The sequence below is a fragment of the Lactuca virosa genome, chromosome 5, assembly GCF_052849685.1.
Source record: "Lactuca virosa cultivar CGN04683 chromosome 5, Lactuca_virosa_CGN04683_v6, whole genome shotgun sequence".
Lineage (NCBI taxonomy): Eukaryota > Viridiplantae > Streptophyta > Magnoliopsida > Asterales > Asteraceae > Lactuca > Lactuca virosa.
This window is the reverse complement of record NC_136430.1, coordinates 8,486,502-8,558,590: the sequence shown is the minus strand read 5'-3', so window position 1 is coordinate 8,558,590 and position 72,089 is coordinate 8,486,502. Positions and strand designations below refer to the sequence as shown.

The following is a 72,089-nucleotide window of genomic DNA, read 5'->3' as shown; positions in this document are numbered from 1 at the left end:
GCCCAAAAGCCCATCTGCTGAGTACGTGGGGAGTACTCAGCTCGCGCTTAGCTTCCTCCATCTAGGGCTAGTACGCGCAACGTACCAACTGGGTACGCCCAACGTACTCCCTATTTTGCCAACCTACTCCATTAAGCACTTAATCGGTTGAGACCTCAAGCCAAACTCTCAGATCTAATCCTAAAGGGGAACTTATCACGTAAAGTTGGCAACTTTACACTCATGCATGGCTTAATGAGACTCAAAAGCTCAAAAAGAGCTTAATAAAGGTGTTAATACCTACATGGACCAAAAACATCCATAAAGTTGACATTTTTATGAACATAGGGACTAAATGGAGCTAAGATCTAGCATCCATTGCTTCTGGAGTAGATCAAAAGCTCACCGTTAACTTAAAAAGTCTCAAAAGTGCACAAAATACACCATAAACTAGATCTAACATAAAAGACCATCAAGGTGAGAGATTTTTACCTCAAAAGGCTTGCAAATGAGTAGAAAATCTTGGATCTACAAGCTCAAGTTATCCCCTCAAGTGTTCCTTTTCTTCTTCTCCTTCACAAACCACCAATAAACACTCTTTAAAGCTCAAAACTCACGAAATGCTCTAGGGTTTCGATTTCACAGCAAACAAAGATGGAGACTGGTCAATAAAGGTCCAAGAAGGAGTTTAAGTCGTTTAAATAGGGCACAAACTTTAAAAATTAGGGTTTGTCCCAGCCTTGTGTACGCCATGTGTACTCCACGTACGTCTTGTATATGGGGGTGGGAACCTGTGATCAACTAATAGCTAGTAGGCTAAGCGTACTCATAGAGTACCTCCCGAGTACTAGCCAAGGGACCAAAATGAAAGGAATTTTCATTAAAGGGGTTAAAAGGAAACTTACCAAAAAAAGCTTGAGTGTTATAGTGAGTACGCCCTGTGTTCCACCACTCTACATCCATCGTACTGTGCGTTTGAAGAAAAAGATAATGGCTAAAACCTGTTATGCATAGCGTACCAGGAGGGTGCGCCCAATGTACGCCACTGCTGCCCAAACTCAACTTTAAGCTTCTTAATTGTAACGACGTGAAAATTTAAAACAATTTTTCATTTTTCAGATAACATAAAATATCATTTAATATTCTCAAATCTCATGTTCAACAAATGTTATCAAAATAAACATATCCCAAGATCACAAAATACAATCCTCTGTCAGTGTGTATGGATCATGCTGGTGCCTTCCCGCGATCGTTACTAGTACCTGAAACACATAACACTGTAAGCATAAATGCTTAGTGAGTTCCCCAAAATACCACATACAACACATAATAGCCACTCGAGGCTACAACTCTGTATGACCCTCCGGTCAATGTGTCTCAGTGGGACCCTCCAGTCCCATAACTCTGTGGACCCTCAGGTCCTAACTCTGTGGACCCTCTGGTCCTAACTCTGTGGACCTTCAGGTCCTAACTCAGTAAACTATGAATCATACATAGCACAAATCACATCATACAGATAGCATACAAGATCCTCTATCACATAACTCTAATTACCACTCTAGGTAAAGTATAGTGAGAAGACTCACCTCGGATAGCTCGGATAATCTCGCACACGAATATACTGATCTAGCCCCCGCCTAATCACATAAACAATATCCTCCAATAAATTAAGGCTCTCAAAGGCTAGATTAAATCCCCTTCTAAATTTCCACAGAAGGGTAAAAGACCATTTTACCCCTCCCTGGCCCAAAAGTCCAAATGTTGACCAAAACCCTAAAAGTCAACGAAAGTCAACGGTCAAACTTGACCAGACTCGCCGAGTGCACTCGTGTGACTCGGCGAGTTCGTGCGTGTCCTCTGACTCCTCGTATGCCTCACTCGACTCGTCGAGTGAACCTTCCACTCGACGGGTTACCACTGGAAACGAATCGCGGGGCAACCCGACTCGACTCGTCGAGTTCTCTTATGGACTCGGCGAGTTTCTTCCATGGTTATGCTCATTCGACCTTCTGAGGTCAGATCTGCTTCTCTAACTAATAGATCTAACCTTCTAGCACCCAAAAGTCACGTAAAGGTTCAAACTTTACGTTCATGCAACACACATATAGCCATAAATGGGGAAATAACCCTCAAAATGGTAACCTACTCTCAAAACTCTTATGAAACAACATAAAGCTGGAAGGTTGGGACTCTTTGGACCTCTTATGGTCCAGATCTAATATCTACACCACCTTGGGACATCACATGCTTCATAATCCAACCCAAAATGATGTAAAGAAACCCTAGATTCAAACAATATATCAAATACACGAAATGGGAAAGGATTTGTACCTCCAGAAGCGAATCTCGGGCTGAATAACACAGATCCAAGCTCCACAATCGATCTAGCTTGGACTTTCCCACTCCTTCTTGCAAGAACACACCAAAAAGATGATGAATTAGCCTTTCCCTTGCTCTCTAAGCTCTCTTCGCTCTCTAGGGTTTCTCAGGGGTGTAAGTGGCCGCAAATGAAGCCATAAGGACCTTTAAATAGGTCCCAAACCCGAGAAATTAGGGTTTTCCTCGTCAGCACCAAGTCGTCGAGTCAGATACCCGACTCGTCGAGTCCAATCGCTAAAACGCCTCAAAATCACGACCCTACTCGACGAGTTGAGGCACCAACTCGTCGAGTCCCTCCAATAACTCAAAAAATTAAATGATTAAATAATTAAAAAATAGCATACCCGAAATTCCGGATGTTACAATTCTCCCCCACTAGAATCAGACTTCGCCCTCGAAGTCTCATGCCGTAAACAACTCCGGATGCTGCTCCCGCATCTCCGACTCCGGCTCCCAAGTCAGCTCGGACCCTCTCCGATGTTGCCACTGGACCTGAACCAGGGGAACCTCCTTGTTCCTCAGAACCTTGATCTTCCAATCCACAATGGCGACTGGCCTCTCAACGTAATTCAGGTTCGCATCAACCTGAATATCCTCCAGCGGCACTACTGCCGTCCCATCGGCTATACACTTCCTTAAATGCGACACGTGGAAGGTATCATGTATCTGACTCAACTCTGCGGGTAGCTCTAAACGATACGCTACCCTGCCCACCCTCGCGGTCACCCTGAATGGACCAATGTACCGGGGCCCCAACTTGCCCCTCTTCCTTAATCGGATCACTCCCTTCCAAGGAGATACCTTCAGGAGTACGAAGTCCCCAACCTGAAACTCAAGCTCGGATTGCCGCCTATCCGCATAACTCTTCTGCCGACTCTGAGCTGTCAGCAATCTCTGTCTGACCTGCTGTATCTGCTCAGTCGTCTGAAGCACTATCTCAGTGCTACCCATCACTCGCTGCCCCACCTCTCCCCAGCAGATGGGAGTCCGACACCTCCTCCCATACAACAACTCGAAGGGAGGCATACCAGTACTCGAATGGTGGCTGTTGTTATAGGAAAACTCAGCCAATGGTAGGTACGTATCCCAACTTCCTCCGAAGTCCAACACACATGCTCGAAGCATGTCCTCGAGCGTCTGAATCGTCCGCTCACTCTGTCCATCCGTCTGTGGGTGGTATGCGGTACTGAAATGCAACCTCGTACCCAACTCCCCATGGAATTTCTTCCAGAATCTGGAAGTGAAACGTACATCTCGATCTAACACAATCGAAATCGGTACTCCATGCCGTGATACCACCTCCATCACATACAACTCTGCCAGCCTCTCAGCAGAAGAGCTCTCACTGATAGCAAGGAAGTGAGCGCTCTTCGTCAGCCGGTCGAAGATCACCCAAATTGCATCGACACCCCTAGCGGTCATTGGCAATTTGGTGATAAAGTCCATAGAAATCTGTTCCCAATTCCACTGGGGAACCTCAAGTGGCTGCAACTTGCCATGCGGACGCTGGTGCTCGGCCTTCACCCTGCGACAGGTCAAGCACCTCTCAACGAACCACGCAACATCCCTCTTCATACAGGGCCACCAATAGTCTCTCTCCAGGTCCAAATACATCTTAGTGGCTTTAGGATGGATCGAGAACCTCGACCTGTGCGCCTCCTCCATCAGAATGGTACGTGCCCCACTCGCAAACGGCACCCAAATTCGACCCTGAAAGGTAATAAGGCATCGGCTATCGGTAACGAACTCAGATACCTGCCCGATCACCCACTCTTTCTTGCGGTTCTCCGGCCTCACGGCCTCTGCCTGGGCCTCCCGAATGGTGTCCAACACCGGAGTCATCACAGTCAACCTCATACACACGTCTCGTATCGGGGCACTCTCCGCCCTGCGGCTCAGGGCGTCGGCTACAACGTTAGCCTTGCCCGGGTGGTACAGGATCTCACAATCATAATCCTTTACCACATCCAACCATCTCCTCTGGCGCATATTCAGGTTGGGCTGATCCATCAAATACTTCAAGCTCTTGTGATCCGTGTATAAGCTACACCGAACCCCATACAAATAGTGACGCCAGATTTTGAGGGGGAACATCATTGCACCCAATTCCAGATCGTGGGTGGGATACCTCGTCACATGAGGCTTCAGCTGCCTCGATGCGTACGCTATCACATGCCCTCTCTGCATAAGCACCGCACCCAATCCCGATATCGATGTGTCAAAATACACCACAAAATCCTCCATCCCCTCCGGAAGGGCTAACACTAGGGCTTCGCATAATCTCTGGAGAAGAGTCTCGAATGAGGCCTGCTGCTCTGGACCCCAACTTGTAACGCCCCATTTCTGGTATGTAATTTAAATAAAGTATTTTCATTTCTTAAGGGGTACTCGACGAGTCTGTAGCCCGACTCGTCGAGTAGAAACGGGATGATCACGCAAATGGAGTTGGCTACTCGACGAGTCCATATGCTGGGACTCGACGAGTCCGCCTGTCTGGATGAAGCCCTAATTTCAAGGGTTTGTACCCTATTTAAACGTCATTATAGCCTCCCACCCTAGCCTCCAGCACCTTTAGAGCATTTCCCCTGTAAACCCTAGCCCCCATTGTTGAGTTTGAGTGTGTTTGTGCTAGCTTGGAAGCTTTGGAAGAGAAGGAAGGAAAGAAGGTCCATAGAAGAGGAGGGAGATCCAGGAGTTAGCTTCCATCTGTTTCTCTTTCAGGTAATGAAGTTATGATCTTGTGTATACCTCCATTAAAACCTCTTTTATGCTTGTTATGTCTTCTTTGGAGCCTTTTATGATTCAAAACTTGAGATATGGACTCTCCTTTGGATGGAAACCTTAGATCTGGACGTTATTGAACCCCAGGAGCTCATTGTAGCCACCTTTATGCAATCTTGGCCTTGTTCCAAACCCTAAGTGCTTAGTATTTGTTGATTTTGGGTATTTTAGCTTCATACTCTTGTGCATGCACGTAAAGTTGGAAACTTTACGTGTAAAACCAGTCCTAGAAGCTCAGATCTATGATTTGGAAGCACTGAAATCGATTAGAATCGACTGTGTAGTAATAGCATGCGTAGGACTCGGCGAGTTGTTCTTCAACTCGGCGAGTTGTTCTTCAGACTCGACGAGTTGTTCATCCGACTCGGCGAGTCACAGACTGGACGTGTTCATATGTTGAAGGAGAACTCGATGAGTTGTTCATACAACTCGGCGAGTCGGATGAAGTTATACTTGATGTTAGCATCGAAGAAGAACTCGTCGAGTCTTTGCCAAACTCGACGAGTAGAAGTGGGAAGAGGACTAGACTGGATGATAGGGACTCGGCGAGTTGACGGCCCAACTCGGTGAGTTCGGTCAACTGAAATTTGACTTTGACCAGGGAGTTGAATTTGACCAGGGAGTTGACTTTGACCAGGGGTAAAATAGTCATTTTACCCTGAGGGCATTTATAAGTACCTGACCTAGTGTTTTTGGGATTTGTAGCCGGATAGTTCCGGAGCAGCAGTCAGCCAGTGTTAGAGTTAGCATCTCAGCAGCCATCGTTACGAGGTGAGTTTTCCTTCCAGTAGGAACGGGTCTACGGCCACAATGCTGGCTCGTCTAGTTAGCAGCAGTTCCGGACTTTGGTTCGATGCAGTAGCTCAGTGTGCTTGATGTCTTTGTGATTCAAACACGTCTTTGTGTTATGTGTTCTGGACTTCGGTCCGATGCAGTATGCAGAATATGTGTTTATGCTAGTTGATATGTTTTTGCTATGCTATGTTATGCTCAGTCAGTTTCCGGACTTCGGTCCGATGCAGGGGACAAGGTCCCAGTCAGTTCCGGATTTCGGTCCGATGCAGTTAGTTCCGGACTTCGGTCCGATGCAGGGGACAAGGTCCCAGTCAGTTCCGGACTTTGGTCCGATGCAGAGGGCAAGGCCCTGGTTAGTTCCGGACTTCGGTCCGATGCAGTTTTCGGACTTCGGTCCGATGCAGTGGGCAAGGCCCAATAGTTGTTTATGTGTTATTGTATGGTATGTGGTAGTTTGGGGGAGCTCACTAAGCTTCGTGCTTACAGTTTCAGTTTTGGTTCCAGGTACTTCCGCTAGCAAAGGGAAGAGCTCGGGATGATGGCATCGCACACACCACAGCTTCAGTTTATCCTGGGAGTTTGTTTCAGATTTTGTTATGATTGATATAGTCTTGTTTTGACACAGTTACTATGACATTTGAGTTACTCATTCCATGGTTTTTATTTTATATGATACTCGATGATTGATTTTTAGTAATATTAAAACAAAAAAAAAATTTGGGTCGTATTTTGGGTCGTTTCAAGTTGGTATCAGAGCCTTGGTTTGAGGGATTCAGGCACACTTGCGGGTGTGACTGGACTCAAACTAAGGAAATAGTAAAAAGATTTTCAAAAGGAAAAATGTTTTCGAAAGAATTTTTGAAAAAGAGACTTAAAAAGAAAAGAGTTTTTGAAAACGAGAAAAAGGGTGTGGTGCATGCGATCAGCCGAGCTCAAGTAAGTACTCCCAAATTACCCATACAAGTTTATGTTATGATTATCTGTTTCAGTTTCAGTAGAACAACATGCTAGAATAGGACTAAGGATCTAGGAGGATGCCTTATATGCCTGCTATATGTGTTTCAGCTTTATGAGAATTGCATGCTAGTATTGAGTAGACAACAGTAGGATGGCCTGTTTAGGTTATGCCTGATATTATGAGCTTAACATTGTATGCTAGTATAGTTTCTTGTTATGAGAATAGAATTGCTTGAGTAGTTTCCTGTGTCCGAATGCTGCTTTCTTTGTGCTTTGTGGGACTCCGAGTGGTGGGAGTTAGCCATTAGGTGAATACGTCACATCACATGTGATCAGGGTTGAATAATCTCAGAGTACTGGATTTGGACGTACTGCGCAGCTCTTGTTTGAGTCCAACCGTTGTAGGAATGAGTTTTTTACTCGAAGGATTATCTGAGCCTCGTCACATGTGATGGTATTCAGGTGATGACTAATTGACATTACAAGGAGGCCTTCAGCAGCTGAGGACTGGTTTTGGTTGAGTCAGAGATTTCCCTAGGGCAAGCCTAGGATGAGAGTAGCAGAGATCAGTAGCAGTAGTAGTGACTTGGTGGAGTCGAGGCAGTTCTTGAGGAAAGTACGGATAGATGTGGAAGGTAGTATGGGCCCGTACTACTGAAAGCATAGGATCCGTACTTGAATCAAGGAAGGCTGAAATGAGACCAGGAAACCCCTAGTAGTAGCGATCCCTCGAGATATATCAGTGTTTCTGAAGTTTATCATGATGTGTGTTCAGAATGGTGGTTTTACGCCCTAGGCCAGCAGTCGGCAGTTCAGGAGCCGGTGAGGGATCGCGATCAGGCTCGGGGGTCGAGCATCTAGATGAGCAGACCAGAGAGTTCCTTACCTCAGAGGTTACTCGTATCATACTTGAGCAGACTCCTGTGATCTTCGGTTCGATCAAGGAGGGTATTCTAGAGCTGATGGACGAGAGGCTGAGCACATTCTGTGCTGAGGTGGCGGCCATGATGGGGTCGCGCACACTCACCTTCAGGGAGTTCCAGGCTTGTGGAGCTCCAGACTATCATGGGGCGCGGGACCCCATAGCGAGTACCAGGTGGTTGGCAGATGTCGCCAACGCATTCCGCACCAGCAGATGTCCCGATGGGGACAAGGTCAGATTAGCATCCTGTCTTCTGAAGGACAGGGCACGAGATTGGTGGGAGGAGGTTGGGCATGTCATCGGGGATGACGCAACACTTGATGCTATGACTTGGGCTGATTTTACTACCAGGTTCAGAGCCGAGTTTGCACCGGTTATCGAGGTGCAGCAGTTAGCCAGGGAGTTTCAGGATCTCACCCAGACTACAGAGACAGTGGCGGAGATTACCGCCAAGTTTAGGGAGAGGGCCCTCCTCGTTCCTCAGTATGCAGCCGATGAGGAAATGAAGAAGCCCGTTATTATGAGATGTTGCGGAGTGATATCCGCCAGTTTATTGAGCCGGTCCAGCTGTAAAACGTTGGACGACATGATTGCTAGGGCTCGTGAGAGAGATTGATTTAGAGATGGAGAAGAAGAGGAAGCCAGAGACAGTATCTGGCACAGGGAGTTCGGGCAAAAAGCCCAAGGTATCAGATCACAGATCTAGAGGACAGCAGAGCCACAGTCGGTGTGGAAAGTGTGGGAGATTGCACGATGGGGCGTGCAAGGCAGGTAGTCCCGGTTGCTACAAGTGCGGCTGGACCGGGCATATGAGCAGAGATTGTACAACTACTCCCACCGTTACCGCAACATCTGATCTGATTTGCTTCCATTGCAATCAGAGGGGACATAAAAAGTCCTAGTGTCCAAGATTGACAGCAGCAGCAGGGAAGGTGGTAGCACCTGCCCCTGCAACATTGAGGATTACAGACGGCCGTCAGGGCCGAAGTGAGGCGCCAGTGGCGAAGAGTAGAGCTTTTCAGATGACAGCAGAGGAGGTGCGAGTGACTCCTGATGTGGTGACGGGGTCGTTCTTAGTGAACGGCATATCAGCTACAGTCTTATTTGATTCGGGGGCTACCCGATCGTTTGTTTCGCTTGCGCATAGCAAGAGGTTTAGCAGAGCTCCGAGGGAGCTGGATTGTCCACTTGAGGTTGAGATAGCTAATGACAGGACCGTCAGGGTCGCGAGAGTGTATAAGGGGTGTTCGCTTCAGTTATTCGATGAGCAGTTTTCGGTAGACCTGGTTCCTATTCCCCTGCAAGGGAATAAGGTTATAGTGGGTATGGATTGGCTGAGCCCCAATGGGGCGGTGATTGATTGTGAGCTACAGCTAGTGAGGGTCCGCACCCCCAGTGGTGGAGAGTTAGTGATTCAGGGCGAAAGGCCACATCGCGGACCGATTCTTTGCTCAGCAGCGATAACGAGGTGCTACTTTCAGCAGGGTTGCGCAGGGTTCGTCGCCTACGTTTTAGATGCCCGGGAGAAGGGCAAGGCGACAATAGACGATGTGCCGGTAGTGTGAGACTACCCGGACGTATTCCCGGAGGATTTGCCTGGGATACCTCCGGAGAGACAGGTTGAGTTCAGGATTGACCTGGTTCCTGGTGCGGCTCCGATAGCCAAGGCACCGTATCGGTTGGCTCCTCCAGAGATGCAGGAGTTGTCTACGTAGCTGCAGGAGCTGCTAGACAAGGGTTTTATCAGACCGAGTAGTTCACCATGGGGAGCCCCGATCCTGTTTGTGAAAAAGAAGTATGGGTCGCACCGTATGTGCATAGATTACCGGGAGTTGAACAAGGTAACAGTGAAGAACCGTTACCCACTCCCGAGGATAGATGACTTATTCGATCAGCTTCAGGGAGCATCTTGGTTTTCCAAGATTGATCTGCACTCCGGTTATCATCAGATGCGGGTCAGGGGTGACGATGTTCAGAAGACAGCTTTTAGGACCCGTTATGGTCATTATGAGTTTGTGGTGATGCCTTTTGGGCTCACCAACGCTCCAGCCGCGTTCATGGATCTCATGAACCGCGTATGCAGGCCGATGTTGGATCGGTCTGTGATAGTATTCATTGATGACATCTTGGTTTACTCCAAGACTCAGGAGCAGCACGAGGAGCACTTGAGAGAGGTGTTAGAGACGCTGAGGAGGGAGAGACTTTTTGCAAAGTTCTCCAAGTGCGAGTTCTGGTTGCGTGAGGTGCAGTTCCTTGGTCACCTCGTCAACCAGAAGGGTATTCTAGTGGATCTGACCAAGATCGAGGCCGTGATGCAGTGGGAGGTCTCGAGGTCTCCATCAGAGATTCGGAGCTTCCTAGGTTTGGCAGGGTACTACAGGAGATTCATCCAGGATTTCTCCAAGATAGCAGTTCCACTCACCCGACTGACTAGGAAGTCGGTGGTGTTTTGCTGGGGACCTGAGCAGCAGACAGCATTTGAGACCCTCAGACAGCGTTTGTGCGAGGCACCGATTCTTACCCTGCCTGAGGGAGTGGATGACTTCGTAGTCTACTGTGATGCTTCGATCACAGGGATGGGAGCAGTGTTGATGCAGCGAGGGCATGTGATAGCATATGCCTCTAGACAGTTGAAGCCTCACGAGGCTAACTACCCGACTCACGATTTAGAGCTGGGGGCAGTGGTGTTTGCCCTCAAGATCTGCAGACATTACCTATATGGGGTCTGTTGTACCATTTACACGGATCACAAGAGTCTGAGGTACCTCATGGACCAGTCGAATTTGAACATGAGGCAGCGTCGATGGTTAGATGTGGTAAAGGATTACGATTGTGAGATCCTTTATCATCCGGGCAAGGCCAACGTCGTGGCCGACGCCCTGAGCCGCAAGGCGATGGCGGTACCAATTAGAGATATATGTCTGAGGATGACGGTGATTACTCCATTGTTGGAGCAGATTAGAGAGGCACAGGTCGAGGGTCTGAAGGAGGAGAGGCAAAAGTGTGAGAGGATTTTGGGCCGAGTAGCTTCTTTCGACTATGACAGTCGAGGATTGTTGACCCTTCATGGGAGAGTTTGGGTGCCGTATTGGGCAGGAGTACGGCAGGTGTTGATGGATGAGGCCCACAAGTCCCGGTTCTCCATCCATCCAGGGGCGACGAAGATGTATAGAGATCTTCGACCCGATTATTGGTGGCCCTGCATGAAGCGGGACGTAGCCTGGTACGTAGAGAGGTGCCTGACCTGTAGGAAGGTCAAGGCGGAGCACCAGAGAACCCACGGCAAGATGCAGCCGTTAGACATTCCTGTGTGGAAATGGGAGGATATCACCATGGATTTCATCACTAAGCTTCCCAGGACCGCACGGGGAGTTGATTCGATTTGGGTCATAGTGGATCGGCTGACCAAGAGCGCACATTTCATACCGATCCAGGAGAGTATATCAGCTGAGAAGCTAGCCGATATTTATGTGCGCGAGGTAGTAGCACGGCATGGAGTGCCTGTATCAGTAGTATCAGATCGAGATGTCTAGTTCACTTCCAGGTTTTGGAAGCGGTTTCATGACGAGATGGGGACTCTTCTTCATTTTAGCACCGCTTTCCACCCTCAGACGGACGGGCAGAGCGAGAGGACGATTCAGACTCTCGAGGACATGCTTCGGGCATGTGTCCTAGACTTCGGTGGTAGTTGGGATACGTATCTTCCACTAGCGGAATTTTCGTATAACAACAGTTACCACGCTAGCATTGACCGCCCTCCTTTCGAGATGCTCTACGGAAGGAAGTGCAGGACCCCGATTTGTTGGGGCGAGGTCGGTCAGCGAGTCATCGGGAGCACCGAGGTGGTGCTCAAGACCACAGAGTTGATCCAGCAGGTTCGTAGCAGACTGCAAACTGCGCAGAGTAGGCAGAAGAGTTATGCCGACAGGAGGCGTTCAGACTTGGAGTTTCAGGTGGGCGATATGGTCCTCCTGAAGGTATCACCCTGGAAGGGTGTTATCAGGTTTCGGAAGAGGGGCAAGCTGGGCCCCAGGTTCATTGGTCCTTTTAGGGTTTTGGCCCGGGTGGGTCAGGTTGCTTATCGGTTGGATCTTCCGGCGGAGCTTAGCCAGATCCACAACACTTTCCATGTTTCTCAGTTGAGGAAGTGTTTGGTGGACGAGTCAGCAGTTGTACCCTTGGAGGATATTCAGGTTGATAGCAGCCTGAATTATATCGAGAGACCAGTGGCGATCTTAGATCGGAAGACGAAGACCTTGAGGAACAAGGTGGTTCAGTTAGTGAAGGTGCAGTGGCAGCACTGAAAGGGTTCAGAGTAGACGTGGGAGACCGAGGGGGATATGAGGGAGCATTATCCAGAGTTATTTTCATATTCATCAGCAGCAGACTTCGAGGACGAAGTCTAAGATAAGTGGGGGAGAGTTCTAACGCCCCATTTCTGGTATGTAATTTAAATAAAGTATTTTCATTTCTTAAGGGGTACTCGACGAGTCTGTAGCCCGACTCGTCGAGTAGAGACAGGATTATCACGCAAATAGAGTTGGCTGCTCGACGAGTCCATATGCTGGGACTCGGCGAGTCCGCCTGTCTGGATGAAGCCCTAATTGCAAGGGTTTGTACTCTATTTAAACGTCATTATAGCCTCCCACCCCAGCCTCCAGCACCTTTAGAGAATTTCCCCTGTAAACCCTAGCCCCCATTGTTGAGTTTGAGTGTGTTTGTGCTAGCTTGGAAGCTTTGGAAGAGAAGGAAGGAAAGAAGGTCCATAGAAGAGGAGGCAGATCCAAGAGTTAGCTTCCATTTGTTTCTCTTTCAGGTAATGAAGTTATGATCTTGTGTATTCCTCCATTAAAACCTCTTTTATGCTTGTTATGTCTTCTTTGGAGCCTTTTATGATTCAAAACTTGAGATATGGACTCTCCTTTGGATGGAAACCTTAGATCTGGACGTTATTGAACCCCAGGAGCTCATTGTAGCCATCTTTATGCAATCTTGGCCTTGTTCCAAACCCTAAGTGCTTAGTATTTGTTGATTTTGGGTATTTTAGCTTCATACTCTTGTGCATGCACGTAAAGTTGGAAACTTTACGTGTAAAACCAGTCCTAGAAGCTTAGATCTATGATTTGGAAGCACTGAAATCGATTAGAATCGACTGTGTAGTAATAGCATACGTAGGACTCGGCGAGTTGTTCTTCTACTCGGCGAGTTGCTCTTCAGACTCGACGAGTTGTTCATCCGACTCGGCGAGTCACAGACTGGACGTGTTCATATGTTGAAGGAGAACTCGACGAGTTGTTCATACAACTCGGCGAGTCGGATGAAGTTAGACTTGATGTTAGCATCGAAGAAGAACTCGTCGAGTCTTTGCCAAACTCGACGAGTAGAAGCGGGAAGAGGACTAGAACGGATGATAGGGACTCGGCGAGTTGACGGCCCAACTCGGCGAGTCCGGTCAACTGAAAGTTGACTTTGACCAGGGAGTTGACTTTGACCAGGGGTAAAATAGTCATTTTACCATGAGGGCATTTATAAGTACCTGACCTAGTGTTTTTGGGATTTGTAGCCGGACAGTTCCGGAGCAGCAGTCAGCCAGTGTTACAGTTAGCATCTCAGCAGCCAGCGTTACGAGGTGAGTTTTCCTTCCAGTAGGAACGGGTCTACGGCCACAATGTCGGCCCGTCTAGTTAGCAGCAGTTTCGGACTTTGGTCTGATGCAGTAGTTCAGTGTGCTTGATGTCTTTGTGATTCAAGCACGTCTTTGTGTTATGTGTTCCGGACTTCGATCTGATGCAGTATGCAGAATATGTGTTTATGCTAGTTGATATGTTTTTGCTATGCTATGTTATGCTCAGTCAGTTTCCGGACTTCGGTCCGATGCAGGGGACAAGGTCCCAGTCAGTTCCGGATTTCGGTCCGATGCAGTTAGTTCCGGACTTCGGTCCGATGCAGGGGACAAGGTCCCAGTCAGTTCCGGACTTCGGTCCGATGCAGTTTCCAGACTTCGGTCCGATGCAGAGGGCAAGGCCCTGGTTAGTTCTGGACTTCGGTCCGATGCAGTTTCCGGACTTCGGTCCGATGCAGTGGGCAAGGCCCAATAGTTGTTTATGTGTTATTTTATGGTATGTGGTAGTTTGGGGGAGCTCACTAAGCTTCGTGCTTACAGTTTCAGTTTTGGTTCCAGGTACTTCCGCTAGCAAAGGGAAGAGCTCGGTATGATGGCATCGCACACACCACAGCTTCAGTTTATCGTGGGAGTTTGTTTCGGATTTTGTTATGATTGATACAGTCTTGTTTTGACACAGTTACTATGACATTTGAGTTACTCATTCCATGGTTTTTATTTTATATGATACTCGATGATTGATTTTTAGTAATATTAAAACAATTTTTTTTTTGGGTCGTTTCACAACTGAAAGTCACGCCCTTCCGGGTAGGGATGGAAATTTCACCTGACCCGGTGGGGAACCCGGTTGACCCGCCCTAATCGGGGACGGATATTCCCCGCCAAAACGGGTACCGGGTACAGGGCTGGGGATCCCCATTCTGCTAAAACCGGGGATGGGGCCGGGGCCGGGTATAACAATCCCCAACCCGCCCCGCCCCCGCTTTAATGACTATATATATATATATATATATATATATATATATATATATATATATATATATATATATATATATATATATATATATATATATATATATATATATATATATATATATATATAATATTAGTATATCGATCATTTATTGAATTTGAATTAAGTCCACTAAAATGAATTGATCTATATTAGACTATCAGAGATAGAGTCCATATACCAAATTATGTTCCCAATTACAAGAGTTCATCAATCATCACTTTGTTTGTCGATCTATATACGAAATCGTCACTTTTTGTTTTGATGTTTGTTAAACTTTATGATCGATGTAAACAGAATCTAATTATGGCATAGGGTTTTGATCATTTATTAAACTTGGTTTTTTTTAAAGTTGAGTTTATTATGTTGATAGATTGGGGATGGGCCGGGGAAAAGCCCAAAATACAAAGGGGAGGGGATTTTATTCCCCGCATCATCGTGGATGGGGATGGGGATGGGGACGAGGTTAGACACTCGGGGATGGGGACAGGGATGGCCAACCCCGCCCCAAACCCGCCCCATTTCCATCCCTACTTCCGGGTCAACCTGGTGAGAGGAACAGCAATCTTGGAGAAATCCCTGATAAATCTCCGATAATAGCCGGCCAACCCCAGAAAACTCCTGATCTCGGTGGGGGATCTCGGCACCTCCCAACTCATCACCGTCGCAATCTTGGCCGGATCGACCAATATCCCATTCTGATTAACAAGATGCCCCAAGAACTGGACCTCTCGTAACCAGAAATCACACTTGGAGAATTTGGTGTAAAGCCTCTCCGATCTCAAAACTCCGAGAATCTCTCTCAAATGCTCCTCATGCTGCTCTCTGGATCTCGAGTACACCAATATATCGTCAATGAACACGATCACCGATTGATCCAACATCGGCCGGCACACCCGGTTCATGAGATCCATGAACGCTGCCGGTGCATTGGTGAGCCCAAAAGGCATCACCACGAACTCGTAATGCCCATAACGAGTCCTGAACGTCGTCTTCTGGATATCCTCATCGCGCACTCTCATCTGATGATATCCAGACCTCAAGTCATGAACGAGCCCTATAATACCTTCCACACCACATCAGTATTCACCCCAAGTCCTCCTCCTAGGATCCCAGAGTACTCTATATCTCGCTAAACACAGGTTACCCTCCAGTAGACCTATCATAAGCTCCTCACTGCTACCTACTCACTCTCAAAGTAACTCATAGTAGCAGTAATCTCCTAGGCTAAGGCATCACAAATCAGGCCACTCTAGTCCTAAATATGAATACCTAACCTACACCAGCATGCATAACACATCACATAATATCTCATAACACATAATGTAAGGGTATTTTGGGAAATCATCGTTCGGGCGCTGGCTGATCGTAAACACTGCTCCTTTCTGCTTTTCTCAAAATCTTTTACTCTTTTAGAAAAATTGTTTCTTTTATGAAAAAATTTCTCAAATCCTCAGTTTGAGTTCAGATACGCCCAAAGGTGCATCTGAATCCCTCAACCAAGGCTCTGATACCAACTTGTAACGACGTGAAAATTTAAAACAATTTTTCATTTTTCAAACATAACATATCTCATATAAATCATCTCAAACTCAAGTATATCAATGTTATCGCGGTAAAACATATCCTAGAATCTCAAATACAAAATCCTTTGTCAGTGTGTACAAATCATGCCGGCGCCTTCCCGCGACCCTCGCTAGTACCTGAAACACATATCACATAACACAGTAAGCATAAATGCTTAGTGAGTTCCCCAATATACCACATACAACACATAAGCCACTCGAGGCTATAACGCAGTAAGACCCTCCGGTCAATGTGTCTCAGCGGGACCCTCCGGTCCCGTAGCTCGTTGGACCCTCCGGTCCGGTCTAGCTCGTTGGACCTTCCGGTCCGGTCTAGCTCGTTGGACCCTCTGGTCCGGTCTAAATTGTTGGACCCTCCGGCCCGGTCTAATACCACATAGCATACATAAATCACAATGCACGTAATCTCAAGCAAGCACATAACACATAAGACCCTTCGGTCTGCACATAGATACCACTCTAGGTAATGTATAGTGAGAAGACTCACCTCGTAAGATGTCTAGAAAACTCTCGTGCTCGAATCCCCGATCTAGCCTCCGCCTAACAAAATGATAACATCTCTAATCAATACACTCCTTACATCCTCCTCTCTAAGAATGGGTAGAAGACTATTCTACCCTTCCCTGACCTCTCTTAAATCAGTTTGACCAACCCAAAGGTCAACTAAAGTCAACTCATTCAACGGTCCAACTTTGACCAGACTCGCCAAGTGTACTTGGGTGACTCGGCGAGTCCATACGTGTCCTCTGACTCCTCCTAAGGCCTCACTCGACTCGTCGAGTTAACCTCTCAACTCAACGGGTTGCCACTGGTCATGAATCGCGGGGCAACCCGATCCGACTCGTCGAGTCCTCTCATGGACTCGGCGAGTTTCCTCCATGGCATTACTCATTTGACCTTCTGAGGTCAAATCCGTTTCTCTAACTTATAGATTTGGCCTTCTAACACCCAAAAATCACGTAAAGGTCTGAACTTGGTGTTCATACATGGCGTATCTTGCATTATATACCATAGAAACCCCATTATTGCTTCCTAGCTTCAAACCCTAAGGTTTACTCTACTAAAGCTTCATACTTACGGGCTCTCTGGACCTAGAAGGGTCCAGATCTATAACACAAACTTGCAAGAGGGGTTTGAGGCATTCCAAACCCCAAAAATGAAGTGATTCAAGCCCTAATCCCAAAAATGGAATCCACACAATAGGGAAGAAAAGGGGTTCGATTTGGTACCTCAGAATGAAGCTCCTTGCTTGAATAACTTAGAACAACAACCTCCTCTGGTCCCTCTTGCTGGAACTCTTCTCCTCTCTTGCAAAATCACACCAAATAGCTCAAGATAGCTCTTTCTCTCACTCTACACACTCAAGCTCGCTAGGGTTCTCTCTTCTGGAAAGGTAGCCGCAATTGAAGGCCATAAGTGCCTTTAAATAGTGCTCGGGCCCGAAGATTTAGGGTTTCTGCCAACAGCGCGGACTCGTCGAGTCCATTCATTAATCTGAGTCATCAGTCGCGACCTTACTCGACGAGTTGAGGCATCAACTCGTCGAGCCACTCCTCATATCTCAAAAATAAATACTCAAATTGTCATACCTGGAAATCCGGATGTTACAATCTCCAAGCTCTATGAACTTCTCCTTCTTCCACAAAGCACCAAGAACACTCCAAAATCACTAAAAGGGCTCAAGAATCTCACAAATGGGGCTAGGGTTTCGAGGGATTTGTTTTAGAGGATGGAGGCTGAAGATAAGAAGGGCTTCCAAAAGGTTAAGGCCTTTAAATAGGGTCCAAGACCAAAAAAATAGGGTTTGACTCTGCCATGGGTACACCCAACATACTCTAGGTACGCCCAACATAATATGTAGGATCATCGCGACCAGTTAAGCCTTGTACGCCCAACGTATAGGCCACACTCGTTCCCATTCTAACTTCCAATAGCCATAACTTATTCGTTCCAACTCCATTTTTGGTGTTCATTTGTAACATCCCAAAATACGACCCAAAAATTTTTGTTTAATAATGATAAAACCATAACTTAGAATGATATAACTAAAAGAAAACCATACGTCAATATCTGAAAAATCATAATAAAGTGTCATGATAAAACTGTTTCAAAACTGTATCAAATCAAAACAGAGTATCTGATCCAACTCCCAGGACAAAAACTGAAGTTGTGGTGTGTGCGATGCCATCATCCCGAGCCCTTCCCTTTACTTGCGGAAGTACCTGAAACCAAAACTGAAACTGTAAGCACAAAGCTTAGTGAGCTCCCCCAAACTACCACATACCATACAACCATATAACAACTACTGGGCCTTGCCCACTGCATCGGACCGAAGTCCGGAAACTGCATCGGACCGAAGTCCGGAACTAACCTGGGCCTTGCCCTCTGCATCGGACCGAAGTTCGGAAACTGCATCGGACCGAAGTCCGGAACTAACTGCATCGGACCGAAGTCCGAAACTATCTGGGACCTTGTCCCCTGCATCGGTCCGAAGTCCGGAACTAACTGCATCGGACCGAAGTCCGGAACTATCTGGGACCTTGTCCCCTGCATCGGACCGAAGTCCGGAACTACTAAACATGGCATAGCATAAACATATCAACTAACATATCAACATATACTGCATATTGCATCGGGCCGTGGCCCGGAACACATAGCACACAAACCCTGTCTGAGCCACGAAGGCATCAAACATACTACTACTGCATCAGACCGAAGTCCGGAAACTACTAATAACTAAACGTGCCGGCATTATGGCCTTAGACCCGTTCCTATTGGACGGAAACTCACCTCGTAATCTGGCTGTTGAACAAACTGCTCGGGAAACTGTCTGCTGCTGCTCCGGTATCTCCCCGAATATAATTTCCCATAAATACACTCAATCAAAATACTGATTACTATACTGAGGGTAACATGAATATTTTACCCATGGTTAAAGTCAACATATAGTTGACCCGACTCGTCGAGTTGGGCCGCCAACTCGTCGAGTTCCTACTCTCATTTCTCATTCCTGCCCGCTACTACTCGTCGAGTTTGGCATAGACTCGACGAGTTCCTCTTCGATACTAACACTCAGTCAATCTGCATCTGACTCGCCGAGTTGTATGAACAACTCGTCGAGTTCTCCTTCATCACATGAACACTCTGGCTGTGACTCGCCGAGTTGTATGAACAACTCGCCGAGTCTGTTCTTGAGGTATGAAGATTGCCTTGGACTCGCCGAGTCAGGGCATTGACTCGCCGAGTCCCTCCATGAATGAGTTTGATCTCCAACTCACTGAGTCCACCTATAACTTAATGGTTCCACTCGGCATAACTCACGAAGGGGAAAACATCGGGGACTCGCGACTCGACTCGCCGAGTCCGAAGAACGACTCGCCGAGTCAGTTGCATGCAAATCTTATATAACTGATTCTGCTCAAAACCATTGCACACAACTTATAGATCTGGGTTCCTAAGGCTTGATTATCACGTAAAGTTTCCAACTTTACGTGTACATATGCATAAAAAGGAATTAAAAGGCTTAGCAAGGACTAAAAGAGTAGATCTAGGGCTTATACACGAATTAGGCTCATAAAGGTGGTAGATCTGAGCTTTTGAAGCTCAAACCTAGCTAGATCCAATGGCTATTCAACTCAATATGATCTCTCCACTATAATCAATCTAGGAAGTGGATAAAAATGGCCTAAATGGGATTTCTAATGGAAGATCAACATAGAAACAGAAGAGATTCGAATTATACCTCAATAAACTCTGGATTGGGCTCTAGATCCTTGCTCTTCTCCTTCCCCTTTAGTCATTCCTTCTTTCTTTCTCCAAACTTCAAAAGATACACAAGATATGCTCAAAATGCTCAAATAATGGCTAGGGTTTGCTAAATGACGTTCTAAGGGTGAAGGGGGCGAGTTTGGGGCTCATAAGAGGGTTTAAATAGGGTGCAAAACCCTTGAAATTAGGGTTTCTGCCAGACTGGCGGACTCGCCGAGTCCCGAATATAGACTCGTCGAGTCGCCTACTTACACGTGCTCGAAATCCCGTCTCTACTCGACGAGTCGGGCTACTGACTCGTCGAGTCCCTCTTGAAAACTCGAAAAAAATAAACATTTAAATAACATACCAGAATTGGGGCGTTACAACTCTCCCCCACTTGTCTCAGACTTCGTCCTCGAAGTCTGCTGCTGCTGCATCTGGAAACAACTATGGGTAGTGCTCCCTCATCTCCTCCTCTGCCTTCCACGTCCACTCAGACCCCTTCTGGTGCTGCCACTGTACCTTCACCAACTGAACCACCTTGTTCCTCAAGGTCTTCGTTTTCCGATCCAAGATCGCTATGGGTCTCTCAATATAATTCAGGCTGCTATCAACGTGAATGTCCTCCAAGGGTACAACTGCTGACTCGTCCACCAAACACTTCCGCAACTGAGAAACATGGAAAGTGTTGTGGATCTGGCTGAGCTCTGCCGGAAGATCCAACCGGTAAGCAACCCGACCCACCCGGGCCAACACCCTAAAAGGACCGATGAACCTGGGGCCCAACTTGCCCCTCTTCCGGAACCTGATGACACCCTTCCAGGGTGATACCTTCAGGAGGACCATGTCGCCCACCTGAAACTCCAAGTCTGAACGCCTCCTGTCGGCGTAACTCTTCTGCCGACTCTAAGCAGTCTGCAGTCTACTACGAACTTGCTGTATCAACTCTGTCATTTTGAGCACCACTTCGGTGCTCCCAATGACTCTTTGACCGACCTCGCCCCAACAAATCGGGGTCCTGCACTTCCTCCCATAGAGCATCTCGAAGGGAGGGCGGTCAATACTCGCATGGTAACTGTTGTTATACGAAAATTCTGCTAACGGAAGATACGTATCCCAACTACCACCGAAATCTAGGACACATGCCCGGAGCATGTCCTCGAGAGTCTGAATCGTCCTCTCGCTCTGCCCGTCCGTCTGAGGGTGGAAAGCGGTGCTGAAATGGAGACGAGTACCCCTCTCTTCATGAAACCGCTTCCAGAATCTGGAAGTAAAACTGACATCTCGGTCTGACACCACCGAAACAGGCACTCCATGCCGTGCCACTACCTCGCGCACATAGATATCGGCGAGCTTCTCAGCCGATATGCTCTCCAGGATCAGTATAAAATGAGCACTCTTCGTCAACCGATCCACTATAACCCAAATCGAATCCACTCCGTGTGCGGTCCTAGGAAGCTTAGTGATAAAATCCATAGTGATATCCTCCCATTTCCACACCGGAATGTCTAACGGCTGCATCTTGTCGTGAGGCCTCTGGTGCTCTGCCTTGACCTTCCTGCAGGTCAGGCATCTCTCTACATACCAGGCGACATCCCGCTTCATACAGGGCCACCAATAATTGGGTCGAAGATCTCTATACATCTTCGTTGCCCCCGGGTGGATGGAAAATCGATACTTATGGGCCTCGTCCATCAACACCTGCCGTACTCCGCCCCAGTACGGTACCCAAACTCTCCCATGAAGAGTCAACAATCCTCGACTATCATAGTCAAAGGAGGCTACTCGGCCCACGATCCTCTCACACTTCTGCCTTTCCTCCTTGAGGCCCTCTACCTGTGCCTCCCTGATCTGCTCCAATAATGGAGTAATCACTGTCATCCTCAGACATATATCCCTGATCGAGGCCGCTGCCGCCTTGCGGCTCAGGGCGTCGGCCACTACGTTAGCCTTTCCCGGGTGATAAAGGATCTCATAATCGTAATCCTTCACCACATCTAACCACCGTCGCTGCCTCATGTTAAGATTCGGCTGATCCATGAGGTATCTCAAGCTCTTGTGATCCGTGTAGATGGTACAATGGACCCCATAGAGATAATGTCTCCAAATCTTGAGGGCAAACACCACTGCCCCCAGCTCTAAATCATGCGTCAGATAGTTAGTCTCGTGAGGCTTCAACTGTCTAGAGGCGTACGCTATCACATGGCCTCGCTGCATCAACACTGCTCCCAATCCCGTGATCGAAGCATCACAGTAGACTACAAAATCCTCTACTCCCTCTGGCAGGGTAAGAATCGGTGCCTCGCACAATCTCTGCCTGAGGGTCTCAAATGCTGCCTGCTGTTCAGACCCCCAGCAAAACACCACCGACTTCTTAGTCAGTCAGGTGAGCGGTACAGCTATCTTGGAGAAATCCTGGATGAATCTCCTGTAGTACCCTGCCAATCCCAGGAAGCTCCGAATCTCAGATGGAGATCTCGGGACCTCCCACTGCATCACGGCCTCTATCTTGGCAGGATCTACCAGAATACCCTTCTGGTTGACGAGATGTCCAAGGAACTGCACCACGCGCAACCAGAACTCGCTCTTGGAGAACTTCGCGAAAAGTCTCTCCCTTCTCAATATCTCTAGCACCTCTCTCAGGTGCTCCTCGTGCTGCTCCTGAGTCTTGGAATACACCAAGATATCATCTATGAATACTATCACAGACCGATCCAGCATCGGCCTGCATACGTGGTTCATGAGGTCCATGAACGCGGCTGGAGCGTTGGTGAGCCCAAACGGCATCACCACAAACTCATAATGACCATAACGGGTCCTGAAAGCAGTCTTTTGCACGTCCTCATCTCTGACCTGCATCTGATGATACCCGGAGCGCAAATCAATCTTGGAGAACCAAGACGCTCCCTGAAGCTGATCAAACAAATCATCTATCCTCGGAAGTGGGTAACGGTTCTTCACCGTTACCTTATTCAACTCCCGGTAATCTATACACATACGGTGCGACCCATCCTTCTTCTTCACGAATAAAATCGGTGCTCCCCAAGGCGAACTGCTCGGCCTGATAAAACCCTTGTCTAGCAGCTCTTGCAGCTACGTAGACAACTCCTGCATCTCTGGGGGAGCCAACCGATATGGTGCCTTGGCTATCGGAGCCGCACCAGGAATCAGGTCAATCCTAAACTCGACCTGCCTCTCGGGAGGTATTCCAGGCAAATCCTCTGGAAATACATCCGGGTAGTCTTGCACTACCGGAACATCATCAACTGTCGTCTTACCCTTCTCCCGGGCATCCAAAACATAGGCTATATAACCGGTGCAACCCTGCTGGAAATAGCGCCTCGCTCTCGCTGCGAAACAAAGAACTGGTCCGCGCTGTGGCCTCTCGCCCTGAATCACTAACTCTCCCCCACTGGGAGTGCGAACCCTCACTAACTGCAGCTCACAATCTATCACCGTCCCATTGGGGCTCAGCCAATCCATGCCTACTATGACCTTATTCCCTTGTAGGGGAATAGGGACCAAGTCCACCGGAAACTGCTCATCGAATAACTGTAGAGAACATCCTATGTGTACTCTCGCAACCCTAACGGTCCTGTCAGCTGCTATCTCAACCTCAAGTGGACAATCTAGCTCCCCTGGAGCTCTGCTAAACCTCTTGCTAAGCGCAAGTGAGACGAATGATCGGGTAGCCCCCGAATCAAACAATATTGTGGCTGAAATGCCGTTCACTGAGAACGACCCTATACAAAACATATAACCATAAGAAACAATCAATAATAAATACAGAGATAAGGGAAAAATACATACCCATCACCACATCAGGAGTCGCTCGCGCCTCCTCTGTTGTCAGCTGAAAAGCCCTACTCTTCGCCACCGGCGTCTCAACTCGGCCCTGACGGCCATCTGTAATCCTCAAAGTAGCAGGGGCAGGTGCTGCCACCTTCCCTGCTGCAGCTAAACTCGGACACTGGGACATTTTATGTCCCCTCTGATTGCAATGGAAGCAAATCAGATCTGATGTCGCGGCGGCGGTAGTAGTAGTTGTATAATCTCTGCTCATGTGCCCAGTCCGACCGCACTTGTAGCAGCCGGAACTCCCTGCCTTGCACGCCCCGTCGTGCACTCTCCCACACTTGCCACACCGACCGTGGCTCTGCTAACTCCTGGATCTGTGATCTGAAACCTTGGGCTTTTTGCCCGAACTCCCTGTACCCGAAGCCGCCTCCGAATTCCTCTTCCTCTCCATCTCAAGATCAATCTCTCTCTCCCGAGCCCTAGCAATCATGTCCTCCAGCGTTTTACAGCTGGACCGGCTCACAAACTGGCGAATATCACTCTGCAACATCTCATGATAACGGACCTTCTTCATTTCCTCATCAGCGGCGTACTGAGGAACGAGAAGTGCCCTCTCCCTGAACTTGGTGGTAATCTCCGCCACTGACTCTGTAGTCTGGGTGAGGTCCTGAAACTCCCTGGCTAACTGTTGCACCTCAATAACCGGTGCGAACTCAGCTCTGAACCTGGCAGTAAAGTCAGCCCAGGTCATAGCATCCAAAGCTGCGTCATCCCCAATGGCATGTCCAACCTCCTCCTACCAATCTCGTGCCCTGTCCTTCAGAAGACAGGACGCTAATCTGACCTTGTCCCCCTCGGGACACCTGCTAGTGCGGAATGTGTTGGCCACATCTGCCAACCATCTGGTACTCGCTATGGGGTCCCGCTCCTCATGATAATCTGGAGCTCCACATGCCCGGAACTCCCTGAAAGTAAGCGTGCGCGACCCCATCATGGCCGCCACCTCAGCACGAAATGTGCCCAGCTTCTCCTCCATCAACTCTAGTATACCCTCCTTGATCGAACCAAAGATCACGGGAGTCTGCTCAAGAATGATACGGGTCACCTCTGAGGTGAAGAACTCTCTAGTCTGCTCATCCATATGCTCGGTCCCCGAGCCTGATCCTGATCCCTCGCTGGCTCCAGAACTGCCGACTGCTGGCCTAGGTCGCAAAACCACCATTCTGAAAACACATCATGACAAACGTCAGTACACTGAAATATCTCAAGGGATCGCTGCTACTACCAGCTTCCTGGTCTCATCTCAACCTTCCTTGATTCGAGTACGGATCCTCTGCTTTCAGTAGTACAGGCCCATACTACCTTCCACATCTATCCGTACTTTCCTCAAGAACTGCCTTGACTCCACCAAGTCACTCTACTGCTACTGACTTCTGCTACTCTCATCCTAGGCTTGCCCTAGGGAAATATCTGACTCCACCCAAACCAGTCCTCAGCTGCTGAAAGCCTCCTTGTAATGCCAATTAGACATTACCTGAATACCATCACATGTGACGAGGCTCAGATAATCCTTCGAGTAAAAGACTCGTTCCTACAACGGTTAGACTCAAACAAGAGCTGCGCAGTAGGGCCAAATCCAGCACTCTGAGATTATTCAATCCTGATCACATGTGATGTAACGTATTCACCTAATGGCTAACTCCCATCACTCGGAGTCCCACAAAGCACAAAGCAAGCAACATTCGGACACAGGAAACTACTCAATCAATTCTATCCTCATAACGAGAAACTGTACTAGCATACAATGCTAAGCTCATACTATCAGGCATAACCTAAACAGGCTATCCTACTGCTGTCTACTCAGTACTAGCATGCAATTTTCATAAAGCTGAAACACATATAGCAGGCACATAAGGCATCCTCCTAGATCCTTAGTCCTATTCTAGCATGCTGTTCTACTGAAACTGATACAGATAATCATAATATAAACTTGTATGGGTAATTTGGGAGTACTTACTTGAGCTCGGCTGATCGCATGCACCACACCTTTTTCTCTTTATCAAAACTCTTTTTCTTTCTAAGTTCTTTTTCAAAAATCCTTTTCGAAAATGTTTTTCTTTTGAAAATCTTTTACTGTTTCCTTAGTTTGAGTTCAGACACACCCGAAAGTGTATCTGAATCCCTCAAACCAAGGCTCTGATACCAACTTGTAACATCCCAAAATACGACCCAAAAATTTTTGTTTAATAATGATAAAACCATAACTTAGAATGATATAACTAAAAGAAAACCATACGTCAATATCTGAAAAATCATAATAAAGTGTCATGATAAAACTGTTTCAAAACTGTATCAAACTGTATCAAATCAAAACAGAGTATCTGATCCAACTCCCAGGACAAAAACTGAAGCTGTGGTGTGTGCGATGCCATCATCCCGAGCCCTTCCCTTTACTTGCGGAAGTACCGGAAACCAAAACTGAAACTGTAAGCACAAAGCTTAGTGAGCTCCCCCAAACTACCACATACCATACGACCATATAACAACTACTGGGCCTTGCCCACTGCATCGGACCGAAGTCCGGAAACTGCATCGGACCGAAGTCCGGAACTAACCTGGGGCTTGCCCTCTGCATCAGACCGAAGTCCGGAAACTGCATCGGACCGAAGTCCGGAACTAACTGCATCGGACCGAAGTACGGAACTATCTGGGACCTTGTCCCCTGCATCGGTCCGAAGTCCGGAACTAACTGCATCGGACCGAAGTCCGGAACTATTTGGGACCTTGTCCCCTGCATCGGACCGAAGTCCGGAACTACTAAACATGGCATAGCATAAACATATCAACTAACATATCAACATATACCGCATACTGCATCGGGCCGTGGCCCGGAACACATAGCACACAAACCCTGTCTGAGCCACGAAGGCATCAAACATACTACTATTGCATCAGACCGAAGTCCGGAAACTACTAATAACTAAACGGGCCGGCATTGTGGCCTTAGACCCGTTCCTATTGGACGGAAACTCACCTCGTAATCTGGTTGCTGAACAAACTGCTCGGGAAACTATCTGCTGCTGCTCCGGTATCTCCCCGGCTACAATTTCCCATAAATACACTCAATCAAAATACTGATTACTATACTGAGGGTAACATGAATATTTTACCCATGGTTAAAGTCAACATATAGTTGACCCGACTCGTCGAGTTGGGCCGCCAACTCGTCGAGTTCCTACTCTCATTTCTCATTCCTGCCCGCTACTACTCGTCGAGTTTGGCATAGACTCGACGAGTTCCTCTTCGATACTAACACTCAGTCAATCTGCATCTGACTCGCCGAGTTGTATGAACAACTCGTCGAGTTCTCCTTCATCACATGAACACTCTGGCTGTGACTCGCCGAGTTGTATGAACAACTCGCCGAGTCTGTTCTTGAGGTATGAAGATTGCCTTGGACTCGCCGAGTCAGGGCATTGACTCGCCGAGTCCCTCCATGAATGAGTTTGATCTCCGACTCACTGAGTCCACCTATAACTTAATGGTTCCACTCGGCATAACTCACGAAGGGGAAAACATCGGGGACTCGCGACTCGACTCGCCGAGTCCGAAGAACGACTCGCCGAGTCAGTTGCATGCAAATCTTATATAACTGATTCTGCTCAAAACCATTGCACACAACTTATAGATCTGGGTTCCTAAGGCTTGATTATCACGTAAAGTTTCCAACTTTACGTGTACATATGCATAAAAAGGAATTAAAAGGCTTAGCAAGGACTAAAAGAGTAGATCTAGGGCTTATACACGAATTAGGCTCATAAAGGTGGTAGATCTGAGCTTTTGAAGCTCAAACCTAGCTAGATCCAATGGCTATTCAACTCAATATGATCTCTCCACTATAATCAATCTAGGAAGTGGATAAAAATGGCCTAAATGGGATTTCTAATGGAAGATCAACATAGAAACAGAAGAGATTCGAATTATACCTCAATAAACTCTGGATTGGGCTCTAGATCCTTGCTCTTCTCCTTCCCCTTTAGTCATTCCTTCTTTCTTTCTCCAAACTTCAAAAGATACACAAGATATGCTCAAAATGCTCAAATAATGGCTAGGGTTTGCTAAATGACGTTCTAAGGGTGAAGGGGGCGAGTTTGGGGCTCATAAGAGGGTTTAAATAGGGTGCAAAACCCTTGAAATTAGGGTTTCTGCCAGACTGGCGGACTCGCCGAGTCCCGAATATAGACTCGTCGAGTCGCCTACTTACACGTGCTCGAAATCCCGTCTCTACTCTACGAGTCGGGCTACTGACTCGTCGAGTCCCTCTTGAAAACTCGAAAAAAATAAACATTTAAATAACATACCAGAATTGGGGCGTTACATCATTATATGTTTGAAAAGGTAATGAAAGCCCTACAATCCCACCTAATCTCCTTTGACTTTAAACATTCCGAACTAGAATCCTTAATTCAAGAAAAGGTCTGAAACATCACTTTTACCATTATACCCATTGGACTCGAAAGCACAAATCAAAAGCTTGGATCACACAACCTATATAATCCACACCCAATTGGGTCTAAAACCCAAGCCCTTTGAAGTCCACGACCCTAACTTGATCCATTTAATGCCTATAGTTCCTGAAACATGAAGCTTCTCGAAATCCAGTTAAACTGATTTCGAAAGGGTAAAATGGTATTTTACCCTAGGAGTTGGACAATTGAATGAGATTCATAGTTTTGGTTTATGACCCAACTTATTAATTTGGTTTATTTGATTGGTTAGCACGGGGATTTTCATGATCAACAGTCCGAACTTTTATCCGAGATATTCAGCAGCTTGAGATGAGTTTTCTCATTGTGCTTGGCGGGTTGAAGGCACCAATGTCGACCTATGACTTATTATGGTTAGGATGCTAGTTGTCTGTGTGACTCTTGCATGTGATGTATGTGATATGTATACCGTACGAGACCCGACGCCAGGCGGGGCCTGATGAGTGTATTGTATACTATTTATCTTAGTGATTATTGCATGTGTTTATGTGTCTATATGTATACCAGGCGGGGCAATATGAATGTGATGAGGCGGAGTCCATCTCATATTATCGATAGATCTGTTTCGAGCGGGGCTCGATGTCGGGCGGGGCCCGATGGTTGTTAGGCATGGCCCATTATATGTTTGTTATGTATGGTATGAGGTATTTTGGGGAACTCGGTAAGCTTCATGCTTACGGTTTTCAATTTATGTATCAGGTACTTCCGAATCGAAGGGGAAGAGCTCGGGATGATCGCGTCGCACACACCACATTGTTCCACATTTTATTTGACTCCGATTAAATGGATGATTGTTGATATACTCTGATTTCATTATGGTTTTTATGAAACGTTTTGGATAATGGTTTATTTATTATAAAAATGAAATCTTTGGTCTTAAATTTTGGACGTTACATTAGCCCCCTCATTCCATTAAATACCCAAAAACATTAGGGTTTTAACCATCAGACAGTTCTAACATCGTGACCAACAATGGCTCACGCCGTGAGACTCGAGAAACGCAAGTCAACGGGTCAACGCTGATTCATGACGTGATTGGGCATAGCTCACGTCGTGACCCACTTCCAAAAGGCTAAAATCCTCAAAATTTATTACCTTAAAGACATGAATGTTAGACGATAGAACAATATGAGCAAATCATTTTCTTCTTTAATTATGATATTCCATTTTTCTGGAATCGGCTTTAACAAAATCGTTGTTTTCTTAAGTAAATCGCATATTCAACGAATAGATTAATTATACAAGTTCGAGCTTATGGTCATAACAAGCAATCATAATAATAATATAAAGTTTGATATCTTAATTATTAAAACCATTAGGCTTAGATTTTAGTTTTATTTGAAAAAAATAAGCCAACCGACTCTAATATTGTCCATATATATATATATATATATATATATATATATATATATATATATATATATATATATATATATATATATATATATATATATATATATATATATATATATATATATATATACCATTTTCTTGGATAAATTGCATGAACTCAAACAATTTTTTTGAATAGTCGATTAACCCTCTTTAAAATACAAAGTTAAGAATCTTTAATAATATACTGGTGTATGACTTTATATCGTTTGAATGAATGGGATAATGGATCCACAATGCATTTATTGGCGATCTTGATGCTTGCACTCAATCTATTCAATTACCGGTGGGAGTTGACTGCAATAATATAGTTAAAAATTAAAAAATTGCTGAATGTGGAAACATTAATCGTCCTGCCGACGGGATCTCCGACACCACTACGTGAATCCGACGGTTGAGATTCAGTAAACGAAAGCAAGTCGGTGTTTCTTTCTCTTAAAATACAGGTGCGGCGACTTCCTGACATTTTCGAAGCTTGCTATAATATTACTACAATGGACTTCCACTTCGTGTTCAATTTACAACTGACTGCAATTAGAAACCATGGATGACTGCTGCTGCTGCTAACAAGTTACGGAAAGGAACCCTACGATTCACGAAGGTAGCTAGTTTACTTTAACTGTTTCTCAGAGCATTATTGTATTAGCATTTGTTTATTTGTTAGCGACTGTTGAGATCTGTTGAATTCGAGTCTCTGATTTTTGTTTTTGATCGATCGTAATTGTTAGTTTAATGGAAAATGTACAATTAAGTTTGAAGTCTAGTAAAAAACAACGAAATAGCAAAATCTATATTACAGCATGCAAAGATAGAACTTGAAAACGGAAAGTTAGTTTTGAAAAGTTGAAGGCGGTTTTAACTGGCCGAAAGTGTTATGTAGCTTCCTGCTTACTCCATGCTTGTACTGTAAGATCCATACATCCGATTCACTTTCCTGCATCGGCTTCCATATTTCTTCAAATTCTAAGCTACTACTTTGATAATAATAAGTCCCCTAATCTAAATGGTTTGGATATCTGTTAGTCTACTATAAGTGACACAAGAATTGCATCAAGTATCGTTGGCATTATTAATGTTTGAAATATTGCTTCTTAGGACTGAAGAAAAGTGGTGCATTGCATGCGATTTGTGAATTGTGATGGCATCTAAGGGTGGAAAGCAACCAATACCAAAAGACCAAATAGCTTCCATCAAAAGAAAAAGATTCAGACGCATTAAAAGTGCCCCAATAGCAGATTCGTTTCCTTCACAATCCAAAACTGCCGATTCCTCTTTTGCACGGCCTAAGTCTGTATTTAATTACCTCCACCCAAGCTACCGAAAAGTAGCCATCATCTTGTCTATTTACTTGGGTGCAGGCACGCTTTGCTTCTATCTGGTTAGACACCAAATTAATGGAAGGAAAACAAACGCAGTCCTCGATGCTCTGTATTTCACAGTTGTCACAATGACTTCTGTTGGGTATGGAGACCTTTTCCCTGGTAGCACTCTCACAACACTACTAGCCTGTCTTTTCGTCGTCTTGGGAATGCTTCTCATCGGGCTAGTCCTCAGCAAAGCTGCAGATTTTCTAGTCGAGAAACAGGAGCTACTGCTAGCAAGAGCGTTACACTTGAATCAAACCCTTGGCACTGCTGAAACCCTAAAACAAATGGAAACCAACAAACTTAGGAACAAGTGTATAATACTAGTGGCCTTGCTTGTGGTTCTTATGGCTGCCGGGACAACCGTGTTGGTTGCTGTTGAAGATTTGGACTTTATTCATGCTTTTTATTGTGTGGTTGCCACAATTACAAGCTTAGGTTACATCGATAAATGCTTCTCAACAAAAGGAGGGCGTGTTTTCGCGCTATTTTGGATTCTGTCTGGTACTATTTACTTGGGTCAGTTGCTGTTTACTTTTGCTATGCTACACACTCAAAGAAGACAGAGGTCATTAGTGAAATGGGCTCTTAAGAGAAAGACCACGCCTGCAGACTTGGAGGCAGCTGATCTTGATGACGATGGTGTTGTAGTGTAAGTAGCTAGCTATGAAACATCCAATCCTACATATGTGTTAAAAAATTAATTAATTAATTTATGTTTTTTTTTATATATATAGGGCTGCTGAATTCATCCTTTATAAGCTAAAAGAGATGGGGAAAATCAGCCAAGAAGACATGGCACCTATCATGGAAGAGTTTGAAAGACTCGACTTTGATAAAACTGGTACGCTGACGGCTTCAGATGTTCTGCTTTCACAGTCGTCGTGGTATGCCTCAGAATTTCTACTTACGCAAACATCCGTGTAATAAATTGTAACCGTACGACGTACGTACATGAGGACGCCAATTCACGTTAGTGTTGTGTTGTAGATGGTATTTACTAATTTCTTACTTGTATTTTTGATTTGGTTAAATTATTACCAATTTAACTAGAACCCGTTAAAATTACAATATTGTTGCTAATTTTTATTTTTATTTTTCCTATCTAAATTTTGTATAAAGCGATAAGCTTTCAAAATTTGAGGGTTTAGTTAGTGAACTTGATTAATGATAAAAGGATTATTGATAAAAGAGCTAATGTTAATTTCTAAATGTTAGATAAAATATCAGTAAATAAAATGTACGGAATCATAGTCAACGCGTACAAAATCATTGTCAAAATGTTGGGGAGTTCTAATTGTTGAAAAGTTCTGAGAGATTCCTGAGACTAAGCAAAAATCTTCCAGATAAGAGTTTTTGAATTCAGTTCCATTATCACTACATAATTGTTTTACTTTGTGATCATAGAAGACTTCTCATTGCTTAATGAGAGCAATGATTTCATCAGCGGCATAACTCTTCTTTCTTAAAAAGACTATCCACGTAAACCTTGAAAATCCATCTACAATGACAAGAGTATATTTCTTCCCGGCTTTTGACTTGATCAGAACTGGTCCAAAAAGGTCCATATTAAGGAGATGAAGAGGTTTGATGATTGAAGAACATGACTTTGGCTTGAACGAAGACTTGGTTTTCTTCCCTTTTTCACACGTTGAGCACAATTTGTCATTGACAAATTGCATCTTAGGAATTCCTCTCACAAGCTGATTCCCTGCAATCCTCGAGATGTTCTTGAAGTTCAGATGCGATAGCCTTTTGTGCCACAACCAATTTAGATGAGAATGAGCACGAGAGAAGAAGCAACGACGAAGTGACTTGTTAGCAGAAAACATATCTAGAACATAGATGTCATTTTGTCGATTTGCAGTAAGAACAGTGATGTTCTTTTGATCAACAACTTTTCCTTCTTTCTTGTTAAAGAGAACTTCATAGCCAGCGTCACACAGTTGACTGATAGAAATGAGATTATGCTGAAGACCTTTCACATAAGAGACATTCTTGAAAATAACAGAATTGCACTTGATGGATCCATATCCCTTTGTAGCTCCCTTGCCATTATCTCCATATGTGACTGACGGACCATCCTTCTTTATGAAATCTTCCAGGAGAGACTTGAATCCTATCATATGTCTTGCGCAGCGGCTGTCTAAATACCAAATATGCTCTTTACCCTGAAACTAAGATGTACAGTAAGTCCAAAAAAAATACATTAAATATACACCGACCCACTTGCAAAGGATCACTAAGAAAAGATGTTATAACACTCATTAGGGAGACAGTTCAACGAGTTTTCCTTTTTGATCCACTTATCATTTCGAGTCATGATATTATCAGCGCGAACGGTGTTCTTTTCAAAAGTGCATTCGCTGACTTTGTGAGAGGCATCACCACATCGATAACAAAATTTAATTCCAAGATGTTTTCCTTTAACATTAGATTTTGATTTCTTTTCAACTGCTGAATCTGAAGAACTTTGTTTATTTGATTTAAGAGTTTTTTATTTAGCTTTTGGAACAAGGAATCTTATCAATGGTATGCCCATATGCTACATTGTTATGAGACTCATGAACCTTTGAAGAGTTATCAGGAGTAGAAGGCTTTGATTGATATTCAGGTTCATAATTGCTAACTAAGCATTGAGGAAACATGCTAAGAATTTCGTTTATAGAATAAACTCCACCATTGCATATAGGAAACTTTAGCAAAGTCTTAGTGAAGGGAGGAACATACTCACGATGAGAAGATTGGAGAGAAGGATCAAGAGCAGTGAGTATTAATTAAGGTTTGATTTATAAAGTAAGAACTCACAAATCTACTTTTAAAGTCTTCTTTTAAGCATTCAGCTTTATAAAATGTTTGTTTAGTTTCAAATTTGGTTAAAGAAACAATACCTTCTATATCACCTCCAAGAATTTTCTTACACTGGTCTAGAATCCGAGCATTAATGATTCTTGTGACATAAAGTGAGAGGATGCCCAGAAATTCAAAATAAGTTGAGTGTAATTAGCATGATCAACAATTTTTTCTTTTTCAAAGTGAAGAAAATTATTAGTAAGCGAGAACCAAGTGTTTTCCTTTTTTAAAACAGAAAGAGATTTTTCTAGAGAAATGAGTTTTTCTTTGAGAATCTTTAGCTCAAGACTGAAAGAAGATTTTTCTTTATTTGAGATCTGACAACGCACAGTTTATATGACTAGTTCCAGTCCGATGCCATTGGCCGCGTACCAATAACATCAGACTGGGGGGACTTGATGATATATGATTCATTAGCATGACCTAGACTGATCTAGAGCGCCAGCCTGGCCTGGCGCGCTCCTGCTAGCCCTGTCTGGCGCTCCCCTGACAGCCCGGCCTGGCGTTCCCTTGCCTGGCGCCCCCTTGCTAGCCTTTCCTGGTGCGCGTCCGCCAGCCTTGCCTGGGGCGCGCTCGCCAGCCCTGTCCGGCGCCTCCGGGCGGCCTTGCCCAGCTCTTTGCTAGTTGGGCTTGAATTGGGTTGGCCCAAGGCTTGACCTAATTCCCTTTGACCTAATTGTCCCATATATAATGAATAGTATCTCTTCCATAGAGGGGGATCCTTCCCTTTGGCTCAGCCGCCACTATACTCCGGTCGGGTGGCTCAGCCGCCACCCGCCGCCGTCAGCCACCATACACCACCACTAGCACCAAGATGGTTCTCTCCAGCTATGGAGGACCATCTCAGATCTTCTAGCTGATCTAACTTGACCGTCGGAGTCCGCTCCCGGGGCACAGTCCCTGGGGTGGCTCTAACGACTTTGCACTGTGATGTCCAGATCTCCGCCGCAACAGAAAACCAGAAGACTCGTCGGAGGTCGATGTCGCATCAAGATCAATAACTTGAAACGTAAGAGATCGATCGTGTCATATTTTTCGATATTATCAACAGAGGAAAGATTAATATGAATTTTTACCTGATACGCTGATGCATCGTCCCGTTCTAACTTGAGGTCATCAGCAGTGTGAGGAGAATTAGCGTTAAGGATCCCAACGTTGTCATGTGAAGTGTCAGCGTGAGATTCAACAACCTGAGCCATAAGACACTTAGCTTCATCGTCTAAAGAGTTTTCCTTTTCAAAAGCAGATGATAGATTGGTCATCATCTCTTAATCAGTGGAGCAGTTTTGGACCAAATGATAGACATAAAAAGGAAGTGAGTTTCCAATAGCAATTCTAGCCTTTACATCAAGATTCAACATCCTTTTCTCTTCCTTGTTATAACAGGGAACAAATTTCACTTTCAGCTTACTTCCAGATGCACCATTATTGGATGACTGATGCATAGCAGCTATAGGACCTTTGTTGACGACGTCGAGCATATCGAAATCCATGAACTCTAGAACTTTCGTGGCCTTTGATTTCCAATCAGAGAAGTTGTATTTGTCAAACTGAGGGATCTTGTTACAGATAGATGACGTAGGAACGAAAGAGGCCGACATGATTACTTGAGTGTATCACAAACCTGCTCTGATACCAATTGAAGGTTTGTGATGATCGGATACACTTCAAATATGAATGAAAAATGTAAAACTAATCTAAGCAAAATAATCAACAGGGAGAAAATAACAAATAAGTTCTCCAAATTGTTCCTTTCACTAAGAAAAGAAGTTTTGTCTTCACCAAGAAGACGGGTTTGTCACAAAGACGGATGACACAAAGCCACAATCACAACTACCACGACCATAACATTAGGGTTTGCCCTTATGTTGTATATATACTAATCTATACATGTATATCCCACGATTGACGGGATTGTATCTAATCTATATTGAGAGCCGATTTTATCATAAAGATACCGAATCTGTGATCTATTTTATACTTATCTATATCATTAACTAATATACAAAGAATTACAATCGAATAACTAAACTGTAAGCTGACGCTGATAAACTTGATATGTTGGCGCTTCAATGTGCAGATGTTGACGCTGATAGATCAACGTGTCATATGTTAGACTCGTCAGATCATAAGGTGTAACCTTACAATAAGATTATTGAGATGCTAATACTAACTAGATACTAATATTGAATGGAGTATCTAACATTGCATTAAAACTTTTAAGACGTGTTCGACAAAACTAGTTGGTAGCGGGTAGTTTGTAGATGGTAGTGTTTTATTAAACGTTACGTGAAGTTGCTTTGGATTTGTGGCGTTTTGTTTAAACTAAACACTAGAAGCTTGTAATACCAAAACGAGACTTTCTGTTTAAAACGAAGCTTTTTGTCAAACGCTAGAAGCTAGAAGCTCTCAAACGCTTCGTGCTAAACACACTTAATGCAATAATAATTTTGTATTCTTTATTAATATAAATTACGTGTAAATAAAAAAATATTAACAAGAGATTGAACATATCAATTGGAATATAATTTTGTTAATTATATTATTTTATTATCATATTTGCTATAAAGTTATCACTTACCAATTTAACATATGGTTAAAAACAATGTTAACAACTTACAACTTATATCAATTATTTATTTTACCATAATTTAGATATTCATATTTAATTACATAATTATTTCGCTGACATTCGCCTAATAGAATTTCATAAAGGAAGTACATATTTTATTTGCAACACACAATTGCGCTTATAAAGATTTGATTGACAAAATTAAGACTTAAAGACTTACACCCCGATCCCGAGTTCAACTTAAGGAGAAAAAAGAAAGGAAATGGGTGGAAATGAGAGGAAAGTAAGAGAGATTGATGCTCCCGAGTAATTAAAGGAAGGAAGTGAAAGGAAATGGAAGGATCACTTTCCCTCCTAACTTTCCTTTCGATTTGGGAGGATTTGAAAAGAAAGAATAAAATGTTTAATTTTCCTTCCATTTCTCTCCAACTCGGGAGCACAAAAGACAAATTTGTTTTCTTTTCTTTTCTCTTCTTTTCTTTACTTACTTTCTTTTTCTTTTCTTTCTCTTCTCTTTCTTTTCTTTGCTTTCAACTGGGGAGCGGGTGTTAAGCGTTAAGACATATAGCAGTTTGGGTTGGGCTCTAGTCTTCTTTTGGTAATAGTTTACACCCGCCGCCCGGTAACCCGGTTACACAACTCCACCGTGCCGTCTACTTCTCTGAAGCTCCGACCACCGCGAGATGCCCCCATCGCCAAAACCAATCGCAATTATAGGAGTAGTCTCAGTTGTCCTATGTTCTCTCTACGTTATATCCAATAAACGCCGTGCTACGTCTCATTCGAGAGGCAAAACCCTAACCAAGAACAAGCTTAAGAGAAATGGAATCGTCGGTGCGATTGGCAACACCCCTCTCATTCGGATTACTAGCCTCTCCGATGCGACTGGATGTGAAGTAACCTCTTCCATTTTTCATTTTACATACATTAGTTTGTGTTATGGTTTTTGCCGATGGTAATCATGTCTTTGTAATTCCATGTTAATCAGATTCTTGCGAAAGCAGAGTTTTTGAATCCTGGAGGAAGTGTTAAAGACAGAGTCGCTGTTAAAATAATTGAAGAGGTTAACTCGATCTTCTCTATTAATTCTAGGGGTTCTAACATAACATGTCTCTTTCTTTAATTTGGTTATAGTAATATATGCTGATGAATAAGAAAATAATCCACAGGCCTTAGAATCTGGACAACTATCCATAGGCGGTGTAGTTACAGAGGGAAGTGCCGGAAGCACTGCAATTAGTCTTGCAACAGTTGCTCCTGCTTATGGATGCAAATGTCATGTAGTTATCCCAGATGATGCTGCGATGGAGAAGGTAGGTTTGTGAAAATTTCATAACTAGAAAAGAAAGTTGATTATATTATGTTACTGAAATTGTTTGAAGTTATTCAGTCTAAAATACTAGAGGCCCTTGGGGCAACAGTTGAAAGGGTTAGGCCAGTGTCAATAACTCACAAAGATCACTATGTGAATATTGCAAGGAGAAGGGCATGTGAAGCAAATAAGGTAGCAGTGAATGGATATAAAGGTGGATTCTTTGCAGATCAATTTGAGAACCTGGCAAACTACAGAGCGCATTATGAAGGAACCGGGCCTGAGATATGGGAGCAGACTGGTGGCAAGTTACATGCTTTTGTTGCAGCTGCAGGGACAGGTGGCACTGTGGCTGGTGTTTCTTGCTTTTTAAAGGAAAATGATCCAGGGATAAAGTGTTATCTTGTGGATCCTCCTGGTTCTGGTTTGTTTAACAAAGTTACAAGAGGAGTGATGTATACAAGAGAAGAGGCTGAAGGGAAGAGGTTAAAGAACCCATTTGATACTGTGACTGAAGGAATAGGGATCAACAGATTGACTGAGAATTTCAAAATGGCTCAACTTGATGGAGCTTTCAGGGGTACTGATATTGAGGCTGTGGAAATGTCAAGGTAGGATTGAGAGTTGTCAACATTATTTTGTTTTTGTTTTTGTGAGTTGTAAGTACTTATTTGTTTGTTCCTTTTATCATCAGATTCCTTTTGAAGAATGATGGACTATTTATTGGAAGTTCTTCAGCAATGAACTGTGTTGGAGCTGTGAGAGTGGCTAAATTGTTGGGTCCTGGTCATACGATTGTAACGATTTTGTGCGATAGTGGGATGAGGCATTTAAGCAAGTTTTGTAACCCAGAGTACCTCTCTCAACATGGCTTGACACCTTCTGCAAAAGGATTAGAATTTCTTGATTGTGAATGAATATATTTCACTAAAATCCATACACATTGTTAAGCACTGAATTTCACAACATGTACACTCAGCCATACACCATTCAGTAGGCAATGACCAACATACATTCAGGAGTAGCTTTTGTTTCTTAAAGATCTCAATTTTTTAGTTTTTTAAGTTTTGCTTTAGTTTAGTTTTTATGTCTTTATGTTGTAAGCTTAAGCTGTGTGCTTTGTAAGTTATAGAGAATGGTGCCAGGTTGCCAACCTACTTTTTAAATGTGGTTTCTGATTTTGAGACGAGAATCTTGATCGACTTACATAAAATGTACAAGTGCATCAATATGACTAATAATTGATAGATCAAATGGGTCAATGGTATACATACAATAAACCACCTTCATTGCACTATCATGCACACCACCACGTGTGCATTGTGGTGTGCTCCATCGTTGTCCCATCACGATCTATCATGACCAATGAGAAAGCATTTAACCTTTGACGAAGCAATGATAAACTTTTTATTGTTTAAATTTAAGAAAAATGATGTGCAGTGGTAGGTATACTAAGTTTATGTGGTGATGAGGTGACAACGATATGACACCCCATCGCATTCGTTGTAGTGGTGTGTATACCATATGGCCTAATGTCATTCAAAATGGATAACTAATCTAAATTATCTTAATGAAAAAATAGACTATTATTTTTAAAGGTTTCGTTTTTGTAATTGTAAATATAACTATTATCACAGTCAATACATTAATAATTCAAATAACAAATTTCAGATTCCGGACTTGATTATTTTGGATTCCAAACATGATTTTCAGATGTATCTGTTGAACTTCTAAAGATTGGATACGAGTGCAAAGAACTCCTTGATTGGCTAGTGAGGGTACCGACGGTTAAACCCCTTTTCTAATATGTACAACATACACACTCGGACCACATCATCGTCCAATAACTTATCAAAGGAATTTTCAAATACCTCGTCTACATGTCACAACTTCACAAAATCGTTCATTTTAACCAAAGGAAACACCTGAGAATATACAACCATCTATCAAACCATGACTGTCGGAAAAGAGCCCCCTCCTGCCGGGAGAGGATGAAGCTTACGAAGAATAATTGCATAAAATTTAGGTTTGCATGACATCAGAGAAGCATTGTACACTTCGTCGTACTAAAATATATCCACCAAAGTTAGTTTCATCAATAATCGGTGTCCTGTGACACCATTCTAGAGTACAATGTTATGGATAGTTCATTGCGTTCCAACCTGTTTATTGCATTCTTGATTGTTTTTGTATTTCAGATTGTTCACATTCCGGAAACAAGAAATCCACTTCGGAAGGTGTGTTTAATAGAAGGGACAAGTAATCCTAACACCATGTTACTAGTTTTCGGAGACTTCTAAGGCTAACTAATGACCCACAATAGCCTTTTAATTATTCAGATTTGAAAAAATAGGACGTTCCTGACTCGTTCATCATACTTTGGAGTCGTTTAATACGTTATGGAGTACATTTTTTAGTAGCTAACATCATAACAATAGAAGAAACAAGTAAAAGAAGAAAGAAAATACTCGTAAGGTCTCAATATCTTCAACAATTTTTCCCACTGCAAAGAGTAGGAAAGGCTATTCCAGAAATACAATGGTTATCACATTCCAGATTTTCTTTAAATAGGGGAGGCCACCATTAACCGGGTCATGAATATTGTGGGTTATTTTCATTAACGTTAATTTAAATTATGGTTAGTTTTGTTAACATTCCGATTATAACTTTAGCAAGGTTACATAATGTCCTAACCCAAGTCATTGTTTAGTTTGTTTAATTTGCTTGTTTATTCTTCATTGTGAAAAGGCACGTTTCATTTGTAGAATATAATCTAATATGTACTTGTGTTATTATTTTTCCTTTTTATGTCCTACCCTTAGTTGGAGGGGCCGCCCATATCTTACCGTAGCTTAGGCAATCCATAACACTCGACACACATTAGAGTTATATGAAAAGCCACCTAAGATATAGAAAGGGAACAAATGTAATTTGATTTAACAAAAAAAAAACTAAAATGGCCCATCAGTCACCGCTGAGGAAGTGGTAACATCTTTAACATGCTACCACAAATGATTTTTTGAAGCCACATAAGATTTTTTTTATGCCACATTTAAGCCACATAGGATGGAGAGAATGGTAGCATCTAAATAAAGTCAGTCAATCACAACCTTTTCTTTCCTCTCGGTGCCCGGCCAACGAGCCATTCTTAGTGAGTGAGGCAGGTAGCGAGTTTAATGGGAGTGGTGGAGGCGAGTTTGGCCAGCGAGCCACTCCCTCCGGCCTAACCTCATACCAATGATACAGTTGTATGGAGATACTACTCGACTATCCATGTCATTCTCTCACAATCTTAATTAATGTCATGTCACCACTATACAACTATCATTAAACTCCCATTGGAGATGACCTAACTCAAATCTTATGTGACTTGGTTATAGAGAATTAGTTATTTTTGTTTGAACCACCTCTATTTCAAATATAAAAAAAGGTATGGGATAGTTTAGGTCACCTAGCTAACTCGGATCAAATATCGATCCGGTTTACAAGAAAAACCACTTATATGCTAAGATTATGCCTTATATTCGGTTGATTGCAAGCAAGCACCAAGACAGGTAACGTCAATACCAATACGGTAGGCATTGACGTAATCTCGATCACACACACATATATATATATATATATATATATATATATATATATATATATATATATATAATCAACCCAAAGGAAAGGAGACATTGCCTTTAAGTGACACAGGAAGCAACAAGTTTTAAAAGCTTTAAATAAGGCATGAATATGATGGCCTGTATCTTTCAAGACACTATGCCTATGGTTTTTAGTAATCAAATTTCTATGATGTGTATCGCTTTTCAAACTGAGACTCGTGACAGTGCGGGTCTAGCCAATCCCTATTGGAACTCTTGGACGCGATAACAGGCATCTTTCCACCACCCACAAGATCTCTTAGATTTTCCAGTTTGTTTTCTCTTCCAGACCCACCCCCACCCCCACCGATTCTCTCATCTGCATCCTTCAACTTCTGCTTGAACCTCTGTTTGCGTCCAGAATAGTTTACATCCTGTTTTGCTTGTGAAGGAGGAGCTCCATGAGGTCCAAGATATATATGCTCTTCCTTCTTATCCTGCAAGACCACATACAAAATAAAAACATACAGCACAAACAGACCCTACCAAACTTGTCTACTCACTTTGATTGTGTGTTTCGAGTCTTCTACTAGTGGAGCATTTGTTGTGCTTTGATTTAGGTCTTCAATTCCCAAGCTTGGGATCACAAACCCATCGGTGTCTAGTACAGAAAATTGAGCCAAAAAAAAACATCGGTTAAAAGAAATGTAAACAGAATCGACCCATTGCTTTAGGTCAACAAATCCCCCTTGCATCCATTGCTTGCAAAGTCTTAAGACTAGTAGTAGAAGACAACAGAGCAAGGGCAATAGTTGCCATCAGCATCAATCCAATGTGTGAAACTAGAGAAGATAAAATGATAGATTATATGGAGTAATTTTCTGGAGATCCAAGTTTAGGATATGCACTTTCTGCTATAAATTTATCATAGTGAGACCAATGATAGGAACAATTACAAAACTGTGTTACAAAAACTCAAGACCAATAAAATACTAAATAAACTAATAACTGCACCGGTCATGAAGAACCTAACTTTCCTAGTATGCTAATTACTACCAATAGCACTAGTTAGATTGAATTATTCAGAGACACAGAGATAAGTCCAACTCCCTCATAGTTTGTCAAAATCATTTGAAGACCCTACATTCCAGGGGCACAAAAACCCTCAATTGATCTGTTTGCTAGTTATTACAGATTTCAGATTACTCAACCTCGGTTTATAAGAGCAATGTTTACCACATGTTGTTTGATGTAAAATTTTGATTCTTCATATGATGTACTAATGCCCAGAAAAATCTTGTGAACCCGATCAATGCAATCAGTAAGCAAGTAATGACCAGGTTAACCAAATGAAAAAAGTAACTATGTTTATTTTAAATGTAACTGTTCCAATTTCAATTACGAAAGAAGTGATCGCTGCTTAATTCTTGTTTTGAGACTTGGCCAGTTGAATACTTCATGATATCACATAACAATCTCGAATTGAAGTGATAGTTGTAAAAATCAAAAATTTATATAACTAAACAGTAAACAAGGATCGTAATGAGCAGCAGAAAATGACGATCTACTATCCCATGCCCTATAACAAGAACACGCACAATAATATAATATATTGAGGGCAAAAACTGCATAAGCAAAATAAAAGATGTATATGGCCTACCCCACTCGTCATCTTCGTCGACTGTTGGAGCGTTATGCACAGAAGGGTCCATGGGAAACGAACGATCATGGAGATTGAATTACCAAAGAGGGGCGAATAAAGCCCTACTGCGACTTTAAATCCCTAAAAAGGCAAATGGAATCAAACAATTGATCAATTGAGAATTTGATTCCAACTGTGAGTGACTTTCTATATAGAATTGATCCAATGGTGAATATGGAAGGAGTTAAGGGACGACTCACTGGAGAGATAAACCCTAGAAAACTCTCTCGCTACTCTACCAACCACGAACGTGGCGACTGGGGTGTGGCATGCCGGCATTATATTATTTAGCAAGAAAACTTATAGATCGGAGAGTTTTTACCATTAATTTTTAGTTTTATCCTTATAATTATATATACTATTAATTGTTAAAATCTTGAGGAAAGGAAACTTTGCCAATTCTCATTTCTACCACTTTTTTTCCTTCATTTACTACTTTGGCCACAGACGTTGCGCTTCTTTTTTGCTTTCAAAATTGGGTGATCGTTATCTTTTCCACCGCCTTAAAGATATTGTAGATCCTCGCCACCGCCTTTCACCTCGCCTTTCTTCTTATCTCACTTTGCTTCCAATTTCATCCTCTTTCTGTTATTCATCGTTTTCTCTTCATTCCTTTGATGGCTTCCGTAGATTTGTGATTCCTTTGATAGGTTCCGATTACGATGGTTTTCTTCAACCCAGCATGACTAACGCTCATCTCTACTCCAATCACAAATCCTACACCGACTCACTGTGAGTCTATTTCGACCAAATACCCTCTATCTCCCTTTCCTGTTTTTCAGTCCGCCTGATAAAGTAAAAGAACACTCATCGCTCCTCCAAGGCGTGTGCAATTGGTCGTCGACAAACACAGCTCTGCCGACCCCATCCCACACCGATGAAGCTTACTGCGGTGCTTTCTTTTTTCCAGAGAGAAATACACAAAAAAAAGGAAGAAAAGGAAAGGTTGAGAAGAACGATCCCCAAAACTTCCGAGGATTTCAGAGCACTCTGTACCGGAGAAAAGGGTGTTAGTCCTATCACCGGCGTTCAACCATCGAATAGTCGACTACGACGCCCCCTGCACTTCTATTCCTCTTCAAGCATCAACTGTGCTCTTCCTGTGTTCTCTTCAAGGTACGTGTTTCATTCTGAATCGATAGTTTCTATTGGTAGTTGTGGGTTTTTGATTCCATGCTTTCAATTGGTGGTTGTGAGTATCCCTTCATGTTATCCCGATAAGTAAATTTGTGCTGCTTTATGTTCTGACAGCCTGAGAGGCGAGCTTTCATCCATGAGGTTAAAATTTTGACTTTGATTTTATTGATGCTCTACTTGCTTATATATAGGTCTCAATTTCAGTATATTGATTGAGTACGGAATTCTTTGGTTGATTAGGAGTGCAACCCAATTGATATGGAGATTTAAAGGAGAGTTTCACTATGCATCCCAACTGTTCCATGAAATGCTTGAACCAGGGTATGTTGACTGTTGATGGATACATGTGATTATTTATATCACCGACTGATTCTTGTGGTAACTAACATGTGTTCTTTAAGATATTTCATTTGATGGGTGATTTTTGCAAATGTGAAGATAAAGAAAGGTCATTTTTTTTTCTTCTGGAAACATGGCAAAAAGGTAATTGTTTACGAGTTTAAGACATAATATTTCCGAGATGTTAATGCATCGGACCACCGGTTCAATTTTTGCAACAGGTAATAATACCGATTTTTTTTTTTGTTTTCCATCTGACTGATTTCCAAGCATATGATTTCTTATTTCGCATACTTATTATGTGCATGATTGTTGAATCCGATTTTAAAACTAAATTTGCATATTGATTGGTACTGATTTCTGATTTTGAGGAGGTTCCCCTCTTAATTCATACAGATGCAAATGAAAGAAAAATATCATTTTTACAGGTACTAGAAGCAAGCAATGGCAGCTACATCTAATTGAATATCTTAAACACGAAGTAATTACATACAACATCAGAAAATCTCTTAGTACAGTTAAATGTTTGCTCCTCAAATATTTCACTTCCCTTTTGGCAATTGTAAAAGATAATTGTATGCACATGGAGAGTTTTCAGAAAGATGTAAATAGTTCCTGTCAAAAAAATCAGTAAAAGTTGTATAAATTAGCTTTTTTTTTTAAGATATTTTTGTACTTTTTAGGATTTGTACGCTAATATGATTAATTGGAATTTTTTTATTTACTTTTAACCTTTTTTTGTAGGTTACAATTGTTAAATGTTTTAATCTCCTGCCAACTGGAAAGCCTTCATGCAGCCAACAATATCAGGAGGTGTTTAGGTTTTAACAACAACATTTTGAGAGAGATTTCCCATGGATCTAAATACCATCGTGCCCCACGGCCATGATCAGCTAGCAAAAGTAAGTATGACATAAAACATACAAAAAATTACTTTGTTTGTTTGTAGATTGGTAAGGTAACTTGACAATTTTCAATCATCAATGCAATACTTCACATGTTTTTTTTTTCTGGGCAGCCCCTCATAATACTGCATTAATAGTAACCCATGTTTATAGACCGCCAAAAAAACTAATATTTAGTTCAATCAAACTAAAACGTTGATACTGGCCAATATACCCTTACATTTCAGGAAAAAGAAAGTTGACAATAGTAATGAGTTTTTTTACGTGATACAACTCAAGAAGGAAAAAAGGGTAAATCTATAAACGGTTAGGAAAAATTGCAATTTGAAAATCAATTTCTATTTAATATGAAAAGTAAATATTTGTGTTCTTGTAACAAAGCTACAGGCAGGCAGGGAAGGTGATTCTGGAAGCAGTGATTCTAAGTTCCAACAGCTGTATACCTACATGCCCTTATTATTGAGAATTAAAATAAACTTAAATCTAAACTTTCAAACAAATAGAATTACTTTATTTTTTTTGTCCCACTTTATAATTATGATTTTCAAATGGTATTTTCAGACAATTTGTCACGAGACACCAAGCTCAGGTAGGGCCCATATGGATGCTGCAGCTTTCAACCAAGTATGGTTGAAATGGCTAACGTCTCCTACGTTTTGGTGAGGTTAGTTACTTAGTTGGTAAATGAAAAATCCAACATTTCACTTTACACATCTTAAATTAATATAATGATGATCTCTTACTTAAAAAATGAATCAATTTCGTTATATTTTAGCTTTTTTTTTTGTATTGACAATGACATCTCAGTGGTTTAAATGAATAAAATACATTTCTTCAGAAATGATTTGATAACATATTTATTATGTTTTTCTGGGAAAAAATTTCGCAACACTTTCAATCAAATGATTACTCTGGTTTTATTTAAAAAGCATAAACGAAATCGGTCTTTTTTGGCCGTGGAATTGGGGATGTCACAGTTGGTATCAGAGCATTAGTTTAAACGAACTTGGAATTTGTAGGATTTCTAGACTTAAACTTAGAATGCTAAGCGATGATTGTGAGATGAGTGTCTGCTATATTTTAGACACGAGCACAAGTTTATTTTAGGAAATATACCTAAAATGTTTTATTTGTTAAATATTTTATGTTATAGCTATAAAGATGCCTTATATGCTATTATTCGGATCTATGGTCTGTTGCCGACCGGATCTGGAAACTTTATGTGTTTAGGATTCTAAGCGTATGACTACGATATTAGAACTAGCATGTAAACGTTTCGGAGTGACAAAAAGATTTATACGTCTATCGTAAATAAAGCTTTCCTATCTTAAATTCTCGCCCAGTACACCGAACGTCTGTTTGGGTGTACAAAACGTTATGGTGAAGACTCGTAGAGAATTGAGTAGATAGAGGAAATGAAAAGCTTATGATAGTGAATGATATCTATCAGAAGATATCGTAAGAGTGGTATCTTGCCTTTAGAATATGTCTGATAAAATAACGGAACGTTTAGAGGGGTACGGTACGTCTGAAGTACACCTTCGATTGGCAGGATGATGGAATGATTGGTGTAATTCATGAAGTTGTCCCATCGTCTGGAATTTCCATCACCAACCAAGTTGAAGTAGAATTGATGATTGAAGATACGCATGGAATAAGTCCTAGTAGAGTCTAGGAAAATTTTATGATTAATTGGACACATTCGTATGTGTTAAATTGTTTTGTGATTTTAGGACTTGGGGACTGCGAGATAGTACTTGGGACGAGTATGAGTAGGTGTGAATAGTAGTAGAGATCTATACTACTGGAAGCACAGGACTCACACTTGGATCGGGGAAAGTCACAAGGTTACCAAAAACTAGTAATTGATTTTGTTTTTTGTTCGAGTATGTCGTTACCATCGTTTCGGTAATGACTAGGATGATGATTGTTATTCCGACCCTAGAGGTCATATCGAATCGAGTCCCACTACGATGAGTTTATTACGTGGTTCAGATAACCAAGTTCAAGGTAGCATTTGACTTAAGCCAAATTGAAGTAAAGGATGATCAAAGCGATCAATAGAAGTATCGGTTCGTTGTTAAAGAAGTTGGGTTAGGTTGTGTTCTGACCCAAAGGGATAAAGTGATAGCGTATGCATCGAGGCAATTGAAAGAGCATGAAAAGAACTACCTCACTCATGATCTGGAGTTGACAGCGGTAGTATTTGCCTTAAAAATATGGAGGCACTATCTTTATGGCATTAAATGCAAACTTTTCACTGATCATAAGAGTCTTCAATATCTTTTTAATCAGAACGAATTGAACATAAGGCAACGACGCTGGCTAGAGTTACTCAAGGACTACGACTGTGAGATACTTTACCACCCTGGTAAATAAAATATTGTTGCTGATGCTCTCAGTCGGAAGGTAAACCTTGAAAAGAAAAGGCCAAGAGCGTTGAGAATTGAAGTTGTCTCGATAATTGTGGAAAGTATAAAGAAAGCTCAAAAGGAAGAACGTTTGGGCAAAACTGACCGAAAGGAAGAATGTTTGGGCAAAACGTTAGTGTTTGATACAAACGGTCAAGGACTGAAGGTATTCAAAGATAGGATTTTGGTACCTAAGACAGGAGGAGTAAGAGACCTTCTGATGGAAGAAGCTCACAAGACCATGTACTCGATTCATCCCGGCAGTACAAAAATGTATAGGGATCTAAAACCCTATTACTGGTGGTCGACGATGAAGCTCGATGTTGCTAAGTATGTGGCCGAGTGTGTAACATGTGCTAGGGTTAAGGCACAACATCAGATACCGTATGGGAGTTTAGAACCTTTACCTGTACCCATGGGTAAATGGGAAGACATCACCATGGATTTCGTGACTAAACTGCCCAGAACAAAGAACGGTCATGACATGATTTAGGTGGTCGTTGATCGCTTCACTAAGAGTGTGCATTTCATAGTAGCCAACGAGAAATGGTCTATGGATAAGCTTGCGAATTCTTACGTGAAGGAAATTGTGAGGCTTCACGGTGTTCCGTTAACGATTGTATCAGATCGTGACAACCGTTTTACCTCAAGGTTTTGGAGGAGTCTATAAGAGGAATTGGGTACCAAGTTGTGTTTGAGTATAGCTTACCATCCGCAAACCGATGGTCAGAGCGAACGAACAATTCAAACGTTGGAGGATATGCTGAGAGCATGTACCCTGGAATTCCAAGGTAACTGGGATGAACACTTACCCCTAGTAGAATTTTCCTATAATAATAGTTTCCACTCGAACATCAAGATGACACGTTATCACGCTTTGTATGGAGAAAAGTGTCGAACACTGTCATGTTGGCTGGAAGCTGGGGAAAAGCAGTTTATGGGACCTGAAATAGTCCATCAGACTGCTGAAAAGTTGAAAGTGATTAGGAAAAGGATGTTAGCTGCTCAAGATCGTCAAAAGAGCTATGCTAACAAGAAAATACAACCAATATCCTTCGAAGTTGGAGATTCGGTTTTTACTTAAAGTCTCACCGTGGAAGGGACTTATAAGATTTGGTAAAAGGGGAAAATTGAGCCCAAGGTCTATTGGACCGTTTAAGGTTCTTCAGAGGATTGGGAATCAAGCTTACAAGCTAGAATTACCAGAAGAACTAGAGGGTATTCATAATACCTTTGATGTATGTTATTTGAGAAAGTTCACGGGAGATGTGCCCGACATAATTCTCATTTCTAAATTAAGGTTAGATGAAAACAAGAGGTTATTTGAAGAACCAGAGGCAATCGTTGACCGTAAGACTAAGAAGTTGCGACGCAAGATGGTCGATTTAGTGCTTGTGCGTTGGAAACATGCGAATGGGCCAAATCTCACATGGGAAACGAAGAGTGACATAATGAGTCGCTACCCGCATTTGTTTGTTGATGTGAGATTCCGGGGATTGAATCATCCTAAGGGGGAGAGAATTGTAACGCCCGTGTTTCTAGGCTAGGCATTAATGATGATGAAATAGTCTAGGTCAACCTTTGTAACTCATTTTGAAGAAATGAAGAGGAATTATGTGATTATGTGTTTTGTGCTTAATTATTAGGATTTAATTACTTAAGAATAAAAATGAGCGTCGAAAATAAATATTAGATAAAGCCGATGTCTATTAAGAAAGTTGTAGTGGTCGTAATAAGGATTCCGGATATATAAAGAATACCGAAATCCGAGTTATAACGAAGAAGTTATGACCTGTCGAAGTTTTGCGACAAAACCGGCACGGTGCCGAATGACGTAAAAAGTGAGTTTTTGATAAACTACTTTTTAGCCTTAGTGATCTAAATGAAATTTGTAGTGTTCATTAAACCGAGAGTATGCATAAAAAGAACGCCCAAATCTGACTTCGTATGAGGAAGTTATGATTTTTCTAAGTTTTAGCTTAGCGGTAGACAGCTAAAAACTCGAATTTTAGATCGAGTGATTTTTAGCCGACACAACCTAAACGAGAATCGAAGGTCTCGTCAATAGTAGTACAACGGTAAAAAGACAGACGAAAACGGACGTCGGATGAAGAAGTTATGAATTTTTAACGGATTTCCTGTCCCGGTCTGTTAAAAAATAATAATATAAAAATTAAAGTCAAAATTAGCCGACAAAGTCTAAACGAAAGTTGTAGAGCGTAATTTTACCTACGCGTGCATATAAAGAACGTCAAAAACGGAGCCCGTATGCGGAAGTTATGGATTTTAGAAGATTGGGGCATAATTTTCGAGAATTTTCGCATGAATAGTGCCGGCCACGTCACCGCTCTCGCGATCAGCCTCGTATCCGGCCGTTCGACGCGTGCCGCTTCCGGATTCGACCGAAGTCGCAGCCAACCGGAGTCCGACGCGCCTCGCCTCGTGTCGCGTCCGAACCTCGCACAGGTGGCCCTTCGCATGCGCGCCGCGTGCCTTCGCCTCCTGCTGCCACGTGCCTTCGCTGCCACCTCCTTCTCAGCCGACCCTCGTATCCTCGGCCTATAAAAGGGAGGCCTGCGAGCCTTCTCGGGTAATTTGGAGAAAATTTCATTTTCACCCCTTTTTCAATACTTTTATTATTTTGACTTCCCCCGAAGCCCTGGGATTATTTCCAACACCCAGAACACGCCCCGAAGTACCCGAAGACCCGGAAAATTTTATCTTTTCGGTTTTGAAGCCCAACCCTCGCAGAGCCCGGTTTCTCAATAAAACTCCCGGTTTTATTAGAAACGATCGTTTTAGGAAACAAAGTGCTTCCCGATTATCATTAAATCAGGTGAGTGTATAGTCACTTTCATCTTACACATAGATATGAAGTATTTTATATAAAATACGTGCTATGTGAATATATATTGCTTAATTATTTGAGATGGATGATGAATGAATGATTTATACAGGTTTTTAAACTGTATATGGATTTCTATCTACAAATATGTTGGGTAAAACATGGGTAGATGAATTAGATGATGTGTGATGAAATAAAAATTGATGAGAGGTATCGATGTTTAAGATGATCTAGTCATCTAGCAGAGTATAGACAACGACCACAGACTACTCTAGATAGTCCAATGGAACGTTAGCAGACTCGTAATCAGTAGGTATGTTTGAACTATATGTTCATAAGGTGTTCTCGAACTATATGTTCATTAGGTGTTTTTGAACTATGTGTTCATCCGATAGTTCTTCTTTTTTACAGTATTACGTGTCGGGGTACGGGAGCGTATGGGAGTACTTTATTAGTATTTTCCATATACTTTTTATTTTGAAGAGCTTTGGAGTCTTCGTTTCTTTTATGAAGTGATCGGACGAGCTTCATGAGTCAGCGTTTCCGTTCACGATGTCGGATAGGGTGAGTCTGGGGGTAAAATACCTCACGATATTCAGATCACTGCTAGGTAAAGTTCGATGCTGGATAGGGCGAGTCTGGGGGCTACATACCTCACGATATTCAGATCACTGCTAGACAAAGTTCGATGCTGGATAGGGTGAGTCTGGGGGTAAAATACCTCACGATATTCGGACCACGGCTAGGCATTGATAACTACCCCTGACTTAAGTGTCTTGTGGTTCTTTCTTTTACGAACGAAGGTTCGTGGTGAAACTTATTACATTCCTCTCATTTGATGTCTTTATCGATCCTCGTTTGCTGCTAGGGAATTTCCGAAGCAGTTTCGTCAGTTGGTTGTTCATATCGATCCTTTAGGCTAGATCTAGTAAGATCATTGTATAGGATCAGTATGTTGGGATCGACGTTTGTTAGTGCTTGTAGTATAAACCTTGGGCAGCGATGGACTTCGTGCCTATTCCTTAGGAAAATTCCTTAGGAATGAGTGATAGATGATTCTTAGGGTAACTCCTTAAGAAATAAAGAAGATAATGGGGTTGGGTATTTGGGTTGATTGTTTGATGTTTAAACATAATAAATTTATTTATTGTGGGTTGAAAACCCTATATGCTCACCAGGCTCCCAAGCCTGACCCACTCAGTTTATTTGTATCACAGATATCGATACGATGTTGTTTTACACTGAGAGATTAAAAAGAGAAGTAGATCACTAGTGTAAATGAATGTAAGTTTTGTTTATGCTTATGTTTTTGTATTGACAATGACATCCCAGTGGTTTAAATGAATAAAATGCATTTCTTCAGAAATGATTTGATAACATACTTATCATGTTTTTCTGGGAACAAATTCCGCAACACTTTCAATCAAATGATTACTCTGGTTTTATTTTAAAAAGCATAAACGAAATCGGTCTTTTATGGCCGTGAAATTGGGGATGTACCCTGGAATTCCAAGGTAATTGGGATGAAAACTTACCTCTAGTAGAATTTTCCTATATTAATAGTTTCCACTCGAGCATCAAGATGACACCTTATCACGCTTTCTATGGAGAAAAGTGTCGTACGCCGTCATGTTGGCTGGAAGCTAGGGAAAAGTAGTTTATGGGACCCGAAATAGTCCATCATTTCTGTCACACCCCGCTAAAGCGGAAACGCAAGGTATGACAGCGACAAAGGTTTCATTGCAAAAGATAAAGATACATCACCATAGCAATATTTAAAAGTTTACAACCCATAGCTTAAACAAAACAAAGTACAAGTTTTTCCAAAATGACATTGTTCAAAATATAACTTCATAAAATAACTTCCACACGATGCAGCATGCTCTATGATGATGAATCTCTATATCTACTTACTAATTATTTCCTGAAAAAGCATGTAAACGAGCGTTAACTATGAAAATAGTTGGTGAGTTCACAGGTTTATAAAATCAAGATTTGGTATAAGACTTTTCATAAATACAAGTACATTGCTTTAATGAGAACAAAGTTCATTGCTATAATGAGAAACAAAGTTGATTGCTAAAATTGATAAACGAGTTTATTGCCATAATAAATAACAAGTTTATTGTTATAACGAGAAACGAGTTTGTATGTGTATGAGCAAACAATGAGTCTCAACCAAACCTATGACTGAAGCCCTATCAAGATTTATGCTTATCGTTCCATAAATGAATATGGTATCATGCACTCCAGCAATAGGGCGAGTGAGGAGTTGTCAATTCCTAATAGCGCTATCCATAATGACCATTGGCTCAAAGAGTTAATGGTTAGAGATAAGGGAAGGGCCTTAGTACGATAAGTTCTCATGTTCCGTGTTGCATAGACATACATAGAGAGACATAGCAATAAAATAGCAATCATGTTTGATACAAATCAATTTAAATACAACATTCAAATAATAGTTTTTCGGGACATGCTTTTCCACCCCAAAACATAAAAACTGAAAATAGGGGAGTGCGTGAATACTCACAATGTTTCGAGTAGGTACAAGTGGTGCCTCGGAATAAACCAACGTCTTACTACCGGGATCCTACGACATCAAACACACACTAGTGAGTTTCCATGTCGAAATCTAATGCTAATATACTAAACTCTACATATAGAGAAATGCCAAATTTATGTTCTAATATTGGTTTTATATTAATTGGTTACGATTTTTCTGAAATGGTGAAATTCTATAAGTCATGTGATTAAGAAAATTTTGGATATTAATTTTCCAGATTTAGTAATATAATTTGAGGGTATTTCAACACATTTAAAGGTGTTTTAAATTCCTAAAAACGCAAAATATTATCAAATAGTTTCCAAAAATTGTCAAACCTTGTATTTTCATTCTAAATACAATAGAGGTTTTCCAGAAAATTTTCCTTGAATTTTTAATATGGTTAACTATTTTTCCAAGTTTTTAAGCCTTCATAACCAAATAAATTCACTAAAAATAGCATTCAAAGGATGAAAATTCTCAAACTTTTTATTTTACTGTTATTACACATTACTAAGCTAGGAAAAATATAAAAATGGATTTCCAAGCTGTTTAATTATATTTTATGATTTTTAAGCATTTATTCTAATAAAAATTGGAATAAATAGAAAACAGTTTCCAAAATTACTCAAACTTTTTATTTAATTGTTATTATACATAACTAAGCTAGGGAAAATATAAAAATGGATTTCCAAGCTGTTTAATTATATTTTATGATTTTTGAGCATTTATTCTAATAAAAATTGGAATAAATAGAAAACAGTTTCCAAAATTACTCAAACTTTTTATTTAACTATTATTATACATAACTAGGCTGGGAAAAACATAAAAGATATTTTTCAGTGGTTATTTCTATTTTTCCTTGTTTTATCCCCTTAAATAATCATTAATTGAAGAATAAATAACAAACAGTTAAAATAAATTACCAAAAATTTTTGTAACATCATTTACAGTGTAAGTAATCTGAGAAAAATACCAAAAGTGGTTTTCATATTGTATAATCCGGTTTTGGGTATTTATGTGTATTTAAGTGTATTTATGTGTATTTAACCTTAGAAAATAGGAGAAAAATAGTATACAGTTGAGGAGAATCATCAAAATTTTTATGTATCCTCCTAATGTACAACATAATGTTCTGGTAAATTTTCATGAATTTTGGATAATCAGAACTATTTTTCCTATTTTTAGGCCATTATAACTACCAAAAATTGGGAAAAATAGAAAGGCATGATGAAAAATTCTGAAATTATTTTTCTGAGTCTCCCACCACAGGTACGAGCTGCGAAAATTGTTAGATACAATTTTCACACTCTTTAAAGTGGTTTTGTGATTTATTGAACCCAAACAAAAAGAAAATCGAAAATCATACTAAACAGCAACATAAATCGATGAAATTTAATGAGAGGTCATTATTCACCATAGGGGTCATCCACGAATTTATTCCGGATTTATAGACCTCTGGAAGTATTTTATGTGATTTATGCCCTTGTTTTCTTGCAACAATTTTAATAAATCAAGGAAACGATAAAAACTCTTGGGATTTTCCAGATATTCATATTACCTTAATGGGAATCTGGAAAAATTTTGATTTGAACAGAAAAGAACTTTTAGATATCTTTCTAGACAAAATCATTTACATGCACTATTAACAATGTACTTTGATCATCAAGCTCTTTAGCTTGGTGTTCTTCACATGCATCACGTTTTGAAGACCATGCATGGACATATGTTTGTTATAGTGATGTTTTTAAAGGAAATACTTGAATGCATAAGGCGTATGAGCCTTTAAAACTTGTAAAAATCCGAACCTTAGTGTTTGACATAGGTTTTGGTCCTTGGATTTCACCATTAAACAACATGCATGTTGTTCTTGGGTGAAACCCTACCACCATCATCATCAAACACGACATTCATGAACATGTTCATGAATGTTCATAAAGAATGGTGTAGAAGGAGGAGAAGTACAAGAAAACCCTTTAAAAACAAGGAGGAAAAGTAAGGAAAATGAAGGATTTTCGTGAATACCTTGAAGAACAACCTTAGAAGATGAAGATTTGAGTGTGGAGAGGTGTTCTTGGCTGATGATTTTCGTGGGTTTGGAGAGAGAGGAGGAGAGTTTGAGAGTTGAAAGGGTGGAGTGTGAGAGAGAGTGAAGAGAGAAGTGGAAGAGTGGGGATTGTGTTTTAATGATTGAAGTTTTGGGAAGAGAGAGGGCATGGGGGAGAGGATGCACGAATTTTATGAGTGAGAGAGGCTCCCTCTCTCCTAAATTCAAACTTTATAAAACTCCCTCCTTAATTTTTATAAAACCCTAATTTTTATAAAAGTGTTTATTAAAGCAATTCTTGATTTATTTAAAAATCTTGTTTTTAACTAATAAATTATGATTAATGTATGATAATTTAACTTTCTATTTCATTGATTATAATCCATAATTTTGATTAATAAAAATTTGATATTAGGAAGTTTATAGCCAATTTTATAAAGTTTTTAAGCTTTAAGGTTTATAAATTTGGATTTTTGGCTCTTTAGGGTTTTTGGAATATTGTTTGATATTCACTATCATATTGGAATGTAATTAGAATATTTTAATTTATTTTTAGGGTTTTATACCCTTTTTCAATTGTAACAAAGTTTGAAGTTTCATTCTAATTATGGTATTGGCATTTCCTATTGTAGTCAAGCAACTTACTAGAATCGTAAGAGTCAAGTATATTAGTCCTAGATCTTAGTTGGATCCTAGTTTATGCAAGATTTTGACCTAATTTATACTACTAGGCCATGGCATGTTGTGCATGAATGGTTTTTATAAAGATGCATGAGTCCGAGAATGACCTGAATTGACAGTTGTCACAGTATCCCCTACTTAAAAAGAATTTCGTCCCGAAATTCATTCTATGTCATCGTTTGTCATTGCATGGGAAAAGTTGTGGATACTTTTCCTTCATGAAGTCCTCGCGCTCCCAGGTGTACTCCGGCCCGCGTTTTGAGTTCCATCGAACTTTCACAATCGGAATCTTACTCCGCTTAAGTTGTTTCACCTCCTTGTCAAGGATTTCTATCGGTTCCTCAACAAAGTTTAGCTTATCATTGATCTTAATTTCCTCCAGAGGTACTAATAATGCTTCGTCGACTAAACATTTCTTACGATTGGAGACGTGGAATGTGTCGTGAATGGCGCTTAAATCTTGGGGTAGTTGGAGTTTTCCCACTTCTTGATTGCCTCAATCTTAACCGGATCTACATGGATTCCTTTTTCGCCGACTACATAGCCAAGGAAATGTACTTCTCGAATCCAGAATTCACACTTAGTGAACTTGGCATACAATTTCTGCTCCTTCAATAGCTCCAACACTAGCTTCATATGTCTCTCATGATCTTCTTTGGTTTGCGAGTAAACAAGTATGTCATCGATAAATACAATTACAAACTTGTCTAGGTATGGTCTACAGACCCTATTCATCAAATCCATGAAAACAGCGGGTGCGTTCGTTAGTCCAAAAGGCATGACTAAGAACTCATAATGTCCATAACGGGTTCTAAATGCTGTTTTGTGAATGTCTCCTTCGTGAACTCTTAGTTAATGGTATCCTGATCGGAGGTCGATCTTTGAGAAGTATGAAGCGCCCTGCAACTGATCGAACAAGTCATCAATTCGAGGAAGAGGATATCGATTCTTGATTGTCAACTTGTTCAATTCTCTGTAATCAATGCACATTCGGAACGACCCATCTTTCTTTTTGACGAATAACACTGGGGCTCCCCAAGGTGAAGAGCTTGGTCGAATAAACCCTTTGTCTAGAAGTTCTTGAAGTTGTCCGGACAGTTCTTGCATCTCGGATGGCGCGAGGCGATATGGTGCTTTTGCTACCGGTGTCGCTTCGGGAATTAAGTATATCCGAAATTCGACCTGTCTGTGAGGGGGTAGACCGGGTAATTCCTCCGGAAACACTTCGGGATATTTTGAACCACCGGGATCTCCTTGAGTTGCTTAGCTTCAGGTTCTCTTTCTATCACATGGGCCATGAATGCGATACAATCCTTTTTCAGGTACTTATGAATCTTTATGCTCGATACAATGTTTAAACTTCTTCCTGGCTTCTCACCGTGTATGATAAGGGTTTCTCCATTAGGGAGAGGTATCCTAATGACTTTCTCGTAACAACCAATGTCCGCTCTATTCTTGGATAACCAATCCATTCCTACTATTACATCAAAACTACCTAGCTCGATAGGAATTAGGTCAATGCTAAAGAGTTTATCAGCTAAATTCAGAGTACAGCCATGAATTATTTCATTAGCCCTAATTTCATACCCATCAGCAAGTTCAATAGTATGAGTATTCCTCATCTTTCTTGATTTCAAGTCGAGTACCGGTCTAAATGCTAAAGAAACGAAACTCCTATCTGCTCCCGCATCGAATATTACTGATGCAAAATGATTGTTCAGGAGAAACGTACCTGTTATCACTTCAGGGTTCTGACGAGCTTCTTCTGCACCAATCACAAAGGCTACACCTCTTGGCCGCCCACCTTGATTTCCTTGGAAATTTTGCCTAGCTTGGCCTTGTCCATTGTTACCAGGCCTCTTGTTCAGTTTGGGACAAGCACTACGCAGATGATCAGTACTCCCGCACTCGTAACATGCCCTTTTTCCATCCTTATTCAGCTTACAATACTTCGGGTAATGGCCTGTCTGTTTACAGTTTTGGCACACTGGGCAAGCTCCCTTGTGATGGAAGTTACACTTATTGCACTTCGGGTGCGGTCCCGTGTACTGCTTTCGCTCCTGCACTTCCATGACTTTCTGTTCCTGAGTTTTCACTAGTTCTTGCTCCTGGGCTCTTACCATAAAGTTTCTTGAGACTTTCTGCTTCCTCCCCGACTTGTCTCCATACTTCTTCTCTCTCTGATCTGTTGGCTTCCTCTTGCTACTAGAGTTTTCCTTTGCCGATGCTCCCGTCCTTATCACATCATTGGTTAGTCGATTTGCTAGACTTACTGCACTTTGAATGGTAGTTGGGTTTGCTGAAGTAACCATTCCCCGAATCTCTGGTGCCAGACCCCAGATGTAACGGTCTATCCGTTTCTCCTCAGGAGTAACCATGTGAGGTACCAGTTTTGCTAGTTCATGAAATCGGACTGTGTACTTCTCTATTTGTGTTCCAACCATAGAATGGTTCCAGAACTCAGATTCAAGCTTCTGAATTTCATCCTTGGGACAATACTCCTCTATCAGTAGCTTCTTCAGGTCTTCCCAAGTTAGCTGATATGCCGCTGCACGACCTCGGGTTTGCACTAGAGTATTCCACCAGGTCAATGCCCTATCTTGGAGTAGACAAGTTGCATACTCAACTTTGTTGCGCTCGAGGCATTTGCTAATGTGAAGGACCGACTCCATACTGTCAATCCATTTCAGCAACCCGACCGCACCTTCCTTTCCATGGAATTCCTTAGGTTTACAGGCCATAAAGGACTTGTAGTTGCATTCTCTTTCATTGTTTCCCCGGTTTCCTCCACTACTTCCTTGGTTAGCATTAAGACCCGCAGTTACTTGAGTGACAATGTTTGGGATTGCTGCCATGAGTTGTTGTGCTACCACTTGAGCAACATCGGGTGTTTCGTTCTGTGGGCGCCCGCGATTAGGCCTTCCTGACATGGTTCTAAGACACAAGAGAAGAAATACGTATGAATACATAAAATAATGTATAATTTTTTTTTTTGTTCACTACTATTTTGAAAACCATAAGTGTTGTCAAATTAATGGTTTGCATTAATACTATGCACATAGATTTGAGAAAGGAAAGAAAAAGAAAAATCTTTTTCTTCAACTATTGACTAAATAAGTTCTAGGGTTTGACCTCATAGTAAAAGTTTTCAAACATAAAATAAACTTCTTCATTACCATTTGAAATAGTCTTAAAACCAAAACAATACATCAATCCCAAAATAAAGTTTTAATGTCTTTCCCCAAAAGATACAACATGGGTTTTCATTTCATGACACAATAAAATACTAAAATCAGAACCAAGTACGAATCGCTATCCCAACAAGAAACATCCACACCACGATCAGTAACAGCCCTCCAAACACATAACATGCGGTCATCGCACGACCTGCCACTCGTCTAGCAGCACTAGCAGTGTCAGCAGTCTCCATCGAATGCTGAAACAAGATTTTCATTCTTGTCAGAGCCGAAGGTTATAGAGAATACCGGTTTTCCTTTGAAGAACCACAACTATAGCCAAAAAAAAATTTTCAAAATGTTTTTAAAATACAGAACATACTACTAGTATAACTAATTCGAGTACGCATTATTGGACTTTAACTAAGTATAGCCTGGCCAACTATGCTTAATTAAGGAAGGTTAATGTGAGGCTGGAAACGGTTATACTAGAATTATGTTCCAAACAATTTTCAACTTAAACTTTTGAAAAACAAAATTTTTCGGTGAGCGTACGGGCATTGCATATTATAGGCATTCATCTAGATACACTTAGAAACTAAGTGCACTTTTATAACAATGTCTTTATTTAGAAATATTCTTATCCCTTATCAAGTGCTAGGTTAACCACTTAGGTTATATCACTAGCCACTCTAGGAGCAATGCACTTAGTACTGAGAATGAGTATTCCTTGGTAGCTATTGACTTTAGATGTAAGGTTAGTAGCTAGATATACACTAGTAATAATCATAAGTCGAAACCTATACCAATTATTCCTCAATACCTCTTCATCGTCTTCGTACTAGAGTTACAACTATGAAAAAATGTTTCGATATCGACACGAATGATAATTGGAGCATCGCGTAAGGAGGTAGATGAGTCGCCACTAAGTAATCATTTGGATACCATTGGTGGGCATTCCGGATTCGACTCACGAGGAGACACGGAGGTTTAACCCATACGTGAGACCTTATTACTACGCTACGATTTAGCTCTAAGTTGTTTCCACCTTAAGCTTAAAACTTAACATTGGATATCCCTTTGGCATCTATATTAAAAATGTTTTTCAAACAATTTTTCTTGTCATTTATTTTGGGGAAAAGACATCGGCACTCGCCTTATACTCGTCTTAGTATTTAGGTACGATCAACTACACTAACATACTTTCTCCTTACTTCTTAATCTTCCATCGAAAAATTATTTCGCTTCATCGGTTTTATTTATCATCGATAAAATATTTTATAACCACTTCATTCAACTTAGTAGACATTTCCTAACAATGTAAGCCATATTCTCGCTAAAAATCTTTTGACAACTTGCTTTAACTTAACACTTTTCTTCAAAACTCAATTTAACCAATATTTGTTTTAACCTTGCTATTTTAATTTCATTTCAAATCCATTTCAATGGATAGATGTGTTTTTAAGGGCATGTAAACCATTTTAATCCTTGCTTACCATTTTGACACGTTTTCGAAAAACTTAGAAACATTTTCTTTTATAAAAGTGTTTAAAATCTATGCTATAAAAATTAAACATATGATATTGAAGTTCGTAATATGTGAAAAAGTTTCATCGAATCTTCAAAACACTTTTGTTTTGACACTTTTAACAGCTTTCTCATTTAGACATTGTAATTTACGTTAATGTGTTTTCTCGAAACCCAACATGATATTTATGCAAATTTCTACTTCAAACATGTTTATAAGAATTCTCTAATGCTTGTATTTCAAAACATACCTTATTTGTGTACTTTGCTTCAATATGGTTTTATAATCTATAAAGTTTTTAAAATTTATAGCATTTGAAAACTTAGTGTTCACTTTTAAATTTCCAGTGATACTCTCAACAATGAATAATTATTCTTCTAAATATATTGAGTCTTTACCTTATCCATTTTAATCATTGTTGGACTTCAGTGTAAAAAGTCAAAATTGTCAGATTTTCAATTGCCATTTGTAGGGCTTCTTTTTTTTTCCCACAAATGGAGTTTAACTTAATAGATAACTTATGAATTTTTAGCAATCCTTAGCAAACACTTTAAAACTCCCACATGACTATGTAACCATCAACATACATCAAATATTGATGTTTGAAATATATCTCAACCTGGTTTTAAATCTACCTATATGTATTATTCTTAAAATTTTAACAATAGCAATCATTGTCGCTGGTACCTTCCTTTCTATCCCCCGCACTTGATTTCTTGCTCTCCTTCTAATTTTAGATATTGCACACCCACGATAATAACATAATACATTGACTAACTTTGTTTCTGTCTATTCTGCTTCTTGTGGTATCATGTTCGTACACATACAGACTAGAAGTCTACCCTTTCGTTTTGAGCGATTAATACGTGTATAGTCGTGACACATAATTTTGATTTAGTCAACTTTGATATATTCAATTACGCCTTTTATCATATACATCTTCTTTTTATTTTGAAATCTACTATAAACAAATGATCCTTATTTACATTTGCTCTTTCGTTCTAAATTCAAAAACTTGATATAAAATGCAATTTTCATTGTAAGTTTTCCTTATAATTAATACACAAGATGAATACTCGTATGCTTATCATTTTTCTATATTCAAAAATTATATGTGAAGGATATGTTTCCTTATGTTTTTCTTTTCTTTAAAATACATCAAAAGCTTTGAATTTTACGATTATCTATTCTCTAAATGATTGTTTTTTTTAGAAACACTAAACTAAGAGTGTACTATTTTCAAAGATTGACATTTTTACACATTTCTTAAAATAGTATTTTACTTTGCAATTTTCAGTGAGTTCCTAAACTCTCAAACTTGTTTTCATAAGTATTCCGACTCCTCGTAAACTTGAATTTGTCCTGACTTAGACAATTGGACAATTTCTCAAAAATTTAATACAAATATTTCTATACAAATTCCTTTAATGGCGACTTAAACCTTTAACCTTAATTAATCTTTATATTATTTTACTACTTCGTTGGATCGCCACACATGTATCTTCATTATCTTGGAATTATTGAACATTTTGATAACAGTGAGATTTTTGATCACTTCTAAACACTTAAAATGCTATATACACAATGTGATTTAATTTATCATAAATTTTCTTCGCCTCCATTTGCACCAATGACTCTCTAAATATATTTATTCTTCGAATAAGGTTTTATTATTGTAAGAGTAACCATAGTGGTAATTATAGCCTCGGAGATGCTCAATCATTTCGTAATTTATTTTGTCGACGACACTTAATTAGCCTTTACATTTGAGATGTACCAAAACTTCGTTGCCTACCCTTAGTACGTATTTTTAAGAACTTACCCTCAATCGCTTCTCTTTCATTCATGTCACCCCTTCTTATTTCAAAATATATCTTTTCCAGATGTAGTAGCCAACCCGGAAGTGAACAAATTGTTCCTAATCTCTTCTTTATTAGGCGGCAAATTCACACTTAGTGCTAATTTAGAATGCAACTTAAAGATCAATGCGGATTTAACGCTAAATGCAGTTGGTGCTTCGGAAAAAAAAATTATAACTCTCTTGATTCAGATAATATCTAATTAAATAATCTTTTTCAACTAGGTCGCCATGGTTGGATCATGATTTCCATGATCCTAATTTCTCGCAATCTAGACTGTAGAACTCGAATTAAGGAAACATTACTTTGATTATAGCTAAAGAACTGGGCTCTTCCCTTGGAGAATTAACCCAAAATAATCAAAGAACACTTCAAGTCACCACCTCCCGAACGATACAATTGTATTCGGCTGAGTTCTAATAGAATACGTCACGAATTTAATTTCGGGACGAAATTCTTTCAACCGGGGGAGACTGTGACAGTCGTCAAAATTCGAGTCGGTTTTAGATTTGACTAAACTTAGTTGCACATATAGGCACTACACATACTAGACTTAGTAACTAGAAGCTAAGTTATAACCTACTAGAAATTTGAAAACAATTAGAATCAATGGACAGTGTGCATAGATTTCACATTGATATGTGAATTCTATAACTACTTAACTGTAGAGACTATCCATATTCGGGTCATTCTTTGACTCGAACACCATTTCATGAATCATATTCACACATCATGCACTTGACCTAGAAGTAGAAATTAGGTCAAAGTCTCATAGAAACTTAAGTCAAAGTTGAAGAGTAGGACTAGTATACTTGATTCCTCAATTTCGTTTGAATCTCGGAATCACTACATAGAATGCCAATAAACCGCTAAAAATAAATTACAAACAATATTTCTAATTTGAATAAGAGTTATGAAACTCTAAAATAGTTTGAAGTCTCAAAATTCAAGTAATTTTGATATCCAAAGATTTACAAACTCTCAAAAACCCTAAATGCCCTAAAAACTCACATTTATAAACTTTGACCTTAAAAATTCTATAAAAATAATCATGAACCTTATAATATGATCTTATAACAATTAAAATTATGAAAATGCATTCAAGGAAAATGAAATTTAACTCATTAACATTTACCCTTAATTTATAAACCAAAAATCAAGAGTTTTATGCATAAAAACTAGGTTAAGGTGCACATTTTATAAAAAGTTGGATATTTTTATAAAAGATTTGAATTTTTATAAAAGAAACAAGAGAGAGGGAGCCTCTCCTCCCCTAAAATCGGATCCCTCTCTCCCCATATCTCTCTCTCACACTCTCATTGTCCAACACACACATCTCTCTTCTTTCTCTCTCTAGAAAACTCTCTCTACCTTCTCTCTACTTTTTCTCTCCAAACACCACTCCATTCTCTCTTCCTCCCTCTAAAGAACCAAGAAATATTCCAGAAAACAAACCCAAGAACACTCCTCAAACTCGAAATCTTCATCATCTTGTGGTATTCTTGAAGGTAAAATCGATTTCTACTTCACTTTTCCTTCAAGTTTTGCTCTTTTCTTACACTTTCTCCTTCTTCGTCTTCTTCAAACTTGTTTTCTTTTTGTTAAAATGGTTTTTAGAACATGATGGATGTGTTTTAACACCATGCATGTATGATAAACAAGGTTGCATGTTCATGATCTTAGTGCAAAAATCGATTTTAAGGATTAAAACATCAAACTCAAGTTAAGAGTTTTTGAGAAACAAAATTTTCTTCATAAATGCATGTATACATTTTGATAAGTTTTAATCTTTTGATCTCTGGAAACATGACCAAAATATGAGGTTATCATGATATATTTAAAATACTTCAAAAGGTTTACTCAAGGAAATGATGAAAATCCACTTTTCTAACCAATCATCATGCATGCAATCTGCCAGATTTCTTTACCTGACTTTAAACTGTCATATCTCACTCATTTCTTAGCCAAAATTCGTGATTCTTTTTCTGAAATATAATATTTTGAGTTAGCTTTCAAACCCATCTGACCTCACTGAAAAATTCCAAAATTTCGACTTTTACCAATTTTTACAAAACTGTTGCTCAAACAGCACTTTCCTTATGAACATTTGTTTTGTGTTGCATGTTCAAAGGACTTATTCATCACTAAAAATCATTCAAAAATTATTTTGAACTCTTAATATCATGTATTAATAGGTACAAAAAGATCTTGATTCAAAAGTCTTTGTAACATGTTGCAAAAATTGTCAAAGTAACATCACTAATCTTTACATAAATCACAAGAACCAAGTTTTCTCTATAATTTATTGAGCCTTTAGGCATGGTGTTCAACATCAAAAATAAGAACACAAATTGTCATTGTTATCAAATTGTATGAAGATACATTCTGGAAATTTTCAGCTCAATATATATTTTCTTTATTTTTATATGAAAATAATAAGAAAATAAAGTGTTAAATCATATAGAATACTTAAGCTAGTAAATAAATTATGGAAAAATTCTTGGATGATCCTTTAAGTTAATAAACATCTCCCATTAAGTTTCATCCATTTTTGTTACTGTTTAATATGGTTTTGAATTTTCTTTTTGTTTAGCTCTAATAAATCATAAAACCACATTAGGGAATATAAAAATGGTATCTAATAATTTTCGCAGCTTATACTCTCTGTGGAACACTTAGAAAAATATTTTCAAAATTTTTCATAGTGTATTCCTATTTTTCTCCGATTTTTGTATTTATAATGGACTAAAAACAGGAAAAATAGTTTTACTCATCCAAACATTATGAAATTTTACCAGAACACCTTTTAGTACATTAGGATGCTACATAAAAATTTTGATGATTTTTCTCTTCTGTATACTATTTTTCTTCTATTTTCCCAAGATTAAATACACTTAAACCCAATTTTTATTATAATACATACACAAAAATCATAAAATTGGGATAAACAGTTTAGAAATTCATTTTTATATTTTTCCTAGCTTAATAATGACTAATAACAGCGTTACAAAAATTTTGGACAATTTTGGAAACTATTTTCTATTTATTTCAATTTTTATTAGAATAAATGCTCAAAAATCATAAAATTGGGTTAAATTGTCTGGAAATCTATTTTTATATTTTTCCCAGGTTAAGTACGTGTAATGACATTACTATAAAAAGTTTGGGGCATTTTCTTAACCGATTTCTATTTTTCATGAATTTTTATATATTTAGAGAATTAAATATATGAAAAATGGTTATGCATATCCATAATCCATGAAAATTTATCTAGAAGTCTTTTAACATATTTAGAACCAAAATCTGAAGTTTGGTAATTTTTATTAATTGTTTAGTATTTTTCATGATTTTATGGTTATTCAAGAAACTAAAATGGTGAAAAATAGTTAGACAAATAAAAAATTCAAGAAAATTTATCTTGAGGTCTTTGACTTCAATTAAAACTGAAATGTAAAGTTTGGGAACTTTTAGAACTAAATTGATTTAGTTTTGAATATTTAATCATTGGAACACCTCTAAAATGTTAAATATTAACATTTCAATAATGGAAATTTTCCACTTAAATTGTTATATAACAATTGATTCTTTGAAACTTAATTTCCACAGAAAAATGTTTGTAACTTATCAATATTAAATTTTGACACATTATTGGCATAATTCTATTGTAGTAGTAAGTATACTAGTGTTAGATTTCGATTAGAGACTCACTAGCGAATACCATTATTGTAGGAATCGGTAGTGGTACACGTGGAACGTAGTTCAAGGCACCATTTGCATCATCTAAATGTATTGTGAGTATTCACGCACTCCCCTATTTTCAGTTTTTATGTTTTGGGGTGGAAAAGCATGTCCCGAAAAACTATTATTTGAATGTTGTATTTAAACTGATTTGTATCAAACATGATTGCTATTTTATTGCTATGTCTCTCTATGTATGTCTATGCAACACGGAACATGAGAACTTATCGTACTAAGGCCCTTCCCTTATCTCTAACCATTAACTCTTTGAGCCAATGGTCATTATAGATAGCGCTATTAGGAATTGACAACTCCTCACTCGCCCTATTGCTGGAGTGCATGATACCATATTCATCTATGGAACGATAAGCATAGATCTTGATAGGGCTTCAGTCATAGGTTTGGTTGAGACTCATTGTTTGCTCATACACATACAAACTCGTTTCTCGTTATAGCAATAAACTTGTTATTAATTATAGCAATGAACTTTGTTTCTCATTACAACAATGAACTTTTATTACTGAAAATTTATATACATGTTTTAGCAATGAAATTGTTTGCTCCTTGTAGCAACGAAATTGATTGCTCATTTTAGCAATGAAACTTGTTTACTCGTTTGAGTAACGAACTTTATCTTCCATGAGAATATGAATGTTGCATCTTATTTGGGCAACATACCTTATCTCTCATGATGACAAAGAACTTTGTTTTTACAAACTTATTTACTCATTTTAACAATATACTTTTATTATTGGAAACTTTTATCAAAACTTTGATTTCAATTCATGGAACCAGTATTATTTTGTTTATCTGTGAGTACTCACCAACTATTTTTATAGTTGACGCTCGTTTTACATGCTTTTTCAGGAATCATCGAGTAAGTGGCACTTAGGGACACTTCACTTTTAGGAGCATTCGCATGTGTTGTATTTCAATTTACATTGTAATTTCTTTTAAAAGTTGTTCAAACTCATTGTGAATTTGTAATGATTTTTAATACTATGGTTGGTGTGTCTTTTAACTTTTGCGATGAAACCCTTTGTACTGTCATGCCCTGTGTTTCCGCTTTAGCGGGGTGTGACAGAAAATGGTATAACTAATTCATGAAGACGACACCAACCATAGTATCTAGAAGTCTTTTAACCGCTTTAGCGGGGTGTGACAGAAATGGTATCAGAGAATTAAATATATGAAAAATGGTTATGCATATCCATAATCCATGAAAATTTATCTAGAAGTCTTTTAACATATTTAGAACCAAAATCTGAAGTTTGGTAATTTTTATTAATTGTTTAGTATTTTTCATGATTTTATGGTTATTCAAGAAACTAAAATGGTGAAAAATAGTTAGACAAATCAAAAATTCAAGAAAATTTATCTTGAGGTCTTTGACTTCAATTAAAACTGAAATGTAAAGTTTGGGAACTTTTAGAACTAAATTGATTTAGTTTTGAATATTTAATCATTGGAACACCTCTAAAATGTTAAATATTAACATTTCAATAATGGAAATTTTCCACTTAAATTGTTATATAACAATTGATTCTTTGAAACTTAATTTCCACAGAAAATTGTTTGTAACTTATCAATATTAAATTTTGACACATTATTGGCATAATTCTATTGTAGTAGTAAGTATACTAGTGTTAGATTTCGATTAGAGACTCACTAGCGAATACCATTATTGTAGGAATCGGTAGTGGTACACGTGGAACGTAGTTCAAGGCACCATTTGCATCATCTAAATGTATTGTGAGTATTCACGCACTCCCCTATTTTCAGTTTTTATGTTTTGGGGTGGAAAAGCATGTCCCGAAAAACTATTATTTGAATGTTGTATTTAAATTGATTTGTATCAAACATGATTGCTATTTTATTGCTATGTCTCTCTATGTATGTCTATGCAACACGGAACATGAGAACTTATCGTACTAAGGCCCTTCCCTTATCTCTAATCATTAACTCTTAGAGCCAATGGTCATTATGGATAGCGCTATTAGGAATTAACAACTCCTCACTCGCCCTATTGCTGGAGTGCATGATACCATATTCATCTATGGAACGATAAGCATAGATCTTGATAGGGCTTCAGTCATAGGTTTGGTTGAGACTCATTGTTTGCTCATACACATACAAACTCGTTACTTATTATAGCAATAAACTTGTTTATTAATTATAGCAATGAACTTTGTTTCTCATTACAACAACGAACTGTTATTACTGAAAACTTATATACATGTTTTAGCAATGAAATTGTTTGCTCCTTGTAGCAACGAAATTGATTGCTCATTTTAGCAATGAAACTTGTTTACTCGTTTGAGTAACGAACTTTATCTTCCATGAGAATATGAATGTTGCATCTTATTTGGGCAACATACCTTATCTCTCATGATGACAAAGAACTTTGTTTTTACAAACTTATTTACTCATCTTAACAATATACTTTTATTATTGGAAACTTTTATCAAAACTTTGATTTCAATTCATGGAACCATTTGACTTCAATTAAAACTAAAATGCAAACTTTGGGAAATTTTAGAACTAAATTGATTTAGTTTTTGAATATTAAATCATTGGAACGCCTCTTAAAATGTTAAATATTAGCATTTCAATAATGTGAATTTTCCAATTAAATTGTTATATAAAAATTGTTTCATTGAAATTTAATTTTCATAGAAAAATGTTTGTAACTTATCAATATTAAATTTTGACACAATATTGGCATAATTCTATTGTAGTAGCAAGTATACTAGTGTTAGCTTTCTATTAGAGACTCATTAGTGTGTAACATCGTGTAGGAATCGATAGTGGTACGAGTGGAGCGTAGATCAAGGCATCATTTGCATCATCTAAATGCATTGTGAGTATTCACCACTCCCCTTTTTTCGGTTTTTACGTTTTGGGGTGGAAAAGCATGTCCTAAACTATTTATGTTCGTTGTATTTATTTGACTCGTATAAACTTGGTTGCTATATTTTGCATATTGTGAGTATTCACGCACTCCCCTATTTTCGGTTTTTATGTTTTGGGGTGGAAAAGCATGTCCCGAAAAACTATTATTTGAATGTTGTATTTAAATTGATTTGTATCAAACATGATTGCTATTTTATTGCTATGTCTCTCTATGTATGTCTATGCAACACGGAACATGAGAACTTATCGTACTAAGGCCATTCCCTTATATCTAACCATTAACTCTTTGAGCCAATGGTCATTATGGATAGCGCTATTAGGAATTGACAACTCCTCACCCGCCCTATTGCTGGAGTGCATGATACCATATTCATCTATGGAACGATAAGCATAGATCTTGATAGGGCTTCAGTCATAGGTTTGGTTGAGACTCATTGTTTGCTCATACACATACAAACTCGTTTCTCGTTATAGCAATAAACTTGTTATTTATTATAGCAATAAACTCGTTTATCAATTATAGCAATCAACTGTGTTACTCATTATAGCAATAAACTTGTTTATTAATTATAGCAATGAACTTTGTTTCTCATTACAACAACGAACTTTATTACCGAAAACTTATATACATGTTTTAGCAATGAAATTGTTTGCTCCTTGTAGCAACAAAATTGATTGCTCATTTTAGCAATGAAACTTGTTTACTCGTTTGAGTAACGAACTTTATCTTCCATGAGAATATGAATGTTGCATCTTATTTGGGCAACATACTTTATCTCTCATGATGACAAAGAACTTTGTTTTTACAAACTTATTTACTCCTTTTAACAATATACTTTTATTATTGGAAACTTTTATCAAAACTTTGATTTCAATTCATGAACCAATATTATTTTGTTAAACTTGTGAGTACTCACCAACTATTTTTATAGTTGACGCTCGTTTTACATGCGTTTTCAGGAATCATCGAATAAGTGGCACGTAGGGACACTTCACTTTTAGGAGCATTCACATGTGTTGTATTTCAATTTACATTGTAATTTCTTTTAAAAGTTGTTCAAACCCATTGTAAAATTGTAATGATTTTTAATACTATGGTTGGTGTTGTCTTTCAACTTTTGCTATGAAACCCTTTATACTGCCACGCCTCGTGTTTCCGCTTTAGCGGGGTGTGACAGGAAATGGTATCAGAGCCGAAGGTTATAGAGAATACCGGTTTTCCTTTGGAGAACCACAACTATAGCCAAAAAAAAATTTAAGCGTTTTTAAAATACTGAACATACTACTGGTATAACTAATTCGAGTACGCATTATCAGACTTTAATTAAGTATAGCCTAGCCAACTATGCTTAATTAAGGAAACTTAATGTGAGGCTTGAAACGGTTATAGTAGAATTATGTTCAAAACGATTTTCAACTTAAACTTTTGAAAAACAAAATTTTTCGGTGTGCGTACGGGCATTGCATATTATAGGCATTCATCTAGATACACTTAGAAACTAAGTGCACTTTTATAACAATGCCTTTATTTAGAAATATTATTGTCCCTTATCAAGTGCTAGGTTAACCACTTAGGTTATATCACTAGCCACTCTAGGAGCAATGCACTTAGTACTAAGAATGGGTATTCCTCGGTAGCTATTGAATTTAGATGTAAGATTAGTAGCTAGATATACACTAGTAATTATCTTAAGTCGAAACATATACCAATTATTCCTCAATACCTCTTCATCGTCTTCAAGAGTTACAACAATGAAAAAGTGTTTCGATATCGAAACGAATGATAATTGGAGCATCGCGTAAGGAGGTAGATGAGTCGCCACTAAGTAATCACTTGTATACCATTGGTGGGCATTCCGGATTCGACTCACGAGGAGACACGAAAGTTTAACCCATACGTGAGACCTTATTAGTACGCTACGATTTAGCTCTACGTTGTTTCCACCTTGAGCTTAAAACTTAACATAGGATGTCCCTTTGACCTCTATAAAAGGTCGTAAACTACATTGACACCATAAAACGTTTTTCAAACAATTTTTCTTGTCCTTTATCTTTGGGAAAAAGACATCGGTACTCGTCTTATACTCGCCTTGTACTCGCCTTAGTATTTAGGTACGATCAGCTACACTAACATACTTATTCCTTATTTCTTAATCTTCCATCAAAAAGTTATTTCGTTTCATCGGTTTTATTTATCATCGATAAAATACTTTATAACCACTTCATACAACTTACTAGACCTTTCCTAACAATTTACGTCATATTCTCGCTAAAAATCTTTTGACAACTTGTTTTAACTTAACACTTTTCTTCAAAACTCAATTTAACCAATATTGTTTTTAATCTTGCTATTACAATCTCATTTCAAATCCATTTCAATGGATAGATGTGCTTTTGAGGGCACATAAACCATTTTAAACATTGCTTACCATTTTGACACGTCTTCGAAAAAGTAGACACATTTTCTTTTATAATCGTGTTTAAACTCTTTGCTACAAAACATAGACCTATGACATTGAAGTTCATTTTATATGTAAAAGCATCCTCGGATTTTCCAAACCACTTTTGCTTTGACACGTTTAACCGCTTTCTCATTTAGACATTGTAATTTACTTTAATGTGTTTTCTCGGAAACACAACATGATATTTATGCAAATGTCTACTTCAAACATGTTTATAAGACATATCTAACGCTTGTAATTCAAAACATACCTTATTTGTGTACTTTGCTTCAATATAGTTTTATAATCTATAAAGATTCTAAAATATAAAGCATTGCAAAACTTAGTGTTCACTTTTAAAGTTCCAGTGGCGCACTTTCGACAATGCACAATTATTCATCTAAATATGTTAAGTCTTTACCTTATCCGTTTTTAAGCATTGTTGGACTCCGGTCAAAAAGATCAAAACTGTCAGATTTTCAATTACAAGTTTTAGTGTTTCTTCTTTTTCACAAATGGAGTTTAACTTAATAGATAACTAGTGAATTTTTAGCAAACCTTAGAAAACACTTTAAAACTTCTTCATTTCTATTTAATCATCAATATACATCACATA

At 40.0% G+C, this 72,089-nt stretch overlaps 4 protein-coding genes across 38 annotated transcripts; 3 read left to right on the top strand and 1 right to left on the bottom strand.

Moving 5' to 3' along the window:
* Positions 1 to 29,784: 29,784 nt before the first annotated feature.
* Positions 29,785 to 31,968, top strand: KCO1 (Outward rectifying potassium channel protein). The gene is made up of 3 exons (XM_079048159.1): positions 29,785 to 30,122; positions 30,617 to 31,537; positions 31,623 to 31,968. The coding sequence occupies exons 2-3, from the start codon at positions 30,660 to 30,662 to the stop codon at positions 31,810 to 31,812; spliced, it is 1,068 nt and encodes a 355-aa protein (XP_078904285.1). The 5' UTR covers positions 29,785 to 30,122; positions 30,617 to 30,659; the 3' UTR covers positions 31,813 to 31,968.
* A 4,872-nt stretch (positions 31,969 to 36,840) lies between these two features.
* Positions 36,841 to 38,835, top strand: LOC145117395 (Pyridoxal-5'-phosphate-dependent enzyme family protein). Its single transcript, XM_079053691.1, has 5 exons — positions 36,841 to 37,206; positions 37,299 to 37,373; positions 37,480 to 37,623; positions 37,701 to 38,233; positions 38,317 to 38,835. The coding sequence occupies exons 1-5, from the start codon at positions 36,994 to 36,996 to the stop codon at positions 38,537 to 38,539; spliced, it is 1,188 nt and encodes a 395-aa protein (XP_078909817.1). The 5' UTR covers positions 36,841 to 36,993; the 3' UTR covers positions 38,540 to 38,835.
* A 2,472-nt stretch (positions 38,836 to 41,307) lies between these two features.
* LOC145115161 (Na-translocating NADH-quinone reductase subunit A) lies at positions 41,308 to 43,213 on the bottom strand. The gene is made up of 4 exons (XM_079051369.1): positions 43,112 to 43,213; positions 42,870 to 42,992; positions 41,773 to 41,870; positions 41,308 to 41,706 (listed from the first exon to the last, which is right to left on the bottom strand). Exons 2-4 carry the CDS (start codon positions 42,919 to 42,921, stop codon positions 41,416 to 41,418), a joined length of 441 nt encoding a protein of 146 aa, XP_078907495.1. The 5' UTR covers positions 42,922 to 42,992; positions 43,112 to 43,213; the 3' UTR covers positions 41,308 to 41,415.
* Positions 43,214 to 43,359: 146 nt separating this feature from the next.
* Positions 43,360 to 70,089, top strand: LOC145115162 (uncharacterized). Of its 35 annotated transcripts, XM_079051378.1 has the most exons (13): positions 43,360 to 44,027; positions 44,163 to 44,189; positions 44,289 to 44,369; positions 44,487 to 44,531; positions 44,816 to 44,904; positions 45,132 to 45,289; positions 45,520 to 45,583; positions 45,674 to 45,729; positions 45,854 to 45,956; positions 52,112 to 52,265; positions 66,987 to 67,062; positions 67,810 to 67,871; positions 68,918 to 69,232. In XM_079051378.1, the coding sequence occupies exons 3-6, from the start codon at positions 44,333 to 44,335 to the stop codon at positions 45,213 to 45,215; spliced, it is 255 nt and encodes an 84-aa protein (XP_078907504.1). In that variant the 5' UTR covers positions 43,360 to 44,027; positions 44,163 to 44,189; positions 44,289 to 44,332; the 3' UTR covers positions 45,216 to 45,289; positions 45,520 to 45,583; positions 45,674 to 45,729; positions 45,854 to 45,956; positions 52,112 to 52,265; positions 66,987 to 67,062; positions 67,810 to 67,871; positions 68,918 to 69,232. The 35 variants fall into 35 exon arrangements, 11 of the variants coding, with proteins under 11 accessions (XP_078907504.1, XP_078907505.1, XP_078907503.1 ...); XM_079051379.1 differs by lacking the exon at positions 45,520 to 45,583; XM_079051377.1 differs by lacking the exons at positions 45,520 to 45,583; positions 45,674 to 45,729.
* Positions 70,090 to 72,089: the final 2,000 nt, after the last annotated feature.

Excerpts from the sequence above, each read along its gene's own strand:
- LOC145115162 (XM_079051373.1), top strand. The coding sequence starts at position 43,789 with ATGAAGCTTACTGCGGTGCTTTCTTTTTTCCAGAGAGAAATACACAAA. Across the intron at positions 44,028-44,162 it reads CTTCCTGTGTTCTCTTCAAG|CCTGAGAGGCGAGCTTTCAT; the intron begins GTACGTGTTTCA and ends ATGTTCTGACAG. Across the intron at positions 44,190-44,288 it reads GGCGAGCTTTCATCCATGAG|GAGTGCAACCCAATTGATAT; the intron begins GTTAAAATTTTG and ends TTGGTTGATTAG.
- LOC145117395 (XM_079053691.1), top strand. The coding sequence starts at position 36,994 with ATGCCCCCATCGCCAAAACCAATCGCAATTATAGGAGTAGTCTCAGTT. Across the intron at positions 37,207-37,298 it reads CCGATGCGACTGGATGTGAA|ATTCTTGCGAAAGCAGAGTT; the intron begins GTAACCTCTTCC and ends CATGTTAATCAG. Across the intron at positions 38,234-38,316 it reads GAGGCTGTGGAAATGTCAAG|ATTCCTTTTGAAGAATGATG; the intron begins GTAGGATTGAGA and ends TTTTATCATCAG.
- LOC145115161 (XM_079051369.1), bottom strand. The coding sequence starts at position 42,921 with ATGGACCCTTCTGTGCATAACGCTCCAACAGTCGACGAAGATGACGAG. Across the intron at positions 41,871-42,869 it reads CGACGAAGATGACGAGTGGG|ACACCGATGGGTTTGTGATC; the intron begins GTAGGCCATATA and ends TTTCTGTACTAG. Across the intron at positions 41,707-41,772 it reads ACTCGAAACACACAATCAAA|GATAAGAAGGAAGAGCATAT; the intron begins GTGAGTAGACAA and ends GTGGTCTTGCAG.
- KCO1 (XM_079048159.1), top strand. The coding sequence starts at position 30,660 with ATGGCATCTAAGGGTGGAAAGCAACCAATACCAAAAGACCAAATAGCT. Across the intron at positions 31,538-31,622 it reads GATGACGATGGTGTTGTAGT|GGCTGCTGAATTCATCCTTT; the intron begins GTAAGTAGCTAG and ends TTATATATATAG.